At 43.8% G+C, this 60948-nt stretch overlaps 2 protein-coding genes across 5 annotated transcripts in view; one reads left to right on the top strand and one right to left on the bottom strand.

The window, feature by feature from the left end:
• Positions 1-9405: 9405 nt before the first annotated feature.
• LOC127753630 (uncharacterized) lies at positions 9406-16793 on the bottom strand. Its single transcript, XM_052279040.1, has 4 exons — positions 16419-16793; positions 16059-16308; positions 12151-12328; positions 9406-10988 (listed from the first exon to the last, which is right to left on the bottom strand). Exons 1-4 carry the CDS (start codon positions 16693-16695, stop codon positions 10593-10595), a joined length of 1101 nt encoding a protein of 366 aa, XP_052135000.1. The 5' UTR covers positions 16696-16793; the 3' UTR covers positions 9406-10592.
• Positions 16794-55597: 38804 nt separating this feature from the next.
• LOC127754563 (uncharacterized) overlaps positions 55598-60948 on the top strand; it is an 8191-nt gene continuing 2840 nt past the window's right edge. The window contains exons 1-12 of one of the 4 annotated variants that reach the window (XM_052280140.1): positions 55598-55729; positions 56321-56413; positions 56695-56760; positions 56896-56981; positions 57194-57414; positions 57511-57785; positions 57917-58002; positions 58830-59227; positions 59293-59778; positions 59894-60245; positions 60477-60707; positions 60808-60932. In XM_052280140.1, the coding sequence (XP_052136100.1) occupies positions 56393-56413; positions 56695-56760; positions 56896-56981; positions 57194-57414; positions 57511-57785; positions 57917-58002; positions 58830-59227; positions 59293-59778; positions 59894-60245; positions 60477-60707; positions 60808-60932 (2347 nt within the window). In that variant the 5' untranslated portion in view covers positions 55598-55729; positions 56321-56392. Of the gene's footprint in view, positions 55730-56234; positions 56414-56694; positions 56761-56889; positions 56982-57193; positions 57415-57510; positions 57786-57916; positions 58003-58829; positions 59228-59292; positions 59779-59893; positions 60246-60476; positions 60708-60807; positions 60933-60948 lie in introns of all 4 variants that reach the window. The other 3 variants (XM_052280141.1, XM_052280138.1, XM_052280139.1) reach the window with 3 other exon arrangements.

Raw genomic sequence — 60948 nt, 5'->3', positions numbered from 1 at the left:
TTGTTGTAATATTCAGTTGACTTTTTTTTCGAGGAATATTTAGTTGATTTTAGCAAAGAATATGATGAGTATCTGAAAAAGAGTTGAAAGATGGCAGGTATCACAAGTTTTAAATTTGAAATGCATGTTTTGGAGCTGCATGAATTTATATATGGACGGTTAATACACATCATTTTACACAGGTAACTTGTGGCACCTAGAAATGCTGATAACAAGAGCCAGCACTTCCGGCACATGCAACTCAAGAAACTATACTCTCAAGGCCTTCCTCTCAAACTCTGAAAATATATATAATATATACCACCCAGATATGCCTTTTACATTCATTTCCCAAAACATCAAAATGCGGCAGCCGTTGTTTGTGCAGAAAAGGAAACGAAAGAGACATGTTCGGTCATTATGTCAGGACGACCATGTGCGTACGTTGGCTACTGAATAAACGGTTGATCAAAAGCCATTGGATAATGGAATCATCCCTAGATGATATAAGGTGCAATGTACATGCAAGACATATATGGATATTCTCTCATGTCCATCCATAATAATATGCTTAATCTGCTATCTTAAAATTAACTCAAGCAACATGGGAGGAACTAGATGGATTTTTTAATTAAGAAGAAATAGACACCCTAATACGTCTCATCTATGACTTAAACTTGGGTGGTCTACCCAACTGAGCTCCAACTTAATCTCTTATTTATACCTTCTATAAAGTTACAACCTACTACATCCCACTGGTGGAGAACCCATTTTCAGTCCCGGTTTACAACCCCTTTAGTCCCGGGTTGCAAACCGGGACCCCGAATTTAGGACTAAATATGAGAATCTTTCGTCCCGGGTGAAATAACCAGTACTAAAGATCTATCTTACCAACCAGGACTAAACCGGTTAGTGTTTTTTTCTTTTTTCCCATTGTTTTTTTGTTGTTTGCATATTAATTTCAAACCGAACTCAACAACAAAATCATCCACATTCACAAAATCATACATAAATTCACAAATCAAATAAACATAGTCAAATTCACATCAGAAATTTACAAATCCACATGCATCACCTACGAATCAACAAATTCACAAAGAAATGAACAAATCAGACATTACTAACACCCTCAACAAAACAGACATCGCTAACACCCTCCACCGCGCGCGGCCCTTCGCACCGCCTGCCCACTGCGCCGCCCTCTATCGACGCGCCCTCAATCTGCCCTGCTTGCTCGCTCGCCCTTGAGAGGATAAGAGTAGAGAGAGAAAGGGAGAGGATAAGAAAAGAGAGGAGGATAAGGGAAGAGATGGTTGCTAGAGGATAAGTGCGAGGGATTATATACTATGTGTCAATTTTTAGTCCCGGTTGGTGTTTCCAACTGGGAATAAAAAAGAGTAGGGGGCAGACACTTTTTCAACTGGGACTAAAAATGATCTTTAGTCCTGGTTGGTAACAAAGATCATAAAATGGCTATGGGCTTTTTAACCGGGGCTAAAGATGACCTTTAGTCTCGGTTCTTTTTGGAACTAGGACTATTGTTGTTTTCGGCCGACCCAACAAAGATCAGTTCTCTAGTAGTGTCCTAATTAAAGCTCAACATACAAAGAAACCACATTATCATTCATTAGCAGTTATTACATCTTAAATCCCATACCATGCTGTTAACGACCAAATTTGGTAATCCAAGGATCGGATGTAATGGAGAAATCAAGATGGAATCGAGATAGAGATTGTCCCGGAAACAGAGTAAGAATCAGCTGGAGTCCAAATCAGCTATGACCAAGATCGGCTAAATCCGAGTCAGACTGGGTGAGCCGATATAGCCAATTCCGACAATACAACTCGGTATACGTCATCGGGTTGAGTTGGTGTGCTTCAAGATGATTGCCATGCATGGATAGAGTCCTGAGAAGGCAATTGTATCTATTAATTAGGACATTTTATGTAATGTCCTTAGAGATATATTTGGGCAAAAGTCTGCAGCAAAGACTTATGGTATCTTAGAGTTTGTTAGGGATAAGGGTCGTGTCCGATATAGACATAGTTTGTAATTCTCGGGTATAAATAGACCCCAAACCCCATGTAATAAACTAACACACGTTCAATACAATCTCGGCGCATCACCACCCTTTTACTTTTGTTTTGTTTCGACGAGTTCTTGCTTTTGGGTTGAGCTGCATCGATTTCGATCTTCAACAAGAGGTAAAACTTGTTATGGCGGCTTGCGTTCTCGGGATTAGTGCTTCCATCTTTCTGATACTCTAATCTTGTTCATGTAATTCATCGAAGTTATCATATATCTTACATAATCTCTGGCAATATCGCTATCTAACCTACAATCGGCTAACATCTGTCGGTAGAGGGCAGCCGATTAGGTTAGATATCGATGTTGACTTAGATTATATAGGATATCCACCACTCTATGAAGCTTCCAATGGCTTGATTGTCTAGATATTTTCCTTCTTTTCATACTTATAGCTGCATCAGTTGGGTTTGATCTTATAAGTCGTGATTAGAATCTCAATCTCTAGCCTGCTTCTTGGTTGCCGATTAGGGTAGTATCGGGGTTTAAGCCGATCTTACCTGATTTAACTATATTTACTCTATATGCTTTGTTGACATGTTAAATCTGCCCTTTATGTTAAGATCTCGTTGTATTTAAGTATATTAGGCCTTTGTTTGATATATTCTACTTGCTTTAATATCTTAATATAGAGTGGTATCGGAGTATTAGCCGATACATGCTAGATCTATCTGATCGGCTATACTATGAACATATATAGTCCCGTTATTAATATATATTTCGTTCTAAGTGATTTATACTGCCTCGGCATGGCGACCGATCTATCCCAATTACTTGATTTAAGTATATATCGATATAAGGAGTATATATTGTTAATATCTACAGCCGATCAAGTAGATTTAGTTCCTTCTTATTTATTCATGACTGTCGATCGATACATATATGACATCGGCTCAAAGATAAATGATATGTCATCGGCACTTAGCCGATCGGCTATCGTTTATGGGTTTAACCGCGGTTTCTTTGTCTTTGTTTCTTGTTGATTGCAGGATCAAATCAACTGGCATGCTAGCATACCCGAAGGCGAGTTTTGGACATGCACTGGAGTTAAGCAGATCTCCCAGGCCTCGTGTTTTATATCAACACGCTTTTGGCATGCCCGCATCTCATCAAGATTTGAACCTGCACAGGAACTAAGCAGATCTCCTAGGCCAGTGTGTTCGATTTTTTCGTCAACACAAATTGGCACGCCCGGTGGGACCACGAATTTTATATCCACATGTCTGAAGAAGAAGTCAATGCCAAGATCAGGGTCACGATGGAGAATTTAACGGAGGAACAACAATGTTGGCTCGACGGGCAAGCGCATCAGTTTTAGCATGGTGGAGCACATCAGTATCGGCTCATGAAAGCCGATTGCAAGAAGCAAAGGAAGATTGGGTTTGGAGTTATCAAGACAAGAAATTTTGAAGCAGGCGTGCCAATTTGTTTTGACGAAAAAATCAAACACACTGGCTTGGGAGATCTGCTTAGCTCCTGTGCAGGTCCAAATCTTGATGAGATGCGGGCGTGCCAGTCAGTTTGATCCTGCAATTGATAAGATATGCAAATAGTAGATTAAAACAGCCGATCAGCTGACAAGCCGATGGAGTAGTTCCAGCCGATAGCCTATAATAGCCGATGCCGATACCAGCCGATAGCGATAGAGTTTAAGCAATCGGCTATATGTCCAATGTAGATAATGATATAAAGGCAATCGGCTGATGATGATGTAATAAAATAACAATATAATCTAGTATAAACTAGTTGGCAAATAATGATATGATAAATAAGCATCGATCCGAAGGTTAAAGCACACATCGACTGGAGGTCCGATGTCATGAAATCCATAAGATTAGATTAAACAGTGAAACCTTTGTTGTCATCGGCTAAATCCAACTTATATGTATATGCAATCCTTATGAGCCGATGCAACGTCCAGATAATTCACCGGCTGAAACCCTGATGAAACCCTTATTGGCAATCAAAAAGCAGGCTAGAGATTATGGTTCTAAGCACGACTTAGTAGATCAAACTTAACTGATGCAGCACTAAGTATGAAAAGAAACATAATATCTAGACAATCAAGCCATTGACTGAGTTTTCAGGGTGGTAGATGTCTAAGCTAATCTAATCTAGCAACGCGATTTAGTCGATACCGGCAGAAACCCTAAAACGAGAAGCAGCCGATAGAGCTAAATTGATATGCTAAGACTAGATTAACAGAGACATATGATAAATAGGTAGGCAAATATATCATCCAAACCAGAGCAATCCAAGAGGTCGAATGTACTGATGCAGCCTTGAACGACGCCGACGTAAACGATACAATTGCCTGGGCCGCGGAACATTGGACTTACCCCTTAGCCGGAGATAGAAGACGATGCAGCCCCGCGTCGGGTGCCAAGTTCCGCCGGAATATAAAAACAAAAGTAGAAGTAAAAAGGGTGGCGATGCGCCGAATTGTATTGATCGTAGCGATAGATTACATAGACCCCGGGTGTACATATTTATACCCATGGGTTGATACAAGTCCTTGTCGGACAAGAAAGAAACTTTCCTAAAGATAAAAGGAAAAGATAAAGTCCTTATAGGACACTAAATACACTTTCCTAAAGATAAAAGGAAACTAACAAACTATTTCTAATTAATAGATAACTTGCCATACCGCATTCTCTTCGAACTCGGTCTCTTCTGGATAAGCTTCCTTTAGTAGATCAATTTCCTTAACCGAATATAGCAAGAATCCGACAACTGACGACTTGACAACTCTCATCAGCTAATCTCAGGACTTCAAAGCCGATACTGACTCTAAGCCGATGACTACTCCGGGCTTACCAAATTTCACTGTTAACACATGCTATATTATCTATATTTACTATATTTTAGAGTTTTAAAATGCAAGCACGTTAAATCATCATCCCATATCATTTACTCCTTCCATCCCAAAATATAACAACTTTTAGCCCTCAAGATTTGTCCCAAAATATAACAACTTCTCTACCAACATTCTCTTCCCAACCAATCACAACTCTCCACCATTCACTTTTCCTACCTACCTCCACTACTCAACCAATCACAACCCTCCAACATTCACTTCTACCTACTTTCTTAATAACCGTGTCCAACTCTAATAACCATGTCCAACTCTAAAAATGCTTATATTATGGGACAGAGGGAGTATATAATATTTCAACATATATGTATCCATCATTTTCTATAATATCCTATACACCTATATATAGCTCATTGCACTCCATTAGCAATTATTACATCTTAAACCTCATGCAAACATGTTATATCATCTATATTTATTATATTTTAGAGCTTTAAAATGTAAGCATGGTAAATCATCGCCCACGTCATTTACATAATATTTGAACATTTTTCTATACATCATTAGAATATCCTATACATATATATAATTCATCCACACTTATTTAATGTTTTCTATCTTATCTCATTAAGCCATATCACCTCAATTGTTTCTAACTTTTGGATGAGTAATCTAAGTCCAAATTATTTCCAACATTTTCTTCTCTCGTAAAGTCACATCACCTTACTTTTGCTTTTGAACTATCGATGTATATACTATTTGAATTATCATAAATCACATCAACTTAATGATTTATAGCATTTTCAGATGATCAATCAAAAATGTAAATTCTATAAGCTTACGTCGTATAGCTGTGCTATATGTTATTTCCACTATTATCGTACTAAACTCCCGCAGCAATGCACGAGGTTTCACATTGTCTTAACTAGAAAAGAATCTCGAAGAAAGATCAGCCATTATTTAGGTCATCAGTTTCAGTAATTAGTTCAAATAAATAATTAGATCAGAATAATTATTCTGGAGGTAAATCATTACTTACCAGCCATAATAAATGATAAAATTTGCTAGAAGACATTGTGACTTTGTAATTTTTGTTGTAGCACGAAATCACTTTTGAGGGAATGCACTTTGTAAATGTGGTTATTTGCGATAGGACATCGTGCCCATTAAATTATTATTTTCATGCTGATGAGGCGAGAGGAGGCCCACGTTTTTACACGGCGTGACCCTGCATGTAGAATCAGAAAGAGAGATCGAAAATCGAACTTACCCTTTGGGCAACTATTTTAGATTCACCAGCTCCATCACTCTGATTCCACGACATGCTCTCACGGCAGTGTAGCTAGCCATGATCGCAGGCCAGTTCCCCACGAAGCACAAGCTCAGTCATTCATCCTGACGGCAGGGTTGGTCGGGAACGATGAAGAGAGTGGTGGCGGTGGCAGCAGCACAGGGTGAGCATGGGTTTTCATGTAGACACCTAGGGTTCTAATTAACGGGCGGACGGGTGCAGCCAGCCTAAGCAAAAAAACACAAGGGCAATTTGATCACACCATGTAAAAAAGGGGGCCCCTCTCACCTCCTTAGAATGAAAACATTAATTTAATAGGCGCGGTGACCGCTGCAAATAACCACATTTACTGAGTGCATTCCTCTAAAAGTGACTTTGTGCAGTGTTCTATACCTAAAAACACGATGTCGTGATGTCCTAGCAAAATTTACATTAATAAATTGATACCAGGTTTCTTTTACATCTTTCTCTTTTCCCTTATAGTAATTCTATGTTGTAGATCATGAATAACTGAATGAAGTAGAGAATAACTAAAAGAGGTAAATATATGTATGATAACAGAAAGAAACACAAGGTACAATTTGATGGCATATAAGCATCTTACTCAATCTCTGAATTCTGATATATAGAAGAGGATGCAGTGCCTCAGCCAATAAAGTATAGGGAAGAAGTGGTATAGTACTGCTACTAGCTAACTCCATATACTACACTTCATATAATAAATAACAAATGGAACAAGAACAATTACCAGAAAGCAATTAGAGATGATAGGCTAATGATGCCACCTCATGACTCTTACCTAATCTCTTATGCTTATTATAAACCCTGCAGATGACGCATGTAGATTTCACCTAGGAAAAGAGGATTAAAGTCATATCCGCAAAGAAAAAATTGTTCGATACGCCCATGGTATATGCAATCATAGGAATACATACCCTTACCCGAACTAGTAAACCAAAGGTAAAATAGTGACATTTGAAAACTGAAAGCAAGAGAGTGCCAAATCCTTGAAATTTTGTTCCCAGATGCCTAGCAATTTCCAATGCTTTTATGTCCTTGTAGCTAGCGTGGTCCGTGACATAAATATATATACAGATCATATATCATCTCTCTCTCTCTCTCTCTCTCTCTCTTCAATCCAAAAACAAATAAAGAAAAAACTTTTGATTCTAATCACTAGTTAACTAATATGTGATACACTAGTGTGAATTCCCTTTTGATTAGTTTAACAAGCCTACAAAGGAATGTACTCTGATCAAGTCTCAAGTGTAGCTTGTGCCGAAAGATATGGGGGAGAAATTATACAAATGAATCAGATTCAGCCCTATATAAAGAGACGAAAAAAGACAACTTGCTTTAGGGCTAAAGATTGGTAGCAAAGTGTCTCTCACTTTTGGCCGTACGAGCGTGGATCTTGTTTTATCAGGAGGGCCAAATTCCAGGGGTGCCTGCAGCTAGCTGCTTGGTTTGTCATTTTTCTCAATTATATTAATTGCATAGATTAATTGTGTACGGCCTTAATTATGTGGTGTCCTACCAAATATATGTTCCTAAGATCGATCATTTGGATTGTAAATTATGTGTGTTGCATTGTTTGTTCTCAATTCCTATTACATTCCAAATACAGTAAGCATTGCTGCATTGGTACATTCTATTTATTTGTACTGATAGGTTTTAACTAGGCAATTTGGCTGAACATTCTTCAGTCAGGGTGTGTAACAGTAAACATTATACGGAGGTGCATGCGATCCCTCGTGTTCAGTTTATTTGTAAATTGGTAATCTTTACTAGCTAAAAACCCGTGCGTTGCAATAGATATTATTAGAGATAAAAGCAAAAGCAAAAATTACAAGTTCATAGCGTAGTTAGTTGATTTGGCACATAATACCATATCCAAAGCAAATTCACATGTGGGAACCTTATGGCTCAACATGTCAGCTGTAGTGTTAGAGGCAGACTCGGACACCACCACTAACATCATTTAAAGTAGTACAGATATAGTACGTTGTTAGTTTTTCTTTCGCAACTATCTTTCTTTTGGTAGTTACCTACAGATATAGAACTTAAAAGTTTAATGAAATATTATCTATGGAGAAAAGCCACATCTTCGTCATTTTCAGTTGAAAAGAAAAGAAGGATTTTAGGACATTATCTTTTTCTTTTTGGAAGAGAAGGGCAATTCTTTTGAAAGGTGGGAGAGATATACGTATGCTTCTTGCTTTCTGCAGACTGAAGTATATATATGTGCAAAGGGCAGCATTATTCAGGGTTCAGTAGAAATGACATTATTTTCAGAACTCGTTTTTGCATGATTTTCATCTCCGGTGCGGCTTTATATGAATTACGACAAAAAGAAAACCTTACTTTGGACTATGTCTTTATTATAGACAATAATCATCAATCTACTAGAAGGCTTTAATTTGGCATACTGTACATGGAAGGGAACTTGTACTCTTTTCATGTAAATTAATTTGCTCTCCCTGAATTTTTCTTTAATTTGATTTGATTGTAGACTCTTCGCCAACAATATTGTATGGCCGATTGCACTTAGAAAGTGCAAAGCAAAACATAAATAATATGCAGAAAGCATAAAAGTAAAGTAGGGGGTCCAATGGGCTTGCATTCTTAGAGACATGCCTTTTGTCACCTCAATCTTTGCTCTTCCAAGCAGCCTACATAAACAATTTGGCCCAACATCTGGGTCAACTCTTCAGGGTCGTCCAATTCTCAGGCTCCTTACAAATTTATAATCTAGACATCAAATCATTTGACTCAATAATAATTAATATCAAATCTGTCTCCATACAAGTGTTGCCTTTCGTAGCACCATCACTTTCATCATACATATGGGCGTACGAACGAATGGACGTTCGTCCTTTCTCTCTTGTCGCTCTTTTTGATGATTTGATCAAATTAAAAGCCGATCTATGACTTGCAAGAGGATGGTCCAACAAATTGCATTTGCATGCCTGTTAATTAGTGCTGTACTTTTTTCTTGGATTTTGATTCTTTTTGGAGTGCTGATTTGACTCATACCTAGATTCCTTTCGAAATTAAAAATACCGTCTACTTTGGAGAGACGTTGATTTGTACATGTTTGATGACTTCCAAAGTAGAGATCTCCCTCTACTTTTGTGAAGTCATTGATATAAACGGTGAGGTTTACTCTACCAAGCTAGATCTTTTGTTTATATTTTGATATGAGCTAAAACATTCTCCCAATTTTTTTGTGACCGGGGAGTAGCACAGTATGGTACAGAGTAGCTGCAACTAATTAACATGCCATAAATTGCCATAAATCACGAAAGGTTTGGTAGATACTCCACTTAGAGTAGATTATTAGTAGCCTTTCCTAGAGTGCTAGAAGTCTACAAAGCAAGGTGAAAAGAACAACATATATATTTACCCACTGTGATATACTCCATCCGTCCATAAATATAAAAATATAAAGGGTCCTAGCAGATTGTTTAAGAGAGTTTAACGTTAAGATGAAATTAATTTAATGTGTTTCGGAGTGAGTTTGATAAAAAACATCATGCCTAACGATAACTACTGGTAAGCAATATTATGTAGGGGTTAGAAGGATTGAAGCTCTTATATTTGTGGATAAAATTTAAACACCAAAATCACTTATAATTGTGGAGAGTAGCGTTTCACCATTTATTGAAATAATATATTTTACAAAAGTACCATTTTCTATAACTGGAAAAATTATTGATAATTTTTATTTTAAAAAAAACTACACTTTTATTTATCTAATTGACTAGGCCCACCTATCAGCCGCAATATAGCCGATAAAGCTACATTTTTATGGTAAAATACTCCCTCCGTCCCTAAATATAAGTGATTTTGGTTGGATGTGATACATCCTAGTACAACGAATCTGGACAACTTTCTGTCTAAATTCGTTATATTAGGATGTGTCACATCTAATTAAAATCCCTTATATTTAGGGACGGAAGGAGTAGCTTCTTGCTGCTGACATTTTATGAAATAACAGAAAAGTTAAAGCAAATGGATGGTGAAAAAATAATTATAGTTTTAGAAAATTTACGTGATATAAAAATATTATTAATTGGCAAGAAATTATTTAGAGTATGGAGACTTAAATAAAACGTCATAAGAAAAACCTTAACTCTAGCAAGAAGTCAGTTGTTTAATTTCAAAATTCATAGTCACTACAGAAGATAATGTTAGATTTCGAAAACCATACCGTAGGCGTGAACTTTGAACTTACGACGCCCGTCTCAAGGTGCCTCGCTATATTAGCCATTATAGTGATGAAGGCATCCAGAATTTCAGAGAGAACTGACTGTGTACATTCCATCACTATATAGGCAGTCTAAGGAGTAAGGAGACAAAACTTCGTCTAGGCATACTAACAAAAGGGAGATATCACAAGATGGGGTACCTTTGCTATCCTAATGATTATCATACTGTCCAAAGAACCGTCCAGAGATTGTGATCAGTATGTTCAGCATAGCGACTTCATCATCCATCTCCAACTTGGCGGCAAGGACATTTGCGCACTTGCGCAGCAGCGACCTCAGCGAAGAACATGTCTCGGCGTCCAAGGGAGTGTCCACGGCGACACACAGTGAAAACAGCCACAGGCAGTCATTCCTTGATAGCTTATCCAAGCTTTGAATCATATCGATGTAGTTCCGTAGTGTTGCAGCTCTTGAGACAGCATCCATGTTGCGAATCATGGTCAGTGTTGGGTCAGTCTGTGGCTCAGATCTGTTGCTTGGTTTCAACAAGTTTTTTGTTCCACCAGAAACCGATGGTCCATCTGAGCTGTCAAGCTCTGAAAATGCCTGAAGAAACATAACATACCAGTTAGAGTTTTAAATAAGCAGCTAATTGTCAGAAGGATTATATACAAAACTGTGCATGTATCAGTTTCATGTTCTTCTCATTGCAAAACAATTTCCATGTACTTTGCAGGAGTCGTAAAGAAGAGAAGATGGTCGAAAATGACACTATTCTTGTTTAACATACAAGCGAGCAATGCAAATTTTGGCATACTAGTTTCCAACAGGTGACACTGCTTCTGCTTTCTATTCACAATGAGTGTACTCATTTCAAATCTACCAATTGGTGCATCTCACATTACAACGAGTCATTGGCTAATTGTGCTCCAGTTTGTGCAGTTACAGTACATGCTAGAAGCCTCAAAATGTTACTCAAGTTTCAGGCCTAACAAGTCTGATCATACCAGCCATTAGCTGAATAACATGGTTGAAACCACACCTGACAACAGACTTGAAAAAGTCCAAAAAATATATGGCTAGTTTTACAAAGTATAAAAGACCAATGCATGCAGATTTGTATCATTATAAGTTAAACCATGTTATAACACAACTGTCCTTAGACTAGAGGATACACATTCAAGGTTACGCATTCATGCCACCACCGAACACAAAATACGTATTAAAAATAGAATACAGGACACCAACGACTAAGTTCATAGCATGAAAAAACATATGGAACAAAGAGGAAACAAGAGAATATGTTTATAGCTCTACTGAAAATGTTCATTTAGATAAAGGGCTTGACTAAGCAGTAAAATATACACATGTTCTTTTACTTGTCGGTTTTTAATTTGTGGTCTTCAAGATGCAACTTTGACCATCACTTTTTATTACTTTAAATAAGCTGCAATAATAAAATTATAATATTGTGAAAGCGTTTTTAATATAAATCTAATGATTAGTTTCAAACACATTAATGGTCAAACTTAACAAAGGTTCAGAGCACAGAGTCTAGGGTATCATGTAAACACGAACAGAGGAAATATATCATGTAAAACACACCAAATGGAAGTATATAATTACAACAGTTTTCTTCAGAAAATAGCTGCAAAATGTGTAGAATGTATTTTTATTATAAAAAAATAATATATGGTTAGGCATGGTTGCATATTTGAAATTACAATGTTAATGTATGTAATTACATAACTTGTACAATATAGCTTACCAGTCTTGTCTCAGAGAAATAAGTAATAAATGTATCTTCCCAGGGCTTTGATGCACACAAATCAGGAGAACACTTTGCTATATCAGGAATTTCTGGCATGTAAGGCGTCTGTTCATTTCTAGCCGTATTCAAATCTATCTTCGCCACCTTCACTCTGGGAATTTGGTTAGCTTCCCACCTGTAAAATGAAGTTGATTGGGTTACTAACAAGGAAATGTAGTTTTTTTCAACGAAAAGAAACATGGCCAATTTTTTAGCCACGGAAACTCATAAGAAAACAATAATGTAATTCTTTTTTGCTGCTGTAATCAATTCAACAGATAAAGAACACATAGATGATGTTGTTTTCTATTGGGTTGCATACCCTAATTTTTGTCTGTAGATACATCAGTTGAGATAATTTGAAGGAAAGGCGATAAAGGGTTTGCATAGATATTAATTTAGTACCAGAATTCTTATGGTACTGAAACAAGAGGTTTTACTTTGGTAGTATTGAATTGTCTTTATGTAAAACGTTAGTAGTGCTTTAGCAAACAATGGCTTCGTTTTATTGGTGATAAAAAAAACATGGGCTATATATATGTTTGCTACTTGCTTGTGCCCTCTATGTTTTGCTTGGATGAGCCTGCAATGGGCAGTCCTAGCTCAGGATTCATCTGGAACTGGTTGAAATCCCACCATTTCCCAAACACATCGAAACAAAGTTTTACTCATTATTATCCACACCAAGCAAATGGCTTATATCCTCCAAACTGCCATCCGTCATGCAACAAAATCAGAGATTTGTTTCTCATTTGAATTCTGAAGTCTTGAGAAGCATGATGACATGATGGTGTTCCCATAGACAGTACAGGCATATTATTGGCAGCAAATTATGGTATGGACATGCTTTCTCTTACTGAGAGGCAAAGCTTACATATTTGATTGTGTAGCATTCTAAAGTAAGTTCGATATCTGGAAAGGAAGGGAGAAGAGAAAAGGAAGCTGCCAATTTTTTAGTGTTCCATATTCTATGGCACAAAGCACTGTACAAATTTCTAGCATATTTCTGGTGGCAACAACAGATTACACCTCCAACATTTTCTATGTACCAAGCCCCGAAGCCCTTGCAACATATGCCTTACTATGTTATACATGGATATGCCTGTTTTAACACATTAAATACCTGAAATGGTCGTGAAGATGGTTGGTTTTATACTAATTTCCCCCCATTTCTCACATTTTCAGTATTCCCTCCGGTTCCATAATTCTTCACGTTTTGGACAACGACACGGTCTCCAAAATATATCTTTGACTATATTTTTCTATTACGTATACAATAAATAAATAAATTTTTAGTTTTGTCATAGTACTTTGTAAGACAAATCTATATATGTTGTTCTAGTGCATTTAAGCTAAATATTTTTAAAGTTATTGCTAGTCAAAGCTATAAGAGTTTGACTTAAACCTTGTCCAAAACATCAAGAATTATGGAGCTGGAGGGAGTACTTAATATCCTGGGAGGCTGGGAAACCAAAACGAAGATGATAGATCAACTGAAAAATACATCACATAGACAAAAAAAAAAGACCCTTGGGGAGAAACGTCCCACAATGCACTGTAATTAGGTCAAGAAAGGCCCAAATGCTGGCTTGCCAGGACGTTCATTTATAACTCCCAAAACAGTTATCTCAGTGAGGGCCTTTCTTTTGTTGAGACCAAGGGATTGAACCATGGTCAGCAGCCCAACAACTGGGTGGCTTATCACTGTGCTAATGCAGAAAACATATAAGACTTTCCATCTTACAGCCAAATGCTAACTCAAATAAAACTCTTTTTTGCTATTATTATGCTTTTAACGAGTGATGCACTGATGCTATGGGCTTCTGAGTAAGAAATGTATTGAAAACATATGAGAAAGGAAAATGTCTATATTTAATCTTGGAGTGTGCACATATATGAAACTGTACTACAGGGGACAGAAAAGAGATCATCTTCCTGCTGGTGACAGAGAGTGATCAGTACCTTGGATTTCACCACATGGTGCTGAAGGGTTTGCATTGGCAAAAAAAGAAAGAAAGAGAAAAGCAAAACAAAACAAAAATATGATGGTTGTCGCCAAGACAATACGAAACATTTTTCATATTTGACCATGTTAAAATTCAGAGCTTGCGTGAATAAATTCATGAAAGACTCTGAGGTGACAAACAGCGAGACAGGACCCATGGAGTAGAGAGAATGAAGAAACTCAATTTCTGGCAGTCATGTGCAAAATGATCAAGCTAACTTGTGGAGTTGAAGGAGCAAGAAGTGCAACATGAAATGTCGTGAATGAATATCGATATATCTCATCTGATGAGAGATTAACTCAATGCTTTGAGTGGACAAAGTCAGCAACCATTCTGATTATGGTGACAGCATGGGTCCAGAAACGTTAACTATTATAGCCTTGAGGTGTTAAACAAAGAGTTTAGAGCTGAAATACGCAGGGATACAGATACCAAAATAAATGAAATATTGACAGATATATTAGTTCTCAATTGCATTGTTGATAAGTGTCAGCCAGTCAGGCCATATTGGTAGTTTAGTACAATGCATTCTTCATACAACTTTTCTCTCCTATATTATTGGCAACAAGATAAGTCACACGTTGGGCCACATTATCAATGACATTGACCATTAGATAATTATTGATTTAAACTACAGCCATTAGATAATTGGGTTAGTTATCATGACCAAAAGTAATTCATATGGGTTAAAAGTGAGTTCTGAACTTTAAGGAGGTGTCAAAAACTGTCTGTTCATGAAAAGGTGTATGATCATGTGTGGCACTATTTTGTTTCTTTAATATGGTAATGAAGACAAACTATTGGATAACCCCTTCAGTACTGACCACTTAATCATTATCAAAGCATGACCCTCTGTTGTTGCAGTGTACAGTCAGACATGTGGTTTGCCTGGTTGTCATGGAAATGATAAAGTAAGAGCAAGACATACTAAATGTTTCTCTAAATAACACTTAATTGCTAGCCTTCTGTTTGACAGCCCTCTGTCAATTGAAGCAGGCATTGGTTGGTAATTTGATAATTTCACATTTGCCTAAAATTTTGATATGTCCACTTATAGGCAAAAAATGGGCAAGACAACCATCATACTTAGATGTGAGGTTATTTAGCGTCAAACAGTAGTATCCCACTGACCAAATTTTAATATATTTTGAGAAAACACATTTTAGAAGTGTGGAGCAAATAATCCGTGGCAATAATCCGGTGGATAATCTGAAATGAACAGGGGTACAACTGTTTAGCAACACAATACTGATACCACTACATTTGTGTTTTGATGCAATTTAATGTGGCTTGGAGATATTTTAATTGAACTCTTCATGCTTTAAAACATTTACTAGGTTTTACTTGAATTTTCAGGACATAATAACTGCCTTTGATAAACCAAAGTTCATTTCTGCAATTTCCTGAAACGAAAAGCTTTAAAATCCTCCTTTTCTCAGGCCAAATCCAGCCTATCCCTCTCTTTCTCTCTGTTCCTTCCATTCTACAAAAAAGGACCCCAGGACCTCCTCTTTCTCCATAGAAGAGAATACTCCATGTAAGCACCAGATGCTTACATTTAAATGCTAGTAGTACCAGGAAAGAAAAAATGCATTTCTTCTCATGTATTGGTGGGATTCTTTGACAAATTCTTGGAAATTTCCCAATCAGATCCGCATCAACACGCAGATGATGTAGCTAGTTGATACTAAAGCATTTAAGGTTCAAGCACACTAGAGAAACTAGTAGAACGGCTAAGTAATGGATAGCTAAGAACACAAAAGAATACTGCGATAATAAGCATTTTACGCACTTCTATCAAATCTTAGCAGAATATTTAATGCCCTTGTAGAACTAACTAGCCAGATGATCAAAGCATACCTGACACGCCGAAGGTACTCAAAGCCATCGTGCGGCTCACCCGACTCGAAATCGGGATCCCCATCAACTGCGAAAGCGGGCTTCAAAATTCCATCATAATCATCATCGCTGTCAGCATCTTCGTACTCCGCATTTCCACCCTGAACAAATGGCTCCTCAATCACTTGAAGCACGGAACGAGGCTCATCCACGTAATGCTCGTAGCGGACCCCTGAATCCCCATTCCTCCAGGCACCAACCTCATCCGTTTCTACAATATTGCAACAAGAACCCTAGAAACCGTAAACTGGCCCGAAATGGAACGGGAAATAGTAATTGCAGCTAAATTGATACTAGGAGGGAACAGAAAGGGAGCCGTACCCAGGAATTGGGTCGCCGCCGCCGCGTCGTGCCTCTTCCACCCGCCCCCGGCGGCCTTCTTCCCCTTCCTCCCCGGCTTCCTAATCGACGGATCCTCTGCGTCCATCAGCCCGTCGTACTCGCCGGAGAAGCCGGCGGCGGCGAGGGCGGCGGACACCTCGGCCCATAGCCGCGCCTGCGCCTCCTCCGACGGGGCGGCCCTCAGCGCCTCGAGCTGGCCCCTCGCGTACCTCGTCCGCGCCGCGCTGTCGGCGGCGGCGGCGGCGTTGTCCGCCATGGGGATGGGAGAGGGGAAAGGGGACGAAGGTTCGAGAAGGTTCGGGGCTCCAGAGAAAGGAGGGTTTTAGGGCCTTGGCGCTGCGGTGACTAGGAGGGCGGAAACCCAGGTTTTACATTTTTGCGTTTTGCCCCCTCAACAGGGAGCACGACGGAATTCACAATTGTTTTGAGGGCTAGGCTTATATTTTTGGAAAAGAATTGCGAGGTGGGTGCAGTTACTCATCTTGTAAATTGCTTAAATAAATCACTCATCTTGTTTCGATGATGTAAATTTTATCAAATACATTGTCACATAAATTGTTTATTTTTAAATTGGAGGTCGTATTGAACTAACATTATGTTTTTTTTAAGCCATGTGGACAGAGCAAGCATCAAAATTACAAATTAACACTCATATTTTTCATATATGCTACTACTCCTGCTTTCAATGAACACGACCATGTGCTTGGCAAATGGCAATCAATAACAAAATTCATCTTTAATTGGCTTTTACTTGCACGTTAGCTAATCTATGGATCGTGTGACCATGTTTGCAAAACAAATTAACATAGCATATAACTTCATTGTGGATACCTCACACAACACATGTTTTATGTGATTTGCACCCTTAAAACAAGATGAGTGATTTGTTTGAGTATTTTACAAGATGGGTGACTAAATTGTACTCACCTCGCAACTTGTGGTACTAGCAATGCATTTTACTCTTTGAAAGAAGTACACTTCCACCGAATTTCAAAATTGTCCCTGACCAAAATACCATATATAACGCATCTCTAATCTTGCAAAACCAAGTCACATTGGGTCTCAACTCTCAACTCCCAAGGCAGTATTGAGGGGTGGTTTTAACTGACGTGGCACTAAAATTAAAATTAGAACCCACATGAGACCCACATGTCAGTGAAATGATATATTCTTCCTTCATCCTTATCTCTCTCCCATGCTTCGGTTTCATTCCTAGGTAGGGTGGGTCGACGATCTTCCACGACGCCTCGGCGACGGAGATCCACGCCCGTTTGCTTCGCGGAACGAGCACCAAGTGGTGGGACTTGTGCAGCAGCGCTATCGCTAGGTCGATGAGGTTGGCTTTGCTAAGGCTGAGTGTGTGCTCGCGCTTATATGCAGCCAGATCGAACAGCTCCCCTCAGTGGTGAAGGTAAGGGGGGTGCCAAAGGGTGCCAACACTCCCCTATCCAAACACTACCACCACTACACCCTTATGTTTTTACTCTATATTAAGTTAGCTAAGATAAGTATTTATCTAGTTTATTTTGTGTAGCTTGAAAGTATTATCAGTTTAGTTAGTTAGTAAGTCTAAAAATATTAGCAAGAAACATGATCTATAAAATTAGTTTGTGATTTCTCATCTTTTTCAAAGTAAAATAGATGATACTTATTTGTGAGATTATTTAATAGTTTACATTAAAAGAATTTAGCAATAAAGACTAGTTTTAAATTTCCAATGATATTATTAAAGAGCTAAAATTCAAGTTTTTCTTAAAGGACTAGTTTGCGCATTGCTTGTTATTGACGGTGACTATTCTTAAAAGACTAGTTATTCGGTCTCATGGTTTATCTTCACCCCACACCCCCTAATCTCAAACCATGGCTTCGCCCCTGGCTCCCCTAGTGGTGCACACCTTTGCGAGGGTGCAGGTGTACTGGTGGTTGCTTGGGCGCCTGCCAGCTCATCCCCTAAGCCTCCGCACTCAGCCCCTATATGCTCTCCTTCTTCCTAATAAGTCAGCAAACTAAAGAAAATCAAAATTTTCTTAAGATTAATTGAGTTGTTTCATCAAGTGGCAGGAGTACAAGAATAGCAAGGTGTGCGTGGCCGAGGGTGGTGTAGACTGCAGAACAACACCCAGTAGTTCTACCTGAGGACAGAGCCGAAGTACCGCGACGTGTTGCCGAGGAATACTTCCCCCGAGAAGATGTGAGGCCAATACACAATGATGAGTTGAGAATCCTATATAATATGGTTAAAAAGACTAAAATCTCTCCTATCAAAGCTATGGTCAAACAATGGCTAGAAAACATTAAAATGGTAGAACCAGTTGAGTACACATCTTTAATCGTTTGTATAGCCGTGAAAGTTAGAGCATTAGAGGATGGTCCAATCATAAACATCCCACATCCTCGCTCCATTATTGATGAGGAATATCTTATGCAAGAGCATGCTTGGAAACATGGTCCTAATGCATCTCTTATATTTTTCTTCCCTGGATATATAAATGAGATTTTGCCACCTAACCCGGAATTTTATTTGTATGTGCCAAGCGCTAACTATCTCTCATGTGCCATGAGAGGTAGCTCACATGATTAGTGTTTTTGACAGGATGGCTCGGAGCATATTGAGGAATGCAGATGCAACCATCGAGCAAGCACATCAACAGCCGCAATATCTATTTGCACAGTAGACAAATTGGAGCCAGACCGGGGATGCACCTAGTTAGGACCAACCACCGTCAGCTTATGAAGTAGGAGGCTCGACTTGGCAAAGCGTGAGTAGTGGCAGTCACACTGAAGGAGTTGCATCTACTTCCACTCACATGCTCCCGCCCTGCCTCGCAGGTAACTCGACGATTGTTTAATGGTTTCCTTGTGAAATTTTTACATCGATATTTTGACTGGGTTTGGTAACTAATTAGTTTATGAAATAATATAATATTATTTTTTTGTTATTTTTATTTTATATGTTTATTTTTTAAAAAATATTCATAGAAATTAACATTAGTTTTTTTATTTACATCATCTTTTCTACGTTATAAGTTATTTCAGTTTTTCCTAATTTAAATTTCTCTGTTGTTAACCGAGTTTAGATAAAAAAAAGCATTGACTTATAAAATAAAAAATAAATATCGCACGCATATAGTTAATTTTAAGTTATATAACATTACATAAAACATGGTAAAAGTCACAACTCACTTAAGTAATCTTTTATCCCATCCTTCACCAACTCATTTTACTCATTCATTGTGTGACACATCCAACGATCCAAAAAGCATCTAATGAGTTATGTCCGACGTCACACGGTGTTGCTCTTAGCGCCGCTCTCCACAACCCGTTGCGTCCCCTCCCTCCCTTTGATCCCATTCCCCTAAAATCACACCAAATCATGCCATACTCCACAAATCACGCCGCTGTCGCCACCGCTCGCATCGCCGATCTCCTCCACAGCCACTGCCCACCGGCGCCGCCATCCGCATCGCTGATCTACTCCATGCCTCCACCTCAGGAACCACACAGCCGCCTCCTCGCTGCAACCAATCGATGCCATCGAAGCCCATCCTCAACATCTCTGCACCGCCACCGACCGTCAAGGACAACACGAGCGACGCCTCGCCTAGCTCCTCCATGGCCGTTGTCCACCGGTGTTGCCACCTGCATTGGCGATCCCAAGCATTTTTTTTTCTTCAGTTTGGGATTATTTCTTCTTTAGTTTGGAATAATCCCAAACTGAATAAGAAATGCACGGGATCGACGATGTGGGCGGTAACACCGGTGGACATTCATCATTCATCACCGTCTCGCTGTCTTCAAGGGCATCTCCTCGCCCCCAACCCCCATGAGCGACGGGCTCCTCCTCAAGCCATGCGTCACCGATTACGTCCTCACCCTTTCCACCATCGCCCCACCATATGTTTGGCGTGATGGCGTCTGACATGCATATTTTGATTGTTTTTTCTATTCTGCAGCTCTGGAAGAAGTGCCAAAAGTTGGGGAAGAGCTGCAGTTGCTACGTGACTATTGTTATTTTTATTGGAGCAGCACTATTGTTAAAGTGTTTTCTGGGGTCAATTTGGAAAGGATTATATCAGATCAATGTGGATTAGGAAGAATTTATCATAGCACTGTTGATTACAAAGATATTTTTGTTAGAACAACACTGTTGACATTAGAAAGGATTTTATTTGATAACACTATGGAGAGATGTTTAGAGGCATCATGATCTGCAAAAGATGTTCAGTTTTCTAAGGAGATGTTTGTTCAGTTGTAACTTAATCATATCGTGTAAAGAGAGAGTCTTGCCATGAACACTGGGTACACGTATTTAGCTTGCTGCTTGCATGTAGTTTTGCTTAGTAGAAAGCTGTACTTTTTGTTCCGAGCTCTGATGCATAAATTTGCACTAATCTTTGGACAAATTTATGCTGCTTGTTCCATGTACATTAATTTGTTTGAAGTTGTTGTAATGCTTTTGTAACATAATTGGATTTGTTCTCTTAGTTGGATAATAGATAGCATAGATAATAGATCAGTGCTTCATGTAGAGCTTTGAGGGTTTCCAAGAGACAATATACTGTAATAAACATGGGGTCAATGTGCCGAAGTTTGGCGGTATCATTAATCAACTTATAATTAATTCAAAACAGGGGCTAGGACAATAATGGATAAGATAGTAGACACAAAGGAGATTCATCTCTTTAATAATGTCTAGTAGAAAATAGCATTAGAAAACTACGTTATATATGTACTTCTATACTAATCATGTTTAGTATGTACTTAATATATACATGCTTACAACATAGGACTTAGTTCGAGGCACCCAAGTACTACCAAGAGACCACTCTCTATTGGTCTGCCAGCGTGGTTATGGTATTTACGCTCTCTTACGTAATACCCGAACTTGGAGGAATACAAAGGACGGACAGTGCTATCACCACCTGCCGCCTACCTCACTTTCCGTGAGGCATAGCCATCCAACGACATTTAACTAATCTAAGTACCATGCTTATACAATATCGCTAACTCCCTAGGGCTCTCCCCTACGGATGAACAAGTTAGAGCTAGAGCAACTTATATATAAAGGTTATTGGACCGTTACCGTAGCAACCTATGTATTTATCTATTGACCTTTATATATCTACTCATAGAACATATATTCGATAGATAAATATATAAACTATGAGCATAAATAAATAAAGAAGATAATTCTATTAATTCAACTATAGTCTTACAAGAAGAGCAAAGTAGTAAAGTACTAAAGATATACATGAAACTTCGAGAAGACTATAGGACCAAAGCTAAGCTTTATTCCTACTGTAGAAAATACAGTATGGAAAGGGGAATTGCTCCTTGAGGTGTGTGTTCTAAGTGAAGTGAGTGAGCTCCTTTTATAGCTTCCAATGACGATTGCTAATGATGGTTATAGGCCACCGACCTCCCATAACCGCTATCACGAGCCAATCAAGAGCTGCCATGTGGAAAGCCAGGATGAGAGGAGGTAATGTTGGTACAGGCAAATCCTGACCCCACCTCCTCTCAACCGCCTTTGAGCAGGGACTGCCATGCGGCCCCCTATGATGGTTGAGGGTGGTTTGGCCCCAGTTTGGATCGGTTTAGCCTGATTTGTGTGCCCCTCAATCGATGTGCCTGCACGTGATTCACGTAAGATGCGTTTCTTTGCATACCGGCTTCATTTCCCTTCACTTTGATGTATAATTCCTGCATCAATGTTAATTCTCTAATCCTAATACAACTACATTATTTATTATTGATATATGTTTAAGAAATGCTAATTTTTCCTTTATTCAACAACAACCTGTTTGGCCATGGGTCGTCCTGCCACAACTTGTCTAGCTATGCCATGCTTGGGCTGTTACCTAGTTCGATTTGCCAACACAGCAAGTGTATGTAGTGAGCCAACACGACATAGCCTGGCTCGTGTGGCACGATGGCGACCGACGATAAGCGAACAACTGCCAATCAAGCAATTGCCGTCCGAGCATGAGCTGGGAGGAAAGGAGAATGGAAGAATTGAGGAAGCTAGGGGATCGGGGCCGAATAAGCAATGGTGGGTGCTCGTTGACGTAAGCCTGCATGACAGCATGGTGGCGCGACTGACCCCATTCACGAGCACAACCACTAAGCGTGACAGTCGTTGGTGGCTCCCAGGCTCCGTGCGGAGGAAGTAAGAAGTAAAGGGCTACAATGGTGCTTGACGAGAAGGAAGAGGAATGTGTTATTGGTGAGCGAAGGACCTCGCCAGAACTTTGTCGGAGTTTGTGCGACAGGATGCAACGGACTATGTTCACCTTTTTTTCTTGGTATATATCAAATTTGGTTTAGCGGGCCTCCATACAACCCACGTACCCCTGCCAGGCCGACTCGACCCGACCCGACATCTCACTGGGTTGTGCCTCAGCATGTGGGGCCGACATGGCATGACCCGCTCGGTGAATTGTGCCTAATCGGACAGTGCCCAAACATACCCTACTCCATAAAATCCATAAAATGCCATCGACAAGCACCTTATTCCCAGAAATGCCATCAACAAGCGCAACTTCCTAAAAATGCCATCCTACAAGCCTATTTCTCCCGGAAATGCCATCACACCGTTAGTGCATTGATGCATATTTATGTTACGTTCACAGACATCATTATTTTGTTATCAATCAAATTATTTCAGAATTAAATTCACAAACAAATTTCACACAGTTTGGCATTCAAATTATTTCAAAAACTTTGTCACCTGCCACCTCCTTGCCGCCCGTCGCGTCGACGCCTGGGACCGCCGTAGGGACGCCTGCTGCTGACGCGCCGCCGCCTAGGACAGCCGCGCTTGCGGCTGATGCGCCGCCGACTAGGATAGCCGCGCCTACGGCCGACGCACCGCCGCCTGGGGGCCCGCGGCGCTGCCTTGGAGCCCCGTGGCGCTGCTTGGGTGCACTGCCTCGCCGCCATCGCCTGGGAGCCCCACGCCGCCGCCTAGGGGCCCCGCGGCTCCACCTGGGAGCTCTGTGCCGCCGCCCGGGAGCGCCGCCTCGCTGCCATCGTCTAGGAGCCCTGTGTCGTTGCCTGGAACCGCCGTGCCTACGACCGATGCGCCGCTACCTGGGAGCGGCCGCCTCGCCGCCTGGGATCACGGTGCCAACGGCTGCTGCCGACGTGCTGCCGCTGGGGGGCCCCGCGCCGCCGCCGCCTAGGAGCGCCGTCGTCGCCCATCGGGAGCTGGATTGGGTTAGGTTTAGGGTTTCATCTTTTCCCATTTTTTTCCTTTACCGGTGGATTGGGTTAGTATAATTTTGTGTGAGGGCAATTTGGTCATTCTTGTAAATTTTTTTGATCTAACGGTGTGATGGCATTTCTGGGAGAAATATGCTTGTATGATGGCATTATTAGGAAGTTGCGCTTGTCGATGGCATTTCTAGAATTAGGGTGCTTGTCGATGGCATTTTATGGATTCTCTCAAAAAGTAAAATAATAATCCACCATCTAAAAGATCCCATGGACCTTGTTTGAAAAATGGGATTTGAACTTGTCAGGGTTACAGATAAGGTATACCTTCTATCCTTGGATATATGATGGGTACTGATACGGTATACCCACGCGTGTACAGATAGTTTCCGTATACGTTAAGGGAATCTATCACGTGATAGAAACATAATCTACGGATGGAAGGAGTCCTACTCGGATGAGGCTTGGTTTTTACCATACCGTGATCTGATATCTCCGAGTCCTACTTGGAGATCAACTGACCCGCGGTATATAAGAGACCCCCTAGGCAGGACCTAAGGCATCGAATATTACTGCCAACACATCCCCCACAGCCTACGGAGCCGGAGCCAACAGGAGCCAAGTCGCAGGGAGATCTAGTCGGACCAACTCGACTACGGTCTCGTCGGTATCATCGAGTTCTGTTATTCCCTTTGTAATCTGTGGTTTCCATCATATAATCCCATATATCCTGGATTAGGGCTATTACCTACCAAGGGGCCTGAACCAGTATAATCCTTGTCTTTTGTTTGCTTGATGCCGTACTACGTAGATCCTCGTATCAACGGACCCCAATACCCTCTATATCTGTTCTACGGGTGTTGATGTAAAAAACACGAGGCCTGGAAGATCTGCTTAACTCCAGTGCAGGTCCAAAAATCTTGCCTTTTAGGTTCATGAGCGTGCCAGTTGATTTGATCCTGCAATCAACAAGAAATAAAGACAAAGAAACCGTGGTTAAATCCATAAATGATAGCCGATCGGCTAGTTGCCGATGACATATCATTTATCTCTGAGCCGATGTCATATGTGAATCGATCGGCAATCATGAATAAATAAGAAAGAACTAAATCTACTCGATTGGCTGTAGATATTAACCATATATAATCCTTATGTTGATATATACTTAAATCAAGTGATTGTGATAGATCGGTCGCTATGCTGAGACAGTATAAATCACTTAAATCGAAATATATATTAACAATGAGATTATAGATGTTCATAGCATAGCCGATTAGGTAGATCTAGCATGTATCGGCTAATACTTCGATACTACTCTATATTAAGATATTAAAGCAAGTAAAATATATCAAACAAAAGCCTAATATACCTAAATGCAACAAGATCTTAACATAAAGAGTAGATCTAGCATGTCAATTAAGAATGTACGATATAAAGCTAAATCAGGTAAGATCGGCTGAAACCCCGACGCTACCCTAATCGGCAACCAAAAGTAGGCTAGAGATTGAGATTCTAATCACGACTTATAAGGTCAAACTCAACTGATGCAGCTATAAGTATGAAAAGAAGGACAATATCTAGACAATCAAGCTGTTGATTGTTTCATAGAGTGGTGGATACCATATATAATCTAAGTCAACGTTGGTATTTAACCTGATCGGCTACCTTCTAGCAATAGATGTTAGCCGATTTGAAGGTTAGATAACAATATTGCTTGAGATTATATAGAATATATGATAACTTGACGAATTACATAAACAAGATTAGAGTATCATAAAGATGGAAGCACTAATCCCAAGAATGCAAGCCGCCATAACAAGTTTTACCTCTAGTTGAAGATCGAAACTAATACAACTCAACCCAAAAGCAAGAACTCGTCGAAACAAAACGAAAGTAAAATGGTGGCTATGCGCCGAGATTGTATTGAACATGTGTTGTTGTATTACATGGGGCTCGGGGTCTATTTATACCCGAGATTACAAAATATGTCCAAGTCGGACATGACTCTTATCTCTAACAAACTCTAAAATACCATAAGCCTTTGCGGCAGACTTTTGCCCAAACATATCTCTAAGGAAATTACATGAAATATCCTAATTAATAGATACAATTGCCTGAATCGAGATCTTTATCTCCATCGGGGCAGTTCCTGTGAAGCTCTTTGAACGATTCTAGAAACAGCCTTGAAACCGTCTTCATCGTGATCGGCTGTATCGGCAATCCCCTGTCCAGTCCATCTCAGCCGATATACATTCCAGCCGATGCCTTCGCAACCGATGTATACTCTGTTCTTCGAATCAATCTCTTTATCGAATCCGCCTCGATCCTAATGTAGAACCTGGTTCACATCTTACCAAATTTGGTCATTAACACATGCCCCCCAAGTCCGCTATATTTGTAATGTGGCGGATTTGCTCAAATTTCTTTTCCGAGCCGATCTAGGGTTTCCAAAACCGATTCCGTTTTGGCCGTTACCGCATTCCCTTTTAAATAGTAACCACCGCTCTTCTCGCTTTTCACGGCGTCACTTCCGTTTTAACCACTCTAGCAAAAAAACTTTCCCCAATCTATTCCTCGAGTCCTTCGGCGACGATTTCAAGTCTTCTGGCGATCTAAAAGCGACTCCTGCAAGCATCAACTTCTGCCTGCGACCATGCCGTCTTCCGCCAGCCCCCCGAGTGCATCAACTGCAGAGTATGTCGAGGTAAGCCCCATCGGCTAAAACTCTTTTCTTTCTGTACTAGATTGGTTCTTCCCCCTTTTCAATCTTCAATCCTCCTTCTTCTGCAGCATCTTGCCCACCAAATCGTTGTTCCCAATATTGCCGACAACCTTCAGCTATTCCTTGGCCCAATCGGCAACTTAGACCCCACCGAGTTTATAAACGGCGAAACCAATAGAATCCCTTTTAGGTTTGCCAATCCAGATCTCAGCCAATGGAAAGGCACTCTCAAATCTTGGCCATCAGCCGAGATCACCTGGCCTGCTTGGTACAAGCGGATACGAGCCAGCAAATTGGATCATTGGGATGAAATCGGCATATCCCAAGCCCTAGCACTGACTGCAGCAAATATAGGAAGGAATGAACCTATGATAGTAGCAGCCACTTACGTTTGGTCCATAGCCATGAATGCATTTCTATTCTCACAAGGACCGATGACCCCAACTCTTCTGGACATCATCATGATCACTGGCCTAGATATCACTTCATCGACCAACCTATCTAGCCTTGACATCCAAATCACCCATGAATTCAGAACCAAATCACCCATGAATTCAGAACCAGAAGCATCGGAGGTTGGAGCGGCTATATCGCCAAGTACATGGGAATAGGACCAGTCACCCCGAGAGAACACACAGCTTTCCTGATGATGTGGCTGGAAAAGTTCTTATTCTGTGGTCCAAGTTGTGGTCCAACTGCAAACTAGCAAAGGGTAGCTAAGAGCCTAGTGGAAAAGAAACACTTCCCCATCGGCATGTACTTGTTAGGCTACTTGTCTCAAACCCTTAATACTGCTATTGACAAAATAGCCTCTGGGAAGATAATTGGCACAGGAGGTCCATGGTGGTTGCTCCAAATCTGGTTGAATCTACACACCAGAAAAGTTGCCAATCGGCTAGAACTGACTGCTGTGGAATTCCCAAGGTTTGAGCTGATCATCAGAGACAATGGAGAAACAAGCACCACTTGCCGATGTATGTCTTTTGGAGAAGTAGCATCGGTCAGTATTGCCTGCAAGCTATCTATCGCGTCCCAAATCGACCCTAAAATACATCCTCTAAATTATGCCTAGAATAATTAAAATGCTTGTGAAAGCCTTCAAAAATTAAAATGTGCAAAGTTAAAAGTCAAATAAGGCTTGAAGGATTTTTGTATATTTCCTAAAAGCCTAAAATGTGTAAATAAATTTTAGTGGAATTTTCAGAGCACAAATAATAATTATTAAGAAATAAACAAAGTTAAAAAGGTTTTATAAAAAGAAAACCCTAAAAATCACCCTCTCCCCTCTAATGGGCCGAATTCAGCCCATCTCCCTCCCCCTCTCTCCTCTTCCCCGCGGCCCACTCGGCCCTCCCCGCGCGCGCGCCGCTGACGGGCGGGCCCGCCCGCCACCCTCGCTGACGGGTGGGGCCCACCCGTCATCCCCTTCCTCCCGCCGCCCCCGCCGCCTCGCCCGCGCCTAGCGCCGCCGCCGCCGCGAATCCCGCCGCCTCCCGCCGTCCCCGCGCGCAATAAAGTGGGGGGAATTATTCCCCGGGATCCCCTCCCCCTTTCCCCCCATTTTTCCCTCCCTCTCTCCCTCGGATTTGTTTGGAAACCTCCCCCCTAACCTCGCCGGCGCCATTAATGGCGGCCGGGTCTCCCGCGCCCATTTCCCCCTCCTTCGGCCGCCCTCTCTCACTCCCAACCCTATATAAACCCTCCCCGAGCTCCCTACCACCGTTTCCGCCACTCACCGCCCTCTCTCCTCGCCGGAATCGAGCTCGCGCCGTCGCTCTCTCTCTCCACCGTCGCCGCCGAGCTCCGGTCCGCCGCCGTCGTCGCCCCGGACCACCTCCCACCTCGGCGCCGCCTCCTTCGGCTTCGCCGCATCCTCGCCGACCTCGTCCACCCCTCCGTTTCGCTCGCCGACCGCCGGAGCGCCGTCGACCCCGTCCACCCGAGCCGCGCCGCCGCCTTCCTCCGTTCCGGTTGCCGTTTCCGTCGTCGCCGTCGACCCAGGGTGAGCCATGGACCGCCGCTTCGTTTCCCCCTTTCCCTCCCCTCTCTCGGCCGCCGCTCCGCCATGCCTATGGCCGCCGCCGGCGACCATAGGGGCGCGGGCGCGCCGCCTCCCGCCGGCCGCGCCGACGTGGCCGTCTCCGGGCGCGCCTAGCGGCTGCCGCGTGGGGCCCGGCCGTCAGCCGCCCGCGCCCTCGGGTGCGGCTGACGCGTGGGGCCCACGGCGCCGGCCGGTGTGAGCCGGGTGCACCCGGTCCACCGTGGACCTTGAGGCTGCCGCGTGGGTCCCACTCCCGTGGACCCGGTCCGCGCGCCCTCTCTCCCGGCTGACGCAATAAATATATTTTTAAATTAAAATTTAAATAAAGAAATTCGTAAATATTCATTTAAAGAGCATATAAACTACAAATGGCCATAACTTGGCCATTTGAACTCGGAATTGGACCGTTCAAGTCTCTAATTTTTCCTTAAGAAGTCAAGAACCCATTTTTGTGCTTTGTTCCTGCTTGTTATATGGAGTTTATTAGAGTAAAAGCCCTTTTATTTTCCGTTGGTCGTATAGACGCTGCAGCTTCGGAAGATCCGCTCTTCGTGGAGGTTGAAGCCGACGTTTGGGAAAGCGAGCAAGGCAAGTCACATCATCCTTGAACATATTGAATCCCAGTTTATAAAGTTATTTTGATTTAAATTATTGCATTACCGCTTTATTTAAATTCCCGCGTTATCACTGTTTTATTTAGCCATGCCTATTTACCTTTGTTATGAACTTATTATTGTTATTGTTATTATTACCTTGTTCACCCTAGGATAAACAAAACCCCAACTAGTGGACATTTTATTCATGGTTCCACTAGTATGAATTTAGGTAGATGCTTCGCTGTTTAATAGGACAACATAGGGTGGTTTTATAACTCCAGACTTTGGGAATATTCATATCACTTGGACACCATGGAATGGTTGGATTATTGTGGAATTGGATTCACACCTCTCCCTCTATTCAAAACCCTCAAAATGGTTTTAGGCTGGGCTCGGGGTGCATGGTTTTGATGGTAGCACCTCGGCCATATAAGGACCGGTCTTCGGGCCTCTGTTGCAAAGCACTACCGTACTTCCACATGTCTAATGGGTAAGGCTTAGTTTGTGGCTCAGTCTGGTTATAAACAAAAGTACACGGATGGAGATGGACGAAGTCGGGGGTCGATGGACATCTCTAGGGCAAATGAAGGCTACACGAGCTGCGGCCCGGTAGTCGAGATGTCATGGCACAGGGCCGGTGTCCTGCTGCTAGGGGCTCAGTCCTGCCTACCTGTCCCGGGGGTTCCGGCCGTAGGTGGGTTGGGTCGGTACTCTTGTCTATGGCTAGGATGGGTGGGAAACTATGTCATGTCTTCCATCCATATGCCGTGGTGGTATGTGGCACGTGGTTGCATGTGAGGAAGACGTGTCTTGTGGGTAAAGATGTACACCTCTGATCAGAGTAAAACCTATTCGAATAGCCGCGCCCTCGGTTATGGGCAAGCCTAGCAATGTACCCAAGTTAGTGTTTTTAATTCTTAAAACCGGCTTAATAACTAAAATGTGGAATGGTTGGCCTGGGTTGGCTTGGGACGAGCTGGGACCCAGGGTCGGGTTGCCAGTTCGGTCTGAATCATCGTAGGCCTTGGGTTAAGGCAGGTTCGTGTGGGTTCACGGCCTTGTTTAATAATATTAAATAGTTCTAGAATCGTGTTTTAAATTTAGCTTTGAGCAACTAAGGGTCTTTTAAATGCTGTTTATTACAAAACCTAACCCCTATACTATAACTCCATTGTACTCCTTTGCATTTATGCTGCACTTGTGGGTGTGTCTTATTGAGTACGGTGGTTGTACTCAGTCTTGCTCAATTTTTCCCAAACCCAGAAGAGGAGCCCCTAGATGATGAAGGCTTTGGTGTCTAGCTCGTGCCTGCCGTCAAGCGCCTGTGGTCGTCGCCTTAGTCTTCCGCTGTTTTTCGTTGTCTTTGAGTGTGCTGGGCCGTCGCTGCCCATGTAATAATTAACTATTTACGCTTCCGCTTATTAAACTCTGAATTGTATCAACTTCTGGTGTACCTTGCCTACTAGGACAAGGAATAATACACGCACGTAAGGAACGCCCGTTGGGTTATTTCCGGTCGTGACACTATCGGCTGAACCCCTCCGAGAATGGTTTAATAACTTCTATGACGGATTCCCAAGAAATGACAGAATCTGGTTCGCATATGAAGGATCAGCCAGCTTCGAACTTCCTGATGATTTCAAGATTTGATGAGATTAATTTTGTGAAATATGACAAATCCAGGGAAGTCTTCACAACAGCTATCAGCCCCTGCATTATCCCTGTCGGCATCCACCAAGGAAAAAAATATCCGGATGACATACGAATTTTACCACCCGACAAGTGCTGCAAGGCAATTCGGCATGGGTCAGCTGCCGATCAGCTTATTTTTTGCCGATAAAATCCAGAATAGAGGAGAAATCGCATCACTCCTAATGATGGATCATTTGCTGAATCTATCAGGACCACCCCTAGGCAGCATCGAGAATATGAAGATAAATACATTCAGGAGCGCAGCCTTCGACCGATGGTGGATAGAATGGAAGAAACACTTATTTCACCAATCACCATCCATGTATCTCGCAAGTCTTTTTCCTGATGAAATTCCTCAGGTAAAAATCTTCTCTTTCAATCAATCTTATCAACTGCAAATCAATGTACTCATGATTGTTTGTTCTTGCAGACAACAGAATCTTCTCCTCCTCATCAGAGCAAAAGTTGTGTAGAGATTAGATATGCTCCAGGACTTCTTCCCAATGGTGGTGGGCTAACACCTCCTGTCATCGGCTATAATGCCCCCAATACCTGTACACTACTACATGGCCTATCTCGCGTGCCGATTGCTCTTGCTGCTGGAAGAAAAAGAGCAAAATCGGCTGCTGCACCATCGGCTGTGAAGAAGAAGAAGTCTAAGAAGCAAAAAACCACTGCCGATGATCAACCAAAGACTGCTGCAGATGATTTGCCAGATGTAGATCCTGATGTAGCAGATTTCTTAGAAGATGAAGCAATGTCTGAAGAGGTGAATGAAGCAGCTGATGTGGTTAGTGAAACAAGGGAACAAACGCCTCCGGCTGATCTACCTGCTGAACAAAGAACACCACCTCCTCCAGTACGTCCAACTTATCAGCCTAGGGTAAACCTCTCTTCCTTACCCATTGAATCTTTTACTTTAGAGCCGATTTCTGATTTCACATATTTGCAGAAAAAGGCCACTGCCAAGAAGCCACGAGCACCACCTCCATTGGTTGATTCTAACTCTATCAATTATCTTCGCTTCAATTTTAAATAACCGATGCTAACTTATACTTATATTTTTAGCCTCCTCAACTTCCAACTCATGTCCCAGAATCAAGTGAAAATACTCCATCAGCTATGGAAAGCCATCATGTAGAAGAAGAAGAAGAAGCAGTAGCACCAATCCCTGCTATCCCTGTAAGTAACTCTCCTCACTTTGGAAACATATCGGCTGTCATCCTTTCTTAACTCACAATCTTTAAATATTTTCATCCCTCAGGTTCTAGCTGATATGTTCTCCTTCGACATCAAACAGTTTCTAGATGAAGAGGAAGAAACAACAAGCCAGGCTCTGGTACCCCTAGCCGATGACCTCAAGTCAATCCTTTTAGACATCTCAAAAAGACTCGAAGGTTCCCTAGAGACTTTGGTGACAAGTTGTGGATCTATCCGGGATAGATTCAATGAGATCCATGACAAAATCCCGGATGAACTAGCCGATGTTCTTACTCCAGCAGTTTACCTTGAACAACACCGGCTCAAACTGGAAAAGGTTAAAAAGAGAATAGCCGATCGTCACGAAAGAAGGGACCTAGAGGCCACCATACACGCCAACAAGGTGTTCATAAATGAAGAAAAAGCCAAACTTGATGAATTTGAGGCTAGCCCAGAGTCTACTAAATCCAATATCGATCGGTTGAATGCTCGCAAGATAGATCTTTTGGCTAAATTGGAACAATGCAATGCACAGATTGCCATTGAGCAGAAAAAACTTGAAGACTTGCCAAAAACTATTGAAGATCAAAAGTCAAAGTTGAAGACATCTGTCAAGCACTTGGCCGAACTAACCAAGTCTTTGAAGCCAATTTCCAGCTCTGATGCAGCCGATGCCAAGACGATAGATGAAGTAGATCAGATTAGGCATAGGGCCATATCGTCTATTCAAAAATATGTATCTGGCTAAACCAAACCTTGTAATATTCAACTTTAAACTTGCGATTTCCCTATGGTTGTAACAAATAACTTTTGTTTTCAGACTTCTGTCTTCAAAATTTTTGAAATCCATATTTTCATATATCTCTGCCCCCCTAATTTTGCAATGTTGAAGACATTGATAAAATTATAATTTGGACTAAGGGTGATATAACCATATCGGCCATTGTACATCGGCAAAACACAACCGACTACAATAATAAAACAACTAAGGGTGATATAACCATATCGGCCATTGTACATCGGCAAAACACAACCGATTACAATAAGAAAACAACTAAGGGCGATATAATTATATCGGCCATCTCAAGGCGATGTAAACACATTTCTTCAAGTACTTGCCATTGAGCGCTCGTCCATAAACTTCTCCATCAAGTCCTTGCAACATATAAGCTCCTTTAGACACAACCTTATGGATTTGAAATGGTCCTTCCCAATTCGGTGAACACTTGCCAAATTTGTTATCCCGAGTCCCTATCGGCAAAATCAATTTTCAAACAAGTTCACATTCAGAAAAAGACTTGGGCACCACTTTTTTGTTGTAATGTCGAGCAATGCGTTCCTTATCCTTGGTAACTTTTGCAAGAGCTCTCAACCTAGATTGAACCAAATCTTCCCTTTCATCGGCCATGAGACTATAATACTCATCGGCTGTCAACTCATTTTGCAACTCTGTTCTCCTTGAGCCGATTCTGATTTACCATGGTAAAACCGCCTCATGTCCATAAACAAGCTTATAGGGAGGAACTTGGATTGAACCATGACAAGCCATCCGATAGGACCACAATGCTTCGGCCAACCTAGTGTGCCATCGCTGAGGATAATCAGAGATCTTCCTCTTAATCAACTTAATCAAACTCTTGTTAGACACCTCAGCTTGCACATTAGCTTGTGCATAATATGGTGAAGAATTCAACAATTTGATACCCATGCTATTGGCAAACTGAACAAACTCATCGGACACGAAGATCGAGCCTTGATCGGTTGTAATGGTTTGAGGAATACCAAATCGATAAATAATATGCTCTTGAACAAATTGTATAGCATCCCCTGAATCAACTTTCTTCAACGGAATCGCTTCTACCCACTTGGTAAAGTAATCAGTTGCCACCAATATAAACTTATGTCCCTTGCTCGATGGTGGATTAATCATACCGATCATATCAATTCCCCAACCTCTAAACGGCCTTGGTTTGATGATAGGATTCATAGTCAATGTTGGCGCTCTTTGAATTGCCCCAAACTTCTGACAATCTTGGCATCCTTTGTAGTATCGGAAGCAATCTTCCAACATTGTCGGCCAAAAATATCCTGCCCGCCGAAGCACCACTTTATCTTATGAGCCGATTGATGAGTGCCACAAATTCCTTCATGTACCTCGCCCATCACAACCTTAGCTTGATCGGGACTCAAATATTTAAGCAACACCCCATCTATTGTCCGATAATACAATTCATCATCCAACAATCTATACTTCAAGGCTCTATAGCGCAATTTTCGTGAAGCCGATTGAGATGGATTTTGCAAATATTGAAAAACATCATATCTCCAATCATCGGCTATTATCGTGGCAACTTCTATTTTGACATCCTTCATCATCGGCTTGTACCCCGATGCTCCTTGAGCCAAGTCATTAGCTTCAATATTCTGCTCTCGAGACACATGCTTCAAAATTACTAGCCGAAATCCATCCATCAATTCTCGGCGCTTCTCATTGTAAACCATTAATGTATCATTCTTGCACTCATATTCTCCTGCCAATTGACTGATCATCAACAAGGAATCACCCATAATTTCGACAGCATCGGCTTCAACCTCCTTAAGCAATTGCAATCCTTTGAGAACCGGTTCATACTCAGCCTGATTGTTGGTCGCATATGGCTTAATAGTGTAGGCAAACTCGAAACTTGCCCCCTAAGGAGAAATTATAACCAAGCCGATACCACAACCATGAGTGCATACTGATCCATCAAAAAACAATGTCCAGGGCACAATTTCGACCGAGCCGATTGAGTCATCACGATGATCAACAATAAAATCGGCTATAGCCTACCCCTTAATCGCCTTCGGCGACTCAAACCGAATATCAAATTCCGTCAAAGCAAATATCCACTTTCCAACTCTCCCTTTCAAAATCGGAGCCGATAGCATGTATTTAACCACATCGGCTTTGCATATTACAGTACATTCGTTGGACAACAGATAATGCCTTAACTTTGTGCAAGAGAAATATAAGCACAAGCACAACTTTTCCACGGGAGAATATCTTGTCTCTGCATCCAAGAGCCTGCGACTTTAATAAAACACAACCCTTTCTTTTCCTTCAAGCTCCTAAATCAAAACTGAGCCGATTGACTTCTCACCGGCCGATAGATATAATCTAAAAGGTATCCCCTTTTGTGGAGGGATTAAAACTGGAGAAGAACTAAGATATTCTTTAATATTATCCAAAGCCTTTTGCTGCTCTGCTCCCCAAGTGAATTCTTGATCGGCTTTGAATCTCAACAAAGGTGTAAAAGGCTCTAATCTTCCAGACAAATTAGAAATAAACCTTCTAACAAAATTAATCTTGCCGATCAACTCCTGCAACTTCGTCTTGTCCTCTGGAGGTTGAATTTTCTTAATTGCATTAATGCTCCTTTGAGTGACCTCAATCCCCCTCTCGTGAACAAGAAATCCCAAATACTGGCCTGCCGATACGCCAAAAGCACACTTTGTCGGATTCATCTTTAGGCCATATTTCCTGGTTCTCTCAAAAACCTTCCTCAAATCGGCTATATGGTTCTCTATTTCTTTTGACTTGACCACCACATCATCAATGTAAACTTCGACCAACCAGCTGATCAGATCGTGGAATATATAATTCATGGCCCTTTGATATGTAGCCCCAGCACTCTTCAAGCCAAAAATCATTACAACCCACTCAAACAAGCCAATTGCACCAGGACATCTGAAAGCCGTCTTATGAATGTCCTCTTCTGCCATAAAGATCTGATTGTAACCTGCATTGCCATCCATAAAACTTAATATCTTATGCCCTGAAGCAGCATCAACCAATTGATCGGCAACCGGCATTGGGTACTCGTCCTTTGGGGTAGCTTTGTTGAGATCTCGAAAATCAATGCACACCCTGACTTTGCCATTTTTCTTGGTAACTGGAACTATGTTGGAAACCCACTCAGGATATCGGCATGGACGAATAAAACCAGCATCATACAAACGTTTAACCTCAGACTTGACAGCTTCGAGCATATCGGCTTTGCATCTCCTCGGCGGTTGCTGGTATGGTCTAACCCCCCGTTTGATAGGGAGCCGATGTTCAACAATCGATCGGCTGAGTCCTGGCATCTCATAATACTCCCAAGCGAAACAATCTCTATATTCTTTTAAAAGCTCTATCAACTTGGTTCTGAATTCAGGAGATAAATTCTCACTGATAAATGTCGGCCTTGGTATGTCGCCTGGACCTATATCAATTTCTTCCAAATCATCAGCCGACATGAAACTCTGTCCTTGCTTGTCATCGAGATCATCTACCGTGTCCTTGGTGTAGACATTTGAACCCTCTACGACGCCCTCAAAATAGTAATTTGGGCTCTCCGTCTTCAATTGGCTGTATATCACAATCGGACACTTTTAGAAAATCTCCATCCCAAACTTTTCCAGATAGGCAATCAATACCATCCATCTCCCAAAGAGCTAAATCAGCACTGGCAGCGTTAACTGACCTGTTGGCTGGCACAATCTCAATCTTGTCGCCTTGTCATTGAATCAAGCATTGGTGCGTGGTCGAAGGAATGCAATAATTAGCATGAATCCAATCCCTTCCAAGCAACAAGCTATAAGAACCCTTCCCATCGATGACAGAATGTTGTAGGGACGGTTTTGCTGCCGACTGTCAGCTCCACATTCAAAACTCCTTTTGTTTCCGATGGATTGCCACCAAAATCTTTGAGCACCATGTTTGTCTTGATGAGATCATCTGAATTTCTGCCCAGCTTCCTGAAGGTAGCATATGGCATTAAGTTCACAGCAGCCCCTCCGTCAACCATCATCTTGGACATCGGCTTCCCATTGACATAGCCGTTTATATACAATGGATTAAGATGCCGATTCTCTGTCCCTTCTGGCGTCTCAAAGATTGCTTGCTCTGGCGACAAAACCAATTTAGCAGAGGCCTCTTCAACTTCATCAACATCGGCTTGTCTGGCTAAAAATTCGGCAGGTAACGTGAAAACCATGTTTACCAATACAGTTACGACACTCTTTCCTTTGGCCAACCTCTTTGCTTCATCGGCCTTAGCCTCATCGGCTGTTGGATCCTATCTTTTAACACGCCATTCTTGCTTGGGCTTTGCTTTCCTCAGCCAATGGTTGATCTCTTGCTCTACCTCATGAAAACGTTCCCTATTCCTCAACCCTTGAACCCTTCTCTTTTGATTCTTTGTGAAAATACTAGAAGGACACCATTGAGTTTTTCTGTCCTCATCATCTTCTTGATCATGATCCTGGTTCACTGGGCCCAATCTTTGATGAACAGGAACTCTTGTTTGCCTCTGCCGATTGCTTCTATTGTAAGATTGGCTTGAACTTTCTGCAACATCGCTGCGTCCAGGACAATCTTCAATAGATGGCAGCCTCATACGTTCATTCCAGCAAGATCTGAAAAACTCGCAGTCCCAATGAGGATCAAAACCACCATCATCTTCTCCATAATACCTTTCCTGCTGCTGCTTGTCATATTTCCTCTGGTACTTGTTGATAATTCTAGCTGAATTCATCTGAATGTTTCTATTCTTCCCTCCATCGGTTGCCCTTCCGGATGTATACACCATATTGACAGGGAAAGGATTACCATCAACCTTCATCGGCTTCTTTGAATCATCAAATTTAATCTTTCCCCCTTCAATGGTCACCTGGATTTGCTGTCTAAAAACTTTGCAGTCATTAGTAGAATGGGAACTAGAGTTATACCATTTGCAATACCTCCTCTTGCCTAGTTCCTCAGCCGATGGTATGATATGACCAGTAGGAAGTTGAATCTGTTTCTCCCGAAGTAACATGTCAAAAATCTTGTCAACCTTGGTGATATCAAAGTCAAATCTTTCCTCTTTTCCAGAACTCCTCACCCATGGGCACGGCACAACCTTTTTGCTCCTAACCCACTCGGCTGCTGCTACTTCGGAATCATCATCATCTTCGGACACATACATGTAAGGATACACATGATTGATTTTTTTTGAAGCTCTTTTTAGCCTCTGCAAATCTTTGCTCATGCAGAGTCACTTTCTGTGCAAGGTGAGATAAGCTCTCAAACTCCTGGGATGAAAATTTTTCCTTAATCGGAGCTATCAAACCTTGAAAAACCAAATCGGCTAGCTAAGAATCTGTTAGAGCCAAGCTGTAGCACCTATTCCTCGTTTCTCTGAACCTCTGAATATAATCCTGTACAGATTCATCATGCCTTTGCCGAATTGCTGTCAAATCGGACAGTTTCATCTCGTGAATTCCACTGTAAAAATAGCTGTGAAACTGTTTCTCCAAATCGGCCCAACCATTGACAGAATTGTATGGTAGAGAAGAAAACCAAGTAAAATCTGATCCGGACAAGGACAAAGGAAATAGCCTAACTCTCAGAGCGTCAACAGCCGATGCTTCACCACACTGAGCCAAGAATCGGCTGACATGCTCATAAGTCGAAACATTGTCTTGCCCTGAAAATTTTGAGAAGTCTGGAACCTTGTATCGGGCAGGCAATGGAACCCTCTCAAACCACTCAGGGTATGCCGATATAAGCCCAAATTGCTCCCTCATCACATCTGCAATCATATCGGCCCAAGGTCTCTGCTGAGGCACCCCTTGTGTTTGCTACTGTATTGGCTCAAACTGATTGAACTGAGTATACTGAGGCTGAGGTGACCCCCCTTGGTGGACATGAGGTGAAGGAGGCTGGTAATGATAATTCAAGTGGCCCCCATGATAATTCTGAGTATTCGGCTGGATGTTGCACACCAAATGTTCAGGAATAATTTGGGGTATAACCGACTGATCTGGTTGCACATTATGAACCAAATGCTCAGGGACAACTTGAGTTGCAACATGCTGCCTTGGCTGATTATCAGGTGTCCTCAACCTAGCCGATGCATTTATCAAACTTTGCTGTTGAATCGGCTGAGTAATCTGCTGCCTTGGTGGTGTCTGCTGGCTTGGCAATGCTGGATCGGTAGCTGGTGGATTCGGCAAGAACATAGCAGCCACCTGCTCCTGAGTCAGTCGATTGACATTTTGCCCGCTATGCTATGGCTGTTCCCTGGTCAACAGTCGAGGATTTATCATTTGCCTTTGTGCCGATGATGTTACAGTCGGTGCAGTTGGAGCAGCAGCTGTTGCCGGTGCCATCGGCTGAGTAGATGGTGCGTTGGAAGAACCCTGTTGATTGCCTGTAACCAAAGGCCTATAATTTGGAAAAACACCACCTGGCAAATACACTGGTCCTGTAGCTTGATGCTCAGCTATTGTGTCATCATCCACTGTTTTCACCATGTTGGTTAAAGTATTGACTAAGACTCCAGATTGATTGATCAAAGCATGTTGCACAGCATAGTCAATCCGATCTTGGAAGTTGTTAAACTGTGGTTGTAATCCACTACTATCTGGGCCAAGATCTTCAACCATGCCTACCTGAAAACCACTACCTTTGTCGCCTGGTTCACCAGCAATACCTTTACCACCTTGAGCTGAGCTTGAGCCGACTTTATCAGCAGCAACCACTTTTTTAGCTTGTATTTCTGGACAATTGTCCATTGGCAGGTTTCTTTGAATGAGTTCATTAACTTGTCCTTCACGCTGCTCATCATCTGTTCAAGCTCCTGCCTGTGTTCAGCTGACAATTTGTCTAGTGTGACTGAAATAATATTTCCTTCATGAACTTCAGCCCTAAGTGGATTTGGGGGTTTATTCTGAGGATCTGTTGACTTCGAAGCTTGCTTGTCTCCTGACATGTTTATCGTGATCCCACCGGGCGTGCCAAAAGCGTATTGATATAAAAAAAACATGAGGCCTGGGAGATCTGCTTAACTCCAGTGTAGGTCCAAAAATCTTGCTTTTAGGTTTGTGAGCATGCCAGTTGATTTGATCCTGCAATCAACAAGAAATAATGACAAAGAAAACCTCGGTTAAATCCATAAACGATAGCCGATCGGCTAGTTGCCGATGACATATGATTTATCTTTTGAGCCGATGTCATATGTGAATCGATCGACAATCATGAATAAATAAGAAAGAACTAAATCTACTCGATCGGCTGTAGATATTAACATATATAATCCTTATGTCGATATATACTTAAATCAAGTGATTGGGATAGATAGGTCGCCATGCCGAGACAGTATAAATTACTTAAATCGAAATATATATTAACAATGAGATTATAGATGTTCATAGCATAGCTGATCAGATAGATCTAGCATGTATCGGCTAATACTCCGATACTACTCTATATTAAGATATTAAAGCAAGCAGAATATACTAAAAAGAAGCCTAATATACTGAAGGAAATATTATTCCAGTCACATTAGTGTTAATAACCAAATTTGGTAATTTCAGTATCGGAGATGGAAGTTGTTCCGGAAACAAAGCAAGGATCGGCTAAAGTCCGAATCGACTGCGACCGGGATAGGCAGAGTCTAAGTTGGACAAGGTTAGTCGATTGGGCTGAGTCCGACAATGTGATGAGGTACACATTGCCAGGTTGAGTAAGTGTGCTTCATGAGGATTGCCATGCGCGGATACCATTAGTCTTTGCGGCAAACTTTTGTCCAAACATATCTCTAAGGAAATTATATGAAATATCCTAATTAATAGATACAATTGCCTGAATCGAGATCTTTACCTCCATCGTGGCAATTCCTGTGAAGCTCTTTGAACGATTCTAGAAACAACTTTGAAACCGTCTTCATCGTGATCGGCTGCATTACCCCCATCGGCTGTATCGGCAATCCCCTGTCTAGTCCATCTCAGCCGATATACATTCCAGCCGATGCCTTCGCAACTGGTGTATACTCTATTCTTCGAATCAATCTCTTTATCGAATCTGCCTCGATCCTAATGTAGAACCTGGTTCACATCTTACCAAATTTGGTCATTAACAATGGGTATCCCCCGTCGACAGTGGCGTGCCAGGTAGGGGAACTTGGTGCTCAAGGTTCTACTACTACGACTTCAAGCCTCCTCGACGATAGCGTCAACCCAGGCATCAACCAAGGAGCTTCAACTTCAACGATGCTGGTGTGGACTCAAGTCACCGAAATCGTCTTCCCGGTCTACACCACGATGCCAATCTCGACTGGCCCAGCAATTACCGAGAGCGAGAACGGCGTGGTTACGACCCCGAACGACTCTAAGTTGAAAGATCCTCCCGCAGAAGCGGAGAACGGAACATCGACGACCTCTAAGCCCGAGAAGGATTCTAACGCGGCCAAATCTTGTCCTTCCAACAAGAAGCACAAGCCGACAAGGACAACTCCCGAGGCAACAAGGACCTGGTGTCCTGTCCACAAGACCAGAAGGCAACAAGGACCTGGTGTCCTATCCACAAGACTAGAAGGCAAGCTTGTTCGGTTTTCCTCGACGTACAAGCTGAAATCCGTGCCTGCAAAGACCGTGGAATTCAATGCACTTCTCCAACTCGTGATGTCTAATGTCCCATTCACAAGGCAAAGACCCACGACCTCTCAGGCTGCAAGGTCCTTCTCAGCACCATGAGTACGTCACCTCCTAAGGTCCAGCAGTCACAAATCTCTCCTAGAGATGTGGACAAGGAACAGGGAGCGGCGACTATTTCAGATCGATTCGTCGGGGTAATCGACATCGATCCCCACGAGCCGTCTGTCTTACTTTTGCTCGAAGACCAAGCCTCATCACCGACAAGTACACCACGCGACGTGTACGCTATCGGTGGAACCAGCGCATCTGGAGGCATGGGAATGGAGGATCAATTAATTACGCCGGCCCAACACATCAGAATTCTCAACGCGATACTGAGGGAAACCCCTTTTGATCCTGTCCTGAACGCTGATCTCGATCAGTGGGCGGAACGACTATGGGAATCAGTGACCAACCTCAGTAACGCGTTCGAGGAGGCCGTTGCAAGGGCACCGCCAGAACAACCGTTGACTGGCGACGCTAACGGAGAATTGCCTGAACAGCGGATGCCGCCTCGTCAAGCTACCCCTCCGCCTCGCGGCAATAGTGATCTCCGCGACCATATAAATGGCCGCCGAGAAGCACGACACACTCAAGATAATGAAAACCGTTCCCGACATTGCGTCTCTTCGCGACATCGCGAGAACGAAGAGCAAGGAGGACGTCCGAGCAAGAACCGAGACCGTGATGATCGCCACAACCGCCGCGAACAAGCTAATCGCGAGCAGCGGGTGCCAGGCGATACCAGTCGAGGTCGACGCCAGAACGACGACGACGATGAGACAACAACGATGGGCGATGATGGGACTCACGAGAACCCGAACGTCGCCCTCGGAACCCTGCCCGGGAGCCAAGTGACTCATCATCGTCCTCGTCATCTTCGTCATCTTCTTCATCGGATAGACATCCATGACGAGCATATGATCGCCGACAACCCACCGCCCCTAGCGGCAGGTGCAGGGCTTTCACTTGTTCTCTACGAGATGTTCGATGGCCTGAGAAATTTCGATCAGGAGCAACAGAGACCCGGAGGAGTTTCTTCAGGTCTATTCCACAGTACTCTATGCTGCCGGAGCAGATGACAACGCATTGGCAAATTATTTGCCGGCGGCTTTGAAAGGATCTACACGATCATGACTGGTTCACCTCCCGCCCTACTCGATTTCTTCATGGGAAGATCTGTGGCAGCAGTTCATCGCTAACTTCCAAGAAACATACAAGCGCCACGCGATCGAGGACGACCTACATGCGTTGACGTAGAATCCGGGCGAATCATTGAGGGACTATATTCGGCGCTTTAACGAGTGCAAAAATACGATCCCCAAGATCACCAATGCTTCTGTAATCCGGGCTTTCAAGTCTGGTGTCCGAGATTGCCACACGATCCAGGAACTGGCGACAAGACGGATCACGACTGCTCACAAGCTATTCGAGATTGTCGATCGATGCGCTCACGCGGACGACGCCCTGAGACGCAAGGATGACAAGCCGAGGACAGGGGGAGAGAAGAAACCAGCCAAAGACGCACCTGAGTCAGGCAAGAAAAAGAGTCGCAGGAGTGGGAAACGGAAGGATCAAACGGAGGTACTCACAGCAGAATATGCTGACCCACCCAAGCACCCGGACCGACAAGGTGACGACATGAAGAAAATATGGTGTCTTATACACAAGTCGGACAAGCACTCTCTGGAGACTTGTTTCGTTTTCAAAAAGGCACTCACGAAGCAACTGGCGTTGGAGAAGGGCAAGCGAGTACGTGTAGTCAAGAAGGCCGCAGAAGCGGCTACTCAGGACTCAGACTCAGCGTACCCAGACTCCGACCTCCATGTTTCCCACATCTTCGCAGGTTCCACGGCGTACTCCTCAAAGCGAGAGTACAAGAAAGTAGAGCGCGAAGTTTGTTCGACTTGGCAGGGGGCTGCATCCAAGATGAAGTGGTCAGAGCAGAAGATCGAATTCTCAGAGACAGACCACCCCAAGACTGCTGTCACTCCAGGGAGATACCCGATCATGGTCGAGCCCACTATTTGGAACATCAAGGTCACACGGGTTCTCATCGATGGCGGTAGCTCCATCAACTTCCTCTTCGCCAGCACCTTGGACGTGATGGGGATTCCACGAAGCGAGTTGACGCCCACTGATCAACCATTCCATGGAATTACTCCTCAGTCGTCGTCCAAGACATTGGGCAAGATCACGCTGCCAGTGACTTTCGGCCAAGCAAACAACTTCCGAACAGATCAGATCACCTTTGATGTGGCTGAGTTTGACACAGCATATAACGCCATCATCGGGAGGACTGCACTCGCGAAGTTCATGGCTGTATCTCACTACGTGTATCAAGTGATCAAGATGCCTGGACCAAAGGGAACAATCACTATTTAGGGGAACGCGAAGCTGGCGGTGCAGTGCGACAAGCGGAGCCTCAACATGGTCGAGCACACTCCCAACCCACCCGCCACAGCTGAGCCGCCCAAGAAAGTAAGCAAAACCAACAAGACGCCGAAGCCAGACGGCGCAATCAAGATCGTTCCGCTCTCTAGTGCCAACCCTGACAAGACTGTCAAGATCGGGGCGTCACTAGATGAGAAATAGGAACTCGTGCTCATCACCTTCCTCCGCGACAATGCAGACGTGTTTGCTTGGCAGCCGTCCGACATGCCGGGAGTCTCCAGGGAGGTGATCGAGCACAAACTCATGGTGCGACCCGATGCCAAGCCAGTAAAACAAAAACTATGGAGATTTGCACCAAATCGGAAACAAGCCATACGAGAAGAGCTCGACAAGCTTCTCAAAGCTGACTTCATCAGAGAAGTCCTCCATCCAGAGTGGCTAGCCAGCCCAATCATGGTGCGCAAGGCCAACGGGAAGTGGAGGGTTTGTGTCGATTTCACCGACCTCAACAAGGCGTGTCCCAAGGATCACTTTCCTCTTCCTCGGATAGACCAATTGGTGGACTCAACAGCCGGTTGTGAGTTGTTAAGTTTTATTGACGCTTACTCTGGCTACCACCAGATTAGCATGTCAAAAGAGGACGAGGAGAAGACAGCATTCATCACGCCGTTCGGTGTATTCTGTTACGTCAAGATGCCATTTGGACTGATAACCGGAGGAAACACTTTCCAGCGCACGGTCCAAGGGGCACTCAATGATCACCTTGGACACAATGTCGAGCCCTACGTCAACGACATTGTTGTCAAAACAAAGACAAGCGACTCATTGATCGATGACCTCCGGGAAATGTTCGACAACCTCCGACGATATTGCCTCATGCTCAACCTGATGAGGGATGTTAGGTCCCGATCTTCCGATAGGTATTGATAAACAGTTGATTTGGGCGGAGTCGCGACACAACCTCCGGGAAATGTTCGACAACCTCCGACGATATTGCCTCATGCTCAACCTGATGAGGGATGTTAGGTCCCGATCTTCCGATAGGTATTGATAAACAGTTGATTTGGGCGGAGTCGCGACACAACTCAATCCGGCTTCTGAACGAACACGCTACTAAGCCCCGCAATCGCAGCACCACGTCTCCTCTGGTTATCAACCGTGCCAAAACCCGGTTGACCTCGCCGAAAAGGCTAATCCCTGCATGCGTATCGAAGAACACAAGCAAGAACAAGATAGATTGCAACCAAATTGCATATGAATGATTAAGCACACGAATTTGGGGTTCCACAAACCGATCTATCAGCGAAACTGTTCTAAGGAAAACCCGACTCTAAACGATGACGGCTACTGCATTAATATGATTAGGGACGTCCTAGGGTTACCCTAGGGCGCACACCCCCTTGGGCTAAGCCCACGACACAATTACAAGGCCTAAAACCCGAGTTAGATTCGGACTGGATGAGATATGTGGCTTATTTTGCAGATTCCCGGCAGCTCGGTAGGAATTTTGACGTGGGACCAAAACCATCTGAAAGTAGACTCCATAAGCTTTCCAACAAGTACTCATGGGCCCCAAAATTCCTTCTAGATCAGCGGCTAGATCCGTTTGAAGTTGATACTGTCAGGAGGCCCGAATCTGAATCCAAAACGTGTAGAACTTTATCTCTTGTCTTCTATGGACCAAAAGTGACGTGATGAGATGGAAGTGGACTTGGAGAAGGTTTTGATATGGTCCCCAATCAACTTCTTTGATCATCCATGAATTCGTTATGCTCGGTCTCTTTTCCTTCGCCCAAGCAAGTACCTCTGCAAACAAAAACACAGGAAACTCATTGTGTAGCAACGTTTGTTCAAATATATAACATGTAAATCTAATGTAGAACATATGCACCTTTGATTGATTAATACATAAGGTAGTCATGGTTATATCCGAGCTAGTTGTGTCCTCATCACAACCCAGAGAAGTGCACGTTTGGAGTTCCATCGGGCAAGCTCCTCGGATTCCTCGTCTCCGGAAGAGGGATCGAAGCAAATCCCGAGAAGATCAAGGCAATCGAGAATATGAAGTCACCCACAAGACTCAAGGAAGTCCAGAAGCTAACTGGATGCATAGCGGCACTGAGCAGGTTTGTCTTTAGGATGGGGGAGCAAGGACAACCTTTCCTCGCCCTGTTAAAGAGACAAGACAAATTTGTGTAGACACAGGAAGCCGAAGATGCGTTCATTGCGCTCAAGCGTTACCTATCAAATCCCCCTGTACTTGTTGCCCCCCAACCTAATGAAGAATTATTCCTCTACATCGCTGCCACACCATATACTATGAGTACTGTCATCGTTGTCGAGAGAGAGAAGGTGCAAATACCGGTTTACTACGTCAGCGAAGCTCTCCACGACGCGAAAACAAGATACCCACAGATCCAAAAACTGCTTTATGCAGTAATCATGACATCAAGAAAGCTACGCCACTACTTTCAAGCCGACAGAGTCACAGTTGTTTCCTCCTTCCCTCTTACAGAAGTTGTGAGAAACAAATATGTTGTTGGCCGCATTGCGAAATGGGTAGTCGAGCTAAGCCAGTTTGATATCCATTTTGTGCCACGAACAGCTATTAAGTCCCAGGTCCTCGCTGATTTTGTAGCCGACTAGACTATGCCTAAGAATAGGTCGGACAGTCAAACGGACAACGAAACATGGACAATGGCATTCGACGGCGCACTCAACAGCTAAGGAGCAGGGGCAGGGTTCATCTTGACATCACCTTCGGGAGATCAGTTCAAGCATGCAATTCACCTCAACTTCAGGGTGACTAACAACGCAGCCGAGTACGAAGGACTACTTGCCGGGATAAGAGCAGCATCCGCACTGGAAGTCAAGCGACTAATCGTGAAAGGGGATTCAGAACTAGTCGCAAACCAGGTGCACAAAGACTACAAGTGCTCTAGCCCCGAGTTATCCAAATACCTCGCAGAAGTCAGGAAGTTAGAGAAAAGGTTTGATGGGATCGAGGTCCGACACGTATACCGTAAGGACAACATCAAACCAGACGACCTAGCACGATGCGCGTCTAGACGAGAGCCACTCGAACCGGGTACTTTTCTGGACGTCCTGACAAAGCCATCGGTGAAGGAAGTGAACGACGAAGGTAGCACGGTCGTCCCCGACATCATCTCAGGGGCTACAGAGGCGGAACACGTTAATGCCGACATCGAGACCACAGACAACTGGCGGAACTCGCTCATCAAGTTCCCGAGTAGCGACGAGTTGCCCGAGGACGACGCAGAAGTTGAGAAGATAACCCGTCAAGCCAAGATCTATTGTATGATCGACAACGATTTGTAGAAAAAGGTGCCAAATGGAGTACTTCTCAAATGCATCTCGTCCGACGACGGCAAACATATCCTCCTAGACATACATGAAGGGATCTGCGGGTCACACGCCGGCGGACGGACACTGGTAGGAAAAGCTTTTCGACAAGGGTTTTTCTGGCCGACCGCCTTCAAAGACGCCTGTGACATGGTGCAGCGGTGTGAAGCCTATCAATTTCACAGCAAACACACAAAACTGCCAGCGCAAGCGCTCCAGACTATCCCTCTTACTTGGCTGTTCTCGTGCTGGGGGCTCGATATACTCGGACCATTCCCACGAGGACAAGGCGGCTACAAATTCCTATTCGTGGCGATCGATAAATTCACCAAGTGGATCGATGCGACGCCCACGGGGAAAATCAAGGCCGATAATGCCATCAAGTTTATCAAAGGGATATTCTGCAGATATGGATTGCCTCACCGCATCATAACAGACAACGGCTCCCAGTTCATCAGTGCCGACTTCCAGGATTACTGCATCGGATTGAGAGTCAAGATTTGCTTCGCCTCGGTTTCTCACCCTTAGAGCAATGGACAAGTCGAAAGGGCAAACAACATAGTACTACAAGGGATCAAGACCCGCATCTATGACAGAGTCATGTCACATGACAAGAAGTGGGTCGAAGAACTCCCCTCTGTTCTATGGGCCGTGCGTACCACACCAACAACATCCAATAAGAAGATACCATTTTTCCTCGTGTATGGCTCAGAGGCTATGCTCCCCACAGAGCTACGACATCAGAGCACACGTGTACAAAGGTACTCCGATGAGGAGCAGGAGGAGCAGCGAAGCGACGATGTGAATCTACTCGAGGAACATCGAGAAAGAGTTATCGTTAGAGCAGCTAGCTAATAGCAGGTCCTTCGCCAATATCATGAGAAGCGCATCAAAGCACACATGCTTTCAATCGGTGATTACGTCCTCCGACGGGTTCAAAGTCAAGCAGGGCAAAACAAGCTCACACCCAAATGGGAAGGACCATACACGATCACGCAAGTCTTGCGGCCGGGTGCATTCAAGATTGCAGATGGCGATGGTCGCGAGTTAGCAAATTCCTGGAACATTGACCAATTATGTAAATTTTATGTATTAATCAATAATCCATATTTGTAAGACATCTCACGATTTCAGTAAAGTTGATTTCAGGTAAAGAATATTGTCAAAGTGTTCCTTCCTGACGATCCCTTACCACGACGACACCTAGAGTTGAAACCTATCCTCATGTCCCTTTACACCGTCCTGACAAGGACTCTGAGGAACTTAAGGGAACTTCGGCTGGGGACGCCCAGAGTGGATAAGGCCTTGTCGGATCATGCAGAGACAAACGACCATGTACGATCTGGTCATGTAAGAGTTATCACCGTGCGTATTAACCAAGCCGTGTAATCGGAAATTGAGTTTTCCAACTTCACGACTGGGGGCTAGGGTCAGTGCTTTTTCAACCAAGGCAGGACAAGGGTCCAAGAGCCTTATCCTCCGAGAATGATTCTCCGACGACAATCCAAGGGACTAGGGAGAGTGTATGGCTCAAGCGACTGATCGAAGTCGCAAAGCGAGAAAACATTCAAACACAACATACCAAGAGTAAGAAAACTTAGTTAGATAGATTCCCTTTCTATTTTACAAGTATTTCTTACAAGTCATAAATACTTCAAAGTATATTACATGCTTCCTTGAGATATTCTTCTATAGGATACCAAAACTACCAGGACGGCTAACGCCAATCCATGGAGCGGAAAAACTTCTCGGCAAGCGGCGCCATCGACTGTGCAAGACGGTCGATCTCCGCGGGTGTTCTCCGAGAACGCGCGACGCGAAGGAACTCGAGGTGCAGCTGCGGGCGGTGATATCGGATGCAGGAGAGAACATGTCCTCCGGCGTAGCGGCTCGCTCGATGACACTCTTGTTTCAGGGCATCGTCGATGCGCTGGCCAATCCCTTCGGGCTGTGCGCAGGCCCCATTCAACCACGAGATATAACCGGCCGCCGACTCCTCGAGACCTCCACGGGGAACTCGGAGCTCCTTGCAAACCCTCGCCATCGCCGTGCAGCAGCTCTTGAGGTACGAGTTGAACCACACCTCGCGACCTTGGAGAGCCTCCACAGCCTGGTCCTTCTTCACCTCCACCATGGTTTTTTCGAGTTCGACTACCTTGAACTTCGTCTTCCAATATTGGATTCGACGATCTCGGTCAGCCAACGTGTTCTCGAAGTCTGCCCGACATGGAAAGGACTAAGTCAAGCTACTCTTCTCTTCCGAGAACACAGCTAATTAAGTCAATCCGAACACAAGGAGTGAAGGAGAGCAAGACACAAACCTAGAGACATCATCGGCATGTTCGCCTCCACGGACGGGCTTTGACTAATTTCCTCCCGCAGCACGAACGGCTCGAGTGTGAGCGCTGGAACAATCACCGGCATATCGGGCTGCCCGCGCTGCTGGACATCCTCGACATCAACATCTCTACAACAACAACAACGTACTCGAAATCACATGCTAAGGAAACAAGGGATACAGCTGTTTAGATAAAAGCAGTTCGGATCCACAGAAAAGTTTTACAACATGAAGGTTAAGGGGTACAAGGGAAACAAATATCCTACTCTTCAAAAAGGGGGAGGACGGACTCCCCCAAGTCACCGACTTCTTCCATCGTAACCTTGTGCGAGTCATCGGCGGCCCCCCGATCCAAGGCCCCCTTAAGGTCTAGATCGGGATGCGCTAGCCTCATGCACGCAAGGAAATGGCATGCCCCGGTGTAGATGCCGTTGGACATCTCCTCGTCGATCCTGGCCGCGTGCTTAGAGGGGATTTCCTCCATCGTTGTAGCCAGTTCCGCGAGCGATGACGTCAGCGAGAACTCATCGGGGTGCGCCGGGATGGTAGTCGTGACACCGCACTCCCTGGCGAGTTGGTGCAGGCTGGTGAACGACGTCCGCAGCGAACAGCGGATGTCTATCATGTGGCCCTCAAGCTCATTGCCGGCCACCAGCTCCCTCATCTTTAGGAGGTCCTCACGGGCCTCCGCCAGGCTGCGCGCCAGCTGGTCGGCACACTGGTTTGCCGACAACGCCGCCGCCCTGGCCTCCTCGATCTCGCGGCCTACGCCACGAGCACCGGCCTGGAGGATGCGCTCCATCTCCGCTTGGAGCTCCCTCCTAGGTGAGGGCATCGGAGGACAGGCCCCGGGTAGGTACGAGGTTGGCGGCAGGGCCACTCGGTGCCGCCTCCTGATCCTTAGTAGCGACCACGACATTTGTCGAGGTCCTCGCAGGGGATGCGCTGGGAGCGGCATCAGTCCCACCTTGCGCCGCCTTTGCCCGCGCCGCCCTGCAAAGATTTTTCTCTTCCCCATGAGGCGAGGTAATCGAAACTTTGAAAATGACAAGACACTTAAGAACGTTTGCTTACTTCTCGCTGATCGTCACCAGCCTTTGCCTTCGCTGAGGTGGAGGAGACGCGTCTGAGTCCTGAGTAAGATAAAATGGTGTGAGATCAAGTTGTTCCAACTACGCGCTAGGGAACGACAAAGAAGCTTACCACGGAGTTTGTTGCTTTTCGACGGGTCCCGAGTACGGAGGAGAACTTCCTCCACTTTTTTGGAACGTTGCTACCACTCGTGGTGGCAGCAACAGCGTCGGATGCCTCCTTGGTGACGCTCTCCTTCAACGACGCTGCCGCCTGGTGGTCCACGAGCGGCCCGATGACGTCCGTCAGAGGGAGAGCCTGCACAACGTGAAGTCACGATGCGATCTCGAGAGGAAAGACGTAAAGGAGTCATCGAGTACACTCACATTAATCGCTGCGGCGCGTTCGGCCGGGCCTTTCTCGCAAAGGAGGATCGGGATGTCGCCCACTGCTGAGGGGGCACTGATCATCACCTGACTGACGCGGTGCCCTACGGTGTCATTGTCCAGACCTATAAATCGAGAACGAGAACTCAATAAGTCAGGAGAAATAGATGCACTAGGAATAAAATTAGAAATGCAAGAAAAAATACCCCAAGGAGAGACCCGGGTCATGTCCGCTGGCCCAGAGTAATCAAAGGCCGGATGGGCACGGACCTGTAGCGGTTGAATCCGCCTACCTACGAAGTCGGCAGCGACTTCGTATCCCGACAACCCCTGTTTTTGGATATCATCAATGATGTCGATAAAAGATTGGAGGGAGGGAGTCAGGGCGGGTTTGGCAGTCCACTCTGGGATTTTTTCTGGCTGATCTTCAGGGAAAACAAGGACGGGATCCGAGTTCTCTATCTGAAGATAGAACCACCTCGCCCACCACTTGCTGCGAGAAGAGGGGCATTGGAAGGGGATGTAATGCGACTTCAGGCGATCCCGAAGTCGAAATCCAACGCATCCAGATACCCTGTTGGGTTCCATCTAATGCAGCTCATAGTAAAAGCGGAAGAGATCAAGGAAGGGCTCTACCCCAATGTAGGCCTAGCAAAGATGAGAAAAGATGCTAAGGAATGCGATGGAGTTGGGGTTCAAGTGAAGCAAAGAAAGGCTATAGAAATTCAAGACGAGAAGTAGAAACTCAGAAGGCAAAGGAAGAAAACCACAAGAAATGTAATCTTCGACCATAACCATGCGGCCCAAGATGGGTTCAGGTTCTATACCTCCTGCCTCCCTCTGCATGGTCCCGTGACCAGGGAGGGCACCGTGGTCTTGCAACTTCTTCATGGATGCGGTGGTTGAGGTGGACTTTTCAAGATCCATAGCCGCCGGAAGATTGCCAGAGAACAAGATGAAAGAAGCAAGCTAGGGTTTTCTTTGGGGAGAGCGGAGAAGACGAAGAGCTTTTGAGGGCAGGAGAGTTTTTTGGCAAACGGAGTTCAAATGGATTCCCAAAATTCCTTTAAATAAGCGCACTGCCGACGGTGCATATTCCAAGGTAAGGAGAGAGATTGCCGCCGGAAAATTCTGGGTCTGTTGCGCGCGGTAGTTTTCAGACTTCAATTTAAATTCACTCATGACCGTTGGACTTCATGCGGTGTTGTCGATGGCTCTTTGTCTCTACGGTTTTTACACCGAGATCAATCAGATGAGAACAACAACAATTCCGACATCGGAAGTCGCGATCGACTACATGAGTTCATTTAAGCAGAAGTCGGGGGCTACTGCCAAGGTTACAGATAAGGTATACCCTCTATCCTTGGATATACGATGGGTACCGATACGGTATACCCGCGCGTGTACGGATAGTTTCCGTATACGTTAAGGGAATCTATCACGTGATAGAAATAAAATCTACGGATGGAAGGAGTCCTACTCGGATGAGACTGGGTTTTTACCATATCGTGAGGGGTCCGATATCTCCGAGTCATACTTGGAGATCGACTGACCCGCGGTATATAAGGGACCCCCTGGGCAGGACCTAAGCCATTGAATATTACTGCCAACACATCCCCCACAGCCTATGGAGCCGGAGCCTACAGGAGCCAAGTCGCTAGGAGATCTAGTCGGACCAACTCGACTACGGTCTCGTCGGTATCATCGAGTTCTGTTATTCCCTTTGTAATATGTGGTTTCCATCATATAATCCCATATCAACTGGATTAGGGCTATTACCTACTAAGGGGCCTGAACCAGTATAATTCTTGTCTTTTGTTTGCTTGATGTTGTACTACGTAGATCCTCGTATCAACGGACCCCATATCCTCTATATCCGGTCTACGGGTATCCCCGTCGATAGAACTGATCTTCTTTTCATGTTGGAAAAAGTACGAATTACCCCCCTGAACTATCACGGTTGATCGAATTACCCCCCTAAACCCAAAAAACAGACATTGTTCACCTTAAACTTTCAATACCGGACAAACTACCCCCCTCGACCTAATCCAGAACAGTTTTGTCCTACGTGGCGTACACGTGGCAGACCAGTCAGCATTTTCTTTATAAAAATATGGGACCCACCTATCATACTCCTCTTCCACTCTTCCTCTCTCTCTATCACTCTCTCTCTCTCTCACTCTTCCTCTCTCTCGCGGGTCGGCAGCAGGCGGTGGGCGGCACCGTGGGACGCAGAGGCGGATGCGGCGACGCAGGACATGAAGGCGGCGACGGCCGGGGACAAGGAGGTGGTTGCGGCCACGACAAGCAGCCGCCCCCTCGCGCAGGGATGGACGGAGGCGACGGCGGTGTCGCGGTGACCATGACGAGCAGCCACCCCCTCGGAGCGGAGATGGACGGAGGTGGCGGTGGCATCCACCAACATCGAGGGATTCGTAGTCAGTTTTCTGTCGTCAATCATGGCAGCTAATGTTTCGTAGTTCATCCGCAAGTAGGAAGCAAATCCAGTCAGTGCAAGCAACAAGCAGCATGAAGCAATCAAATCCACAAGCAAGAAGCAAGCAGCGGATGCACGAACAAGCATTAAGATCAAGTCCTTCGTCACCACGTTGGTCATAGCCAAGCCGTACTCGTCGTGCATCTTGTCGTCGCGCCTTGCCATGCCTCGTCGTCGTCACCGCGTTCCCATTCGCCGGTCGTAGCCACTGTCGCGACACTCTTCATCGTCGCCAGCGCCATCATTCGGCGCCGTCCAGAGGAAGAGTGAGAGAGAGATAGAGAGAGAACAGCCTGTTTGGTTGGAGGGAGTTTTTAGGAGGGATTGGGAGTTTAGAGGGATGAGGCTATTAAGTGTTTTGTTTGGTTGGGAGACATGGGAATTTTGGTGGGATGGGGATGGGGAATTGAGCAAGGAACTCCCTCCTTTTCAATACCTGGGTAGGGGCAGGTAATTGGGAGGGAATTCCTCCTTTACTTTTTCTAAGCAAATCTCAGCCATCCGTTTTTATTAATGACCTAATCTCCAACTAAACTCCCTGTCAATTTCCATCACCTCTACCAAACAAGATATTGGGATTAAAAATCAAATTCCCATCTTAATCTCATCACCAATTCCCTCGTGTAAACTCCCAATCCCCTTCCCTCGAGTTACCAAACAAGCCGGAAGAGAGAGAGGAAGAGTGGAAGAGGAGTATGATAGGTGGGTCCCATTTTTTTAAAATAAAATGCTGACTAGACTGCCACTCGTACGCTTCGTAGGACAAAACCGTTCTGGATTGGGTCGAGGGGGGTAATTTGTCCGGTATTGAAAGTTCAGGTGAACGATGTCTAGTTTTCGGGTTTAGGGGGGTAATTCGTACTTTTTTGCTTGGCAAATTTTGCTAAGGACATTGTGACTTCGCGGTTTTAGCTCGAGGACACCGCACAAAGTCACTTTTGGAGGAAGACACCCTATAAACGTGGTAATTTCCTAGTGGACACCGCACCCATTAAAATAATAATTTTCGGTAGAAGAGGAGAGATAAATCGTGTGAAATGTCAGAAATACCCCTGGACCCACATGTCAACTCTCCCATCTCTTTTCTCTCACCCACAAGTTTTTCTCTCTCAGCCAACCATGGCAGCTGGCGGCAGCAAGTCTGTCGTGGCAGCGCTGGCCGTGGCCTTCTTCCTCCTTGCCGCCTTCGCTTCGGGTTTGTCGACTGGGGATGCCACGTCGGTGAGGGGTACCAGCGGTGGGGGAGGCAGCGGCGCGGCTCAGCTTCGGCAAGCGCCGCCTACCTTGGCACCACGCCCGCTGGTAGGGGACGCCATGTCGGGGAGGCGTACCGGCGATGGGGGAGGCAACAGTGTGGCTCGGCTCCGGCAAGCGCCGAGCGGAGTAGCGGTTCGGTGGGGGCGACGACGTCTTCTCACCTCCCACGGTCACGAGGGCGATGGTTGCGGAGATGGAGCTCTACGACCTAACTGGCGGCTGCGTGGAGCGAGGGCTGCACGGGGATGGAGAACCTCCCGGGCCACGCCGCGGCAAGGCCCTCGGTGAAAATCTGCGCGGCGAGGAGGAACGCGTGCGGGGACGTGGCGACGTCACCCGCCGTGTCGCCCGAGCGGGAGCTGTCGAGGATGTAGAGCGCAGGGAGCACAGCGCCGACGAGGAAGCTGAGCACAGTGGTTGAGAAGGCGATGTCGGTGAGCGGCACGGTGGTGGAGAAGGCGAGCACGACCATGGCGCTGAACCAGTTGAGCTGTTTGATGGAAAAGAGGTAGTAGTGATGGTGCGGCCGCGCCATTGGCAACGTCAGCGTTGGGGTAGTCGCTGGCAGTGACCGGAGGATATGGCCGGAGTGTGAGAGGGAGTTAGTTATGGGGGAAGAAGATGACAAGTGGACCCAAGGGTATTTTTGATATTTTCCGCTGTTTATCTTTCCTATTGAACGAGAAATCAATATTTTAATGTCTGCGGTATCCATCGGCAAATAACTATATTGAGTGTCTTTGCGCGATGTGTTGCAGCTAATACCACGTAGTCGCCAATTTGCCTTTTTTTTTTCTTTCATATTTGTATCGTTTTGGTAGGGGATGGGATGTGCAATAGGGGGGAATGGACTGAGTGCTTGGCGAAATTACTAAAATATCCTCGCTGTTTTTTGACGTATAGTTGTCCTCTGTCGTGAGTTATCCATCAGTTTGCCCTCCGCCGCCGCCGCCTCCGCCGCCGCCGATCCCCATCCATCCCGCGAGGCACCGGCGAGCAGGGCGCCATCGTTCGTCATGCTGCTTCCGCCGCATCCTGGTGAGCACATCCTCCGCCACCGCCGCCTGCGCCGATCCCCATCCATCCATTGCGCGAGCGGGCGGGCGAGCAGGGTCGCCGTCGTTCGTCCTGCTGCTCCCGCTGCATCCGTTACGCACGTCCTCTTTCCCCCATCTCTGCCTCTCCACCCACGCACTTTCTCTCGAATTCGCGTTAGCCCTAGCTTCTGCTGTAGAAATTTGCCTGAACCTTAATACTAATAGCAGTTTGTTTGTTCCCAAAAGGTTTAGGGGTTCAACTGAACCCCCATGTCCCATTTTAGATCCGCCACTGCCTATTCTATCTATATCGTGTGCACTTGAGGTACAGTCATGTGTATGGTCTAGTGTTGTCGTAATTAAAACCCAATGATGTGCCCTTTGGATGGGTTGAGCACAGCAGTTTACAGTAGTGTTATTTCGTATTTTGGAATTAGTGTTTCTTTATACTTTGGAGACTATCCTGTCTTATATATAAACTAACTGGAACATTTCCAATGAAACAGTTTTCACCGATAGCATCATATGTGACGCGTAACTGAAACAAGCATCGAAATACTATTTTCGTTCATTGGTATGTTCTCATTGTTAGGGTGATTTTCAACTCTGAGAAAGAAAGCACATCGGTGAGCCAGAACCTTCTTGACAAACCTGAATCAGAGACATGCGACGCCGGATGGATGATGTGAGTTCGTTATTTCTAAACCCCATTTCTTCCATCTTCTATGTTTCATCTATGGGGGCATATATTATACCAAAGTGAAGTATGCCCAGTTAATTTTCTTATTTACTTGTTATGATTGAGTTATCGTGTGCTGATCCTCTTGAAATATATTGTACTTGGGTGTAAATACAAAGTAATGATATATATGATGATACGACTGATATTCTATACCATATCGTCTAGCCATAACATATATGATATATGGACAAAATTTAAAGCCCTGTGATGGTTTCAATTTTCAGCTAGTGTCAAACGCACAAGAGAACAATGTCACCTATGTGGATAGTAGTTCTGAAGAAAGTGAAGATGTGAGTTTGGAAATTTAATTTAGTGCTGTATCACTTACTTACTGCACCTCAACAAGAGGCATTTAAATTGTATGAAGGATTTTTTTTGTTGTGGTTTTTTATTAAAATTTGATGTTGTAATGTGTGTAGCAACAGGTGAAAATATGTGACATATGTGGAGATGTTGGTGAGGAGAAGAAGCTTGCTATTTGCAGTAGGTGCAATGATGGTGCTGAACATATGTGAGATTTCATTGTTCTTATATTCTTTTTCTGTATAATTATTCCATGAAATTTTTTAATGAGATAACGTGAAGTTTTAGGGAGAATTATTGCTGTCTTGGCATTGGATTATCAATGAAAAATGTGTTTAGTTCATTTCTTTTCCATAACGTCTTGTCTGAAGATAATGCTGTTTTGTTTCTTGAAGTTCTTACATTTTCTAATGCCTCCAGTTACTGCATGAGGGTAATGATGCCAGAGGTTCCAGAGGGTGATTGGTTTTGTGAAGAGTGCCGAACTGAGATGCAGATTGAAAAAGAAAAGAGCATACTTGAGAAATCTCAAGTGAAGGTTAGTACAATTTCTGTAGGGAGTAAGGTGAAGGCTGCAAATGTGAGTAATAAAGACCTAAATGTGAGTAATACATCCAGTAAGAGTACAAAAGAAGATGCAGGTATTATGACAAATCTGAACCAACATCTGGCATGTATTCTGTGCATTGTGTTTGTCTTGTGTAAATAGTAATGTCCTTCATTTCCTATGGGATCAGAGGAAGGGATTGTCCCTAGTGGCTGTACTTCTACAGGAAAGGAGGAAGACGGTAGATCATGCATTGGTGGCAGTGAGGCTGCTAATAAAAACGAAGAGCAGACATCCAGTGGGAGAAATGATGATTTTAATTTGAAGATAGATGGAGAGAGGCATATGCAAAGCCACAATAATGATGTTCCATTTACATCCGTGGCTCATGACATATCTAATATGGCTGTGAAGAATAAAAGTTCTATAAAGAGTGAGGTTAAAAGTTCTGAAGAGGTTGAAGATGTGAGTTTTAAACTTCAAATTTCTGTTTCACTGTATATCACTTGCTCTATCTTTATAGGTGGCACTGTAAACATGGTATGGAGTAGTTTTTCTCTTTACACTTGAGTTTTGAATCTTTCAAATAACAACAGGTGAAAGTCTGCGACATATGTGGAGATATTGGTGCTGAGGAGAAGCTTGCTGTGTGCAGTAGATGCAATGACGGTGCTGAGCATATGTACGATTTCTTTATTCTATTGCTTTTTCTATATTAGGTGTTTTCAGTTCATGAATGCAGTATGAAAACCCGATTTCATGTGTAATATATTATATCTGGTGAAAGTCATATCAGCTATGAGCCGATATCATGGTAGTTATCCTATAGCTGTAGCAGCGATCACCTGCTGTCATGGAAGCTATCCTAAATGCCTCCTACAAGTTTCGATGACCTGTTGAATACATTGTTGTTATCAAAGCTAAAATTTGAAATTGTGGACAATGCAAGCATCATCCTGAAATTTCAGTGAAAAGGCATATTAAGAGCTATGTCTGCTAAGTTTGGAAAAATAATATTTTGTTTAAATTAACAGACCCATGGAATATTCTGGATTTTGCACACGTGGAACATCGAATGATAAAAAAAGAACTATATCTCTTGTGTTATATTTAATTTTAAATGATTTATGTTTATACTTTGTAGAAATATGATTATAAGAATGACTGTCAGAAAATGTCAAGGAATTGAACAACAGTCAACATATAGAATTATGCAACTTACAGGTTTACCGCTACAATGCAAGCTATTTTCTGTACTGCTAATAACATCTTATAACATGGTGTAGTTAAATTTCACGTCATTTTGAGCATGGTGTAACTTTGAGGCCTGAAAGGGCCATTGCATGTAGCACTCGATGGATAGCATATTACCATGATTAACGTTGATTCAGCATATAGTAACCAGTACTAGGAAGGAAAATTTGGTCGATTTGTGATTTCGTTTACATGATGTTTATCTGATGGCAATTCTGTTTAATTTCTGGATTTTTTTCACATTTGCACCTTCAGTTACTGCATGCGAGTGATGATGCAAGAGGTTCCAAAGGCTAAGTGGCTATGTGAAACATGCCATAGTGAAGTAGAGAGTGAAAAGAGAAAGAACAAAATAGAAACATCCGAATTAAAGGTTGGTGGTTCCAAAGGACCAATGAACAAACCAAGTTCTTCTGAGAATGGTGTGGATGCTGAAAATGTGGGAAGTAATATGTCAAACAGAGGAAATGAAATGAACAGTGTCAACAAGAGGAAGGATGGGGATGCAGGGATTACTTCACTGGTGAGACAAAATCCAGTATCACGTGAAAGCTCATTCAAGCTGGATGGAAAGAAAGGAAAGGACCCTGCTGGACATGTTTCAACCTTGTTGACATCTAATTATCCTAAGAATCAAATGGCACCTCTTCGCGGTAAGTTAGTATTGTTAATGTTCAATTGGAACAATATTTGCATTCTGCACTTAAGAAATTTCTAGTTCTGTTACTGTTGCAGGGCCTCACCTTGCAGGCCTGCAACCAAAGAAAACTTTACACACCAAGCTTCAATGCAGGTCAACTCTCCAAATCCACTTCTTTCAACAATTCAAAGGTCCCTAAGGTGAAACAGCTACTGAATGAAGTTCCTCAGAAGCCCAAAACTTTCAAGGACTCTTTGTCCACTCCTATGAGAAAAGAGGGGCCAATGGGAATACTTGCTAAGTCAGCATCATTTAAAAAACCTAAATGTTTTGAGCCAGTAAATAAGGCAAAGCCTTCCACGGTGATGAATCCACTTGTGAGCGAAAATGCAAGAAACGATATATTGACTTCAATATTAGGGTCCCGCTCCCTTACTGGATCAGTGATTGTCCCAGTTCATTCGAAAGCACAGTCTTCAGCACAACATCTCAATAAGGGAAATAGAATGGCTGATTCAAATATTTTAGGCACTTCTGGCGGTGAAGGTGCTAGAAGTTTTCTTGGTAATTTTTGGTTCTTTCCTTTTATATCTTTGGTGCTTTTAACCTTTTTTTCTGGATGTCTTGACTCTAGTAAGGTCAGTATCCCATTATAGGATAACTTTACTTTGTTTTCCAGGACATTGTGGTATAAAGAAACCTCCTCACACAAAAGGACATGCCAACATAGGTATGCTTGGTTTAGGTGCACAGAAAAAGACAATTCAGGTTCCAGATTCATCACATCTGGATGATCAAATAAAGAGCCCATCTAGCTTGGTACCTAGTAATTCTAGCAGTGTGTCCATTCCTGGCAGCGCATCATTGAGAGATCACCAGGCTGTACCTTCCATGCGAGGAAGATCTGTGGACAGCATCTCTGCCATGTCAAAGGATATGAAGGAAAAAAAAAAAACGTTTTCCAGTCAAAGCTTTTCACCTAGCTGTAAACATATAGCTTCAACTATTCCAGAGTTGGATTATATTTGGCGGTATGAATATTCTTCTCTTGCTCTCATATAAATCCATATTATGAAATCACATTTCATCTATGTGTTTTGCCAGATTATGCTCATACCTTATCTAAGGTGTTTTTGCATGTGCAGTTCATAGTGCATGTTCTTTTAATCATGAAACTCTTATTTTCTTATTAGCTGTTGCTATCGTTGTATTAGATAAGATTGTTTCTGTGCCATGCATTTTAAAGTTCTCTTTTTTAACAGAGGTGGTTTTGAGCTGTCAAGGACTGTAAGATCAACTGTGCTTTGTGAGGGTTTGCAAGCCCACTTATCATGCTTTGCATCACCTAAAGTGCTGGAAGTAGCAAAGAAATTCCCTTCTAACGTCCAGCTTGAGGAACTTCCTCGTCAGAATTTATGGCCTCCACAATTTCATGATAATGGCCCTACGATTGACAGCATTGCTCTTTTCTTCTTTGCAAGAGATACTGAAAGGTGTCCTCTTCTGCTTCTCGCGTTCATATTTGATTCATTTGATCAGAAAGAATATTCATTGAATGTACAGATTTCTAACTCAAATTACTTTCGTCTGCAGCTATGAGATTCACTACAGGAAGTTGGTAGAAAATATGCTAAAGGATGATTTAGCACTCAGAGGAAATATTGAAACAGCTGAATTGCTCATATTTGCTTCAAACACCCTACCAAATAACTTCCAACGTAATAAATTTCTCAT

The sequence above is a fragment of the Oryza glaberrima genome, chromosome 11, assembly GCF_000147395.1.
Source record: "Oryza glaberrima chromosome 11, OglaRS2, whole genome shotgun sequence".
Taxonomy (NCBI): domain Eukaryota; kingdom Viridiplantae; phylum Streptophyta; class Magnoliopsida; order Poales; family Poaceae; genus Oryza; species Oryza glaberrima.
The sequence above is the reverse complement of the archived record's forward strand: the minus strand, read 5'-3'. Positions and strand labels throughout refer to the sequence as shown.

What these genes read in the sequence shown, in the direction of transcription:
- LOC127753630 (XM_052279040.1), bottom strand. Translation starts at nt 16,695, where the DNA reads ATGGCGGACAACGCCGCCGCCGCCGCCGACAGCGCGGCGCGGACGAGG. An exon ending in GAGTACCTTCGGCGTGTCAG is followed by an intron (nt 12,329 to 16,058) that starts GTATGCTTTGAT and finishes TTCATTTTACAG; the next exon opens with GTGGGAAGCTAACCAAATTC. An exon ending in ATTTCTCTGAGACAAGACTG is followed by an intron (nt 10,989 to 12,150) that starts GTAAGCTATATT and finishes ATGTTTCTTCAG; the next exon opens with GCATTTTCAGAGCTTGACAG.